Raw genomic sequence first — 72,089 nt, 5'->3', positions numbered from 1 at the left:
TCCAAGAACATGGTATGTCTCTCCATCTATTTGTATCATCTTTAATTTCTTTCATCAGTGTCTTATAATTTTCTGCATACAGGTCTTTCGTCTCCTTAGGTAGGTTTATTCCTAGATATTTTATTCTTTTTGTTGCAATGGTAAATGGGAGTGTTTTCTTGATTTCACTTTCAGATTTTTCATCATTAGTATATAGGAATGCCAGAGATTTCTGTGCATTAACTTTGTATCCTGCTACTTTACCAAATTCATTGATTAGCTCTAGTAGTTTTCTGGTAGCATCTTTAGGATTCTCTATGTATAGTATCATGTCATCTGCAAACAGTGACAGCTTTACTTCTTCTTTTCCGATTTGGATTCCTTTTATTTCCTTTTCTTCTCTGATTGCTGTGGCTAAAACTTCCAAAACTATGTTGAATAAGAGTGGTGAGAGTGGGCAACCTTGTCTTCTTCCTGATCTTAGTGGAAATGCTTTCAGTTTTTCACCATTGAGGATGATGTTTGCTGTGGGCTTGTCATATATGGCCTTTATTATGTTGAGGAAAGTTCCCTCTATGCCTATTTTCTGCAGGGTTTTTAGCATAAATGGGTGTTGAATATTGTCGAAAGCTTTCTCTGCATCTATTGAGATGATCATATGGTTTTTCTCCTTCAATTTGTTAATATGGTTTATCACATTGATAGATTTGCGTATATTGAAGAATCCTTGCATTCCTGGAATAAACCCCACTTGATCATGGTGTATGATCCTTCTAATGTGCTGTTGGATTCTGTTTGCTAGTATTTTGTTGAGGATTTTTGCATCTATGTTCATCAGTGATATTGGCCTGTAGTTTTCTTTCTTTGTGACATCCTTGTCTGGTTTTGGTATCAAGGTGATGGTGGCCTCGTAGAAGGAATTTGGGAGTGTTCCTCCCTCTGCTATATTTTGGAAGAGTTTGAGAAGGATAGGTGTTAGCTCTTCTCTAAACGTTTGATAGAATTCACCTGTGAAGCCATCTGGTCCTGGCCTTTTGTTTGTTGGAAGATTTTTAATGACAGTTTCAATTTCAGTGCTTGTGATTGGTCTGTTCATATTTTCTATTTCTTCCTGATTCAGTCTTGGCAGGTTGTGCATTTCTAAGAATTTGTCCATTTCTTCCAGATTGTCCATTTTATTGGCATAGAGTTGCTTGTAGTAATCTCTTATGATTTTTTTTATTTCTGCAGTGTCAGTTGTTACTTCTCCTTTTTCATTTCTAATTCTATTGATTTGAGTCTTCTCCCTTTTTTTCTTGATGAGTCTGGCTAGTGGTTTATCTATTTTGTTTATCTTCTCAAAGAACCAGCTTTTAGTTTTATTGATCTTTGCTATCGTTTCCTTCATTTCTTTTTCATTTATTTCTGATCTGATTTTTATGATTTCTTTCCTTCTGCTAGCTTTGGGGTTTTTTTGTTCTTCTTTCTCTAATTGCTTGAGGTGCAAGGTTAGGTTGTTTATTCGAGATGTTTCCTGCTTCTTAAGGTGGGCTTGTATTGCTATAAACTTCCCCCTTAGAACTGCTTTTGCTGCATCCCATAGGTTTTGGGTCGTTGTGTCTCCATTGTCATTTGTTTCTAGGTATTTTTTTATTTCCTCTTTGATTTCTTCAGTGATCACTTCATTATTAAGTAGTGTATTGTTTAGCTTCCATGTGTTTGTATTTTTTACAGATCTTTTCCTGTAATTGATATCTAGTCTCATGGCGTTGTGGTCAGAAAAGATACTTGATACAATTTCGATTTTCTTAAATTTACCAAGGCTTGATTTGTGACCCAAGATATGATCTATCCTGGAGAATGTTCCATGAGCACTTGAGAAAAATGTGTATTCTGTTGTTTTTGGATGGAGTGTCCTATAAATATCAATTAAGTCCATCTTGTTTAATGTATCATTTAAAGCTTGTGTTTCCTTATTTATTTTCATTTTGGATGATCTGTCCATGGGTGAAAGTGGGGTGTTAAAGTCCCCTACTATGAATGTGTTACTGTCAATCTCCCCTTTTATGGCTGTTAGTATTTGCCTTATGTATTGAGGTGCTCCTATGTTGGATGCATAAATATTTACAATTGTTATATCTTCTTCTTGGATCGATCCCTTGATCATTATGTAGTGTCCTTCTTTGTCTCTTGTAATAGTCCTTATTTTAAAGTCTATTTTGTCTGATATGAGAATTGCTACTCCAGCTTTCTTTTGGTTTCCATTTGCATGGAATATCTTTTTCCATCCCCTTATTTTCAGTCTGTATGTGTCTCTAGGTCTGAAGTGGGTCTCTTGTAGACAGCATATATAAGGGTCTTGTTTTTGTATCCATTCAGCCAATCTGTGTCTTTTGGTGGGAGCATTTAGTCCATTTACATTTAAGGTAATTATCGATATGTATGTTCCTATTCCCATTTTCTATATTGTTTTGGGTTCGTTATTATAGGTCTTTTCCTTCTCTTGTGTTCCTTGTCTAGAGAAGTTCCTTTAGCATTTGCTGTAAAGCTGGTTTGGTGGTGCTAAACTCTCTCAGCTTTTGCTTGTCTGTAAAGGTTTTAATTTCTCCATCAAATCTGAATGAGATCCTTGCTGGGTAGAGTAGTCTTGGTTGCAGGTTTTTCTCCTTCATCACTTTCAGTATGTCCTGCCACTCCCTTCTGGCTTGTAGGGTTTCTGCTGAGAGATCAGCTGTTAACCTTATGGGGATTCCCTTGTGGGTTATTTGCTGTTTTTCCCTTGCTGCTTTTAATATGCTTTCTTTGTATTTAATTTTTGACAGTTTGATTAATATGTGTCTTGGCGTATTTCTCCTTGTATTTATCCTGTATGGGACTCTCTGTGCTTCCTGGACTTGATTAACTATTTCCTTTCCCATATTAGGGAAGTTTTCAACTATAATCTCTTCAAATATTTTCTCAGTCCCTTTCTTTTTCTCTTCTTCTTCTGGAACCCCTATAATTCGAATGTTGGTGCGTTTAATGTTGTCCCAGAGGTCTCTGAGACTGTCCTCAGTTCTTTTCATTCTTTTTTCTTTATTCTGCTCTGCAGTAGTTATTTCCACTATTTTATCTTCCAGGTCACTTATCCGTTCTTCTGCCTCAGTTATTCTGTTATTGATCCCATCTAGAGTACTTTTAATTTCATTTATTGCGTTGTTCATCATTGCTTGTTTCATCTTTATTTCTTCTAGGTCCTTGTTAACTGCTTCTTGCATTTTGTCCATTCTACTTCCAAGATTTCGGATCATCCTTACTATCATTATTCTGAATTCTTTTTCAGGTAGACTGCCTATTTCCTCTTCATTTGTTAGGTCTGGTGCATTTTTATCTTGCTCCTTCATCTGCTGTGTGTTTTTCTGTCTTCTCATTTTGCTTATCTTACTGTGTTTGGGGTCTCCTTTTTGCAGGCTGCACGTTCGTAGTTCCCGTTGTTTTTGATGTCTGTCTCCAGTGGCTAAGGTTGTTTCAGTGGGTTGTGTAGGCTTCCTGGTGGAGGGGACTAGTGCCTGTGTTGTGGTGGATGAGGCTGGATCTTGTCTCTCTAGTGGGCAGGTTCACGTCTGGTGGTGTGTTTTGGGGTGTCTGTGGCCTTATTATGATTTTAGGCAGCCTCTCTGCTAATGGGTGGGGTTGTGTTCCTGTTTTGCTAGTTGTTTGGCATAGGTTGTCTAGCACTGTGGCTTGCTGGTCGTTGAGTGAAGCTGGGTGCTTGTGTTAAGATGGAGGTCACTGGGAGATTTCCACCGTTTAATATTATGTGGAGCTGGGAGGTCTCTTGTTGACCAGTGTCCTGAAGTTGGCTCTCCTACCTCAGAGGCAGAGCCCTGACTCCTGGCTGGAGCACCAAGAGCCTTTCATCCACACGGCTCAGAATAAAAGGGAGAAAAAGTAGAGAGAATTAGTAGAAGTATGAGGAAAGAAAGAAGGAAAGGAGGAAAGGAAGGAAGGAAGAAAGAAGCAAAGAAGGAAAGAAAGGAGGGAGGGAGGGAGGAAGGAAGGAAGGAAGGAAGGAGGGAAAGAAGGAAAAAAGAAAGAAAGAAGATACAGTAAAAATAAAATAAAGTATAATATAGTTATTGAATTAAAAAGTATTTAGGAAAAAAAGAAAAAAAAAAGAGGGACGGATAGAACCTTAGGACAAATGTTGGAAGCAAAGCTATACAGAGAAAATCTTATACAGAAGCATACACATACACCTTCACAAAAAGAGGTAAAGGGGGAAAAATCATAAATCTTGCTCTCAGAGACCACCTCCTCAATTTGGGGTGATTCGTTGTCTAAAGGAGGGAAGGACGGAAAGAAAGAAAGAAAGAAAGAAAGAAAGAAGGAACGACGGTAAAGTATAATAAAGTTATTACAATTAAAATTAATTATTGAGAAAAAAAATTTTTTTTTAAAAACCATGGACGGATAGAGCCCTAGGACAAATGGTGGAAGCAAGAGTATACAGACAAGATCTCACACATAAGCATACACGTACACATTCACAAAAAGAGGAAAAGGGAAAAAAATCATAGATCTCGCTCCTAAATTCCACCTCTTCAATTTGGGATCATTCCTTGTCTATTCAGGTATTCCACAGATGCAGGGTATATCAAGTTGATTGTGGAGCTTTAATCCGCTGCTTCTGAGGCTGCTGGGAAAGATTTCCCTTTCTCTTCTTTGTTCTCACAGCTCACAGGAGCTCAGCTTTGGATTTGGCCCTGCCTCTGCGTGTAGGTCGCTGGAGGGCGTCTGTTTTTTGCTCAGACAGGACAGGGTTAAAGGGGCCGCTGATTCGGGGGCTCAGGCTCACTCAGGCCGGGGGTGAGGGGGGGGAAGGAGGGGCACTGCGTGCGGGGCGGGCCTGCGGCGTCAGAGGCGGCGTGACGTTGCGGCAGAGGCCGGCGTGACGTTGCACCAGCCTGAGGCCCGCCGTGCGTTCTCCCGGGGAAGTTGTCCCTGGTTCCCGGGAACCTGGCAGTGGCGGGCTGCACAGGCTCCGCGGAAGAGGGGTGTGGAGAGTGACCTGTGCTCGCACACAGGCCCCTTGGTGGCGGCAGCAGCAGCCTTAGCGTCTCCCGCCCGTCTCTGGGGTCCGCGCTTTTAGCCGCGGCTCGCGCCCGTCTCTGGGATTCACGCTTTTAGCCGCGGCTCGCGCCCGTCTCTGGGGTTCGCGCTTTTAGCCGCGGCTCGCGCCCGTCTCTGGAGTTCCTTTAAGCAGCGCTCTTAAACCCCTCTCCTCGCGCACCAGGAAACAAAGAGGGAAGAAAAAGTCTCTTGCCTCTTCGGCAGGTGCAAGCTTTTCCCCGAACTCCCTCCCGGCTAGTCGTGGTGCACTAACCCCTTCAGGCTATGTTCAAGCCGCCAACCCCAGTCCTCTCCCTGCGCTCCGTCCAAAACCGAAACCCGAGCCTCAGCTCGCAGCCCCGCCCGCCCGGGCTGGTGAGCAGACAAGCCTCTCCGGCTGGTGAGTGCCGGTCGGCACCGATCCTCTGTGCGGGAATCTCCCCGCTTTGCCCTCCACACCCGTCGCTGTGCACTACTCCTCGGTCCCGAAGCCCCCCCTCCGCCTCCCGCAGTCTCCGCCCGCGGAGGGGCTTCCTAGTGTGTGGAAACTTTTCGTCTTCACAGCTCCCTCCCACTGGCGCAGGTGCCGTCCTTATTCTTTTGTCTCTGTTTTTTCTTTATTTCTTTTGCCCTACCCAGGTATGTGGGGAGTTTCTTGCCTTTTGGGAGGTCTGAGGTCTTCTGCCAGCCTTCAGTAGGTGTTCTGTAGGAGTTGTTCCACGTGTAGATGTATTTCTGGTGTATCCGTGGGGAGGAAGGCGATCTCCGCGTCTTACTCTTCCGCCATCTTCAAGGTCCCCCCCGCCTGTGGCATTTTGATATGGCAGTCCGAGCTGGCTAGTACAAGTATAAACAGAAGAGATTTCTTCATTAAAATTTCTTAATCTATGCTGAGCCTGAACAAGATTCCTTTTCATCCACTTCTTTTAACCTTCTCTCTCTTTATTCCTCACTCCTGAGATTTTAATCATCTTTCCCATATATCCTTGCACTATAACTTGCCTCAAATGCCATTGGGAAATAATTAGGTGATTTGTCAATAAGTAAATAATGGTAAAGTTTTCCTCACCCTAAACACTAATAACCAGCAATTTATTTATTTATTTATTTATTTATTTAGTAAGCATTCTGAGTCAAAGGAGAAGATTATTCATTAATTGTTGCTTTTTGTTTTTAGCTTTCTTCCTGTATCTGGCAATATTAAACCTATATCGCTAGACATGCTATAATGCAAATTTATTTTAATTGTAAGAGCAGTGCAGCTGAGGTTGTGACTAATTCACCTCTTTGTAGTACACCTCTTCTTTATGGCTGCTTAACAATTGCTATCAGCATTGTTTGGCTTCTAAATCTAAATTATAGTTCACGAATATCCAGAGGTTTATCAGACAGTGCCAGATTTCCTAAGTGAGAGTTGAGAAGTCTCCTTTTCAGTGGCATAATCAGTAGGTAAAAGGGCAATATTCCTTAGTGTGTTCTTCAAAAATATCATTGTACTGAGAAATTTTTCTGATAAATGTCACTTACATAGAGAAAGCTGAAAATGTCTCATCTGGTCAGAAATTTAGTTTGAAACCAAGTCCCCCTAAAATTGAGCTCCTCAGCTGAGTTTATAGTTAACTTCTCTATCCAAAACTTCACTCTCTTTCTTGTCCCCTCAAAATCCAGTGGTATCAAAGAAAAGGGGGGTGTGAAACAAAGGAGGGAGGCCCTCCCAGGTACAAAACACCCTCCATGTCCCCCATTTCTTGTTTACAGAAAAAGGCTTTAGTATCCTAGGCCTTCCCTGAGTTCCAAAGAGCAGACTCAAGCACTTACTAATTAGAGACAAACAGTTAAACAAGAAAAGTAATGACAATAGTTCAGCAATAAAACAGAGTCCTAGTTCCTCCTGAAGGGATATACATGGCAATCTGATGGATATCTAAGTTGTTCTTCAGGAACTAAGACCCTTCCCTCCCTAGGTGGAGGATGGTGACCATGTGCTGAACACAAGCACAGAGACCCCTGGCTGGTTGGAATCAGAATGTTGATGATTGAGATTCATGAAACATCACACTTCTAGCTCACCACCTACCAATGAGAAGAAAGTCATGAATACTGCAGCCATCACCTCCAAATGTTGCCTTTAAAAATGCTCTCCTGAAAGCCATTGGAGATTTTGGGTCTTTTGAGCATGAGCTGCCTGTACTCCTTTCTGGGTCTTTCAATAAATGCTATATTATACTTTCCTTCACTACAACCTGGTGTCTGTAAATTGGCTTTGCTGTGTGGTGGGTGAGCAGATGCAAGTTCAGTTCAGTAACAAGTTCAACCAGTGGTATGATGTAACAGAGGAAAAAGTAAGTTTCCATAAATTTTGTCTGTCATTTCTTCAATGCATTTTTAAATTTTAATTTTTTTTTTTAAATTTAGGAGGTCAACTTCTTCATCTTTCCATAACTGGTGAATGGATACAATGCAGATTTTTAGGCAGAAGAGGTAAATAACCAGTATATCTTGCACAGGTTACTTAATCATGCTAAGCTTAATTTTCCACATCTGGAAAGCAAAGATACTTATAATACCTTGGGAAGAGATGAAGCAATATATGAGATAATACATATAGTAAGCATAGTAAATACTCAAAAATGTTCCTTTTAATACTGATAATGTACAAAGAATTCTGGTTCTGAAATTACTAAATTTGTTACCACTGGATATACCATTTATTTATCTGAGTTTCAGTCAGTATGTGTAAAATTGGGGTTAGAAGATATGATATACATATTTCTCAGGGATCTGAAAATAAAGTAACCTAGATCTTTGTTAATGTCATGTGGTATTCTGATGGTTAATTATATATGTCAACTTCGCTGGGCATAGTGTTAAGATATGTGGTCAAACATTATTCAGGATGTTCTGGTGAGAGTATTTTTAATGAGATTAACATTTTAATTAGTGGACTTTGAGTAAAACAGAATGCCCTCAATAATGTGTGTGGTCCTCATCCAATCAGTTGAAAGCTTGACTAGAACAAAAGACTGATCTCCCCTTTCCCCACCCCCCCAACAAGAGAGAATTCTGCTAGTAGAGGACCTTTGAACTTGAACTACAGATTTTGGACTTGCTAGGTTCCATAATCATGTGAACTAATTCCCTAAAATAAATCTCCTGTATACACATCTTATTGGTTCTGCTTCACTGGAGAATACTGACTAATACCTATATGGATTGATTTATTTAAACTCCCATACAATATTTATCAAATATTTAATGTATGCCATACACAGTTCTAAGCAATAGGGATAGAGCGATGAATGATATAGAGAAATTCTTGATCCCATGCAGCTTATATATTGGAGTGGAATAGACAGACAAACAGCAAGACAGCATAATTTCATGTAGTAATAAGTGTTATGAAATAAAGGAAGCAGGGAGGAATGACCAAGAGTGCCTAGTGATGGAACACTAAAACAGACTGCAACTGATATCTTTTGTCTGCCCCTCCACATCCACTCTCCCCCTGTCCCTACCCTTCTCTCTGCTTTGGAAGGAGACTGACTCAGGAAGACTACATTGATTGGTAACCTAAGGCTTCTTGAGGATTTGGCTTCCTATAGAGATTGGAAGAAAATGAAGTCTGAGTATTTACTTATTTTTGCTCCTTTCCTGTAAGGTGACCTTGGGTTGGCTTTGTCCTTTGTCTATAGGTTACTGTTCCTAGGACTCTACACAGCTGTCCTTCATTCTGGCTTCTGGTAACTATTACTACTCTGCACTATCACTTGGGTTTCCCCATACTCATGTTTATAAATAGTCTCCTTAAAAGTAAATTCTCAAATTATCCTGTTTTGCATGTGTTGTCTGTGTCCTGTTGGTATCTGACAGATATACATCACAGAAGGTCTCATGGGGGATGATCTTAAGCTGAGGCCAACATGCTGAGAAGCAGCTAGCTGTGTGAAAATATTTGGAAGAATATTCCAGGTAGAAAGAAGAGCAAGAACAGAGGTCCTGGAGATAGAGACAAATATGATGTCTGAAGATAGGAAGAAGGTCAATGTGGCTGGTGTGTTGAATGACAAAGAGAATGTGGGTAGAGATCAGAATAGTAGGTAGTGACATATACATTGGCTGGAATAAACAAGATTAAAGCCTCTGAAGTGTTTCAAACAGAGAAGTAGAGCAATATGAATGATTCTTTTAATAGTAGAAGACCTCTGTAGTGGGCTGAGTGTGAGGACCTCCCCAAAACACGTCCACATCGATCCCCTGAAACTTGTGAATATTACCTTTTGGTAATTTGGAAAAAGAGTCTTTGCAGATGTAATTACATTAAATATCTCGAGATGAGATTTTCCTAGGTTATCCAGGTGTGCCCTAAATCCAATGACAAGTGTCTTTGTAAGAGAAAGGCAGAGGGAGATCTGAGACATGTAGAGGAGAAGGAGGATGTAAAGATGGAAGTAGAGATTGGAATGATGTGCCATGAGACATGGAAGCCAAGGATTGCCCACAGCCATCAGAAGCTGGAGGAAGCAAAGAAGGAGTGATCCTCCTCAAGATCCTCCAGAGGAATCATGACTCTATTGAAACCTTGATTTTAGACTTCTGGCCTCCAGAACTGTGAGAACATTTCTGGTATTTTATGCCACCCAGTTTGGGGTAATTTGTTATAGCAGCCTCAGGAAGCTAGTACAACTTCCATGAAACCTTTGTATAACTCACTCTGAAGATTAACCTTAACTTTGTTTTACCACTGGCTTCTCTTTGCTGCCTTCAAGCAGCTTGGGCTCCCAAGAGCATTTGAAATGGATGCATACCAAGGGGCAGCTGTGTTTATCTCCAACCTGTTTATACCAGTTCTACTTGTTTATACAATTATTTAATGATACAATTCAGCATTATGTAAATTAATGGGATATAAATATGCATAACTACTTGTATAAGAGGATGAGCAGAGTTACAAATAGACTTAAAACTCATACAAAAACATCATGTGGGCAAATCACACTGGGTTTTCTGAAGGGATAAAAGAAGGAGCCCAGTGTAATCAGGAGAAGAGTAGAGCAATAAAGAATAGGTCAACAAATGACAGATGGAGGCTCAAGATTTGGGGCTTCAAGATTCCCACAAGGAGACAGATAGTTGTTGATTATAGCTTAAGAATAAATGAGCAGGTTATCTGAGAAAAACAGTGACCTTCTCCTAGACCCAGCCTTATAAACTGACAGCAATTCTGCTTATGATAGTGGCTAGACGTGCATCAGGATTCTATCATTTGGATCAGGGGTACCTTTACATTCTTTGGGTCAGTTTCTCTGAAGCTTTTATGTTAGATTCCCAAGAGCTTCTAAAAGTCAAGCTAACAAGGTCTTGGTCTTTGGGTTTATTGTACAGAATTCTAGAAAATGAATGAACTAATCAATAAACCAACTAACCAACCTGCTAACTAACAAAATAGAAAACAAACAGAGAGCTATAACAACAGACTCTTGAGAGTCATAATTTCTTTGAAAACTAACCTAAATATCTTAGAATAACTTATAAAAAGAGAGTTGATTAAAAATATAAATGTCAAATTATGTATTAATGAGACAACTGTAAACTACAGAAAATTATTTTAAAAGTTTAATTAGATTCTAATCATGTATTGCTTTGAAACTATCTTTACATTCTGACCCACTTTAAAGACACTTAGGCTGGAAATCATAGATGATTCACTGTGGGCGTGGCTTATAAAGGAAACGGGAAGCAGGACTCCAGCAGGAATCTGGACTCCAGGGAAAGTGTTCAGTCTATGACATAAGGCTAGTGAATCTATATACATTAGTAGTTTCAGGTTAAAATAAAATTAATGTACAAGTTATGTGTGTATCATTTATATCATTAATAAAAAATAATATTTTATACATTAATAAAACCTTTTTTTATGAATTTACCAAATACTGGTTCTTATCAGATTAAGAAGGCGTGTCTTTATCAGTACTGACAAATTCTTGGGTTATGAACACCTCGAGTTTTTCATTTTGAAATGTATCGCCTTTGTTTTTCCCATGTCTCTTTCTCACCCAACCCACCACCCCAGTCTGCCTCAAAAAAAAAAAGAAAAAGAAACAGTCCACCTTAATTTTACAACAGTCCAACACCTACCATACTGCCTAGTGCAAAGTAAGGTCTGATAAGAGTCATTGCTTTAAATCAATTTGGGCATTGGCCTTCTGATTTGTTAGGTCAATCATTTCCTACTTGTTATTAGATTTTTTTTTCTTTTCAGAGAAGGCTTCCTGATCTTTCTTTCAGTCAATTTAAAAATGGTTAAAGTCAGAGCCAAGGCTAGTGAACAAGAGTTGTGATCTGGTTAGGAAATACTGATTGGAAGTAGATGATGATAAGCTAAAACAGTAGGGCAGCACTTTCTGTTTTGCTCACAAGCTGAATCTGATTGTCATTGTGACTTGAAGGAATTAAAATTTAGAGTGGATGCAAATAGGTGTTTGTACTTTCCCACTAAGTTCCCAAAGTGTAAGAGCTGTATCTATTTATTTACTAAATAAATAAAAGTTTGTTGAGTACTTACTGCTTGTCAGGCACTGAAAGTAAATGCCAAGGGTAATTTTATTTAATCATCCTACAAGTCCTGATCATGTCTGGAAACAGCATGGACTATGGGATCTGGGAAACCAAGTGGGAATTTCATGCCTAATCTGGTGAAACGTACTGAGCACTTAACATATGCTGGTCACTGCTCTTAGCACTTTACTTGGGTTTCCTTTTCATTCCTCACATCATTTCCATGAGGTAGAAAAATGCCATTGCACCATTTTCCTGAGAAGATTCAGAAGCACAACAAATAATTCTTTTTCAGCTCAGATAAGTGACAGAGGCTTGACTTAAAACTGGGCCAACTCTAGAGCTTTTGTTTACATATCTGGTTTCCTTCTTCCAAGGTTTTACTTTTATGTTAACCTGATATGTTTTATACTTAGTTTCTCAGTTTCCTCAAATGTAAACTGGGAAATGAGAAATTTTGTGCAAATTAAAGAAGCTTGCTAGTGACTTGGTTCTAGATTAAAGCAAACAAACAAAACTAATGCCTACTCTTATACACATGAGGTAACTGAAGCTCAACAGATTGAACTGAATGATACAGGCCAGTGAGTAAGTGGTAGAGCTCTACAAAATCCTTTGCATTGTGACATTTTGATCTTTATATACCCACAAGGATTCACCCTATGTTGTGAGGTAGTATGTGCTCAATAAATGCTTAGGAAATCCAACTATTTAAAACTATGCTGATCTTCTAAAGTATTTCGATGTCATTTACATTTACATTCATATGCATTCATATATTCTGAGGTTTGCTCAAAATTGCTTTGTAGTCTTACCACATATATGCAAATTTATTAAAAATGTGGGGCTTCTAAGTCAATCTTCAGTCACAGTTGACATTTATGGTGTCACAATATTTATCTTGTTCTTTTAGGTTACAGTAGAGTTTTCAATTTCTTATTTTAAAAATAAACTGAAATAACATGAAATCAAGAAATAATCTCCATCTGTTTGAAAGCAGGCCCTATAGCTCTAAGGCCTTCTGTTTTTGGTCATTTATTCTCATTCCAAAGCCATCATTCAATGTCAGAGTCCAAAACAAAAGATTAAGGAGTAAGAAGAAAGCTTTAAAGTTACAGAAGGCTGGAGATATTTTTTAAATTGACAAATTGGATAAATTTAGCATAAAAAAACCTTGAAAACAAAGGCAAAGTTTGAGATACTAGAGAAACAAAAACAAAAACAAATTTTCAAAAGCATCTATGAAAATCAATGAAAAAATCTATGAATTAATAATAACAAAAGATTATTCATGACCATTTTAATAGCTAAATTATTCACAGTTATATTATAATTATGGGACTCAGTGAGTGTAGGTAACATTCAAGGCATATAATTATTCATCATTCATTCATTAAAAAAAAATTTGAGAATGTACCAAATGCTAAGCATCATTAATTCAGGCAAGAATGTGGTGTTTACTTTTTCTTCTTTTGTTTGTTTAGAGCAAGGGTCTCCGAATGAGTGTGTGTGCCATAAGCAGTGTTTAGTATAGAGATTAACACCAGGAATCTTGCTTAGCATTCCAGACAGTTAGATTAGGGACTTGAAGTGGATTGAATAATAGACCCCAATTCTTCATTTTTCCCTGCCTCTCTCCAGTTCTGTCACCTCATTGTGGGTAGAGTGTATTCCCACCTCTTGATTCTGGGCTTAGCCATGTGACTTGCTTTGTCAAATGGCATGTGGCTGGAGGTGACATTGTGTCAGATCTGAGCCTAGGTCTTAAGACATCTTGTGTATTTCCATTCTCTTTCTCATTTATGCTTCTGCCATCACCTTGAAAAGAATATGTCTCTGATGTCCCTTCAGCCTGGGCCCCAGAATAAATGCACAAAGATTAGAGTCACCCCAGTCAGCAAGCAAGCTTGTAGGCTAAGACAGAGCCACCCAGCTGAGCCCAACCTAGATCATCCAATACTCATCTGAGCTTCAGATGGTTAAGAGCAAATGATTGTTGCTTTTAGCCACTGCGTTTGGATGTGCTTTGTGATCAAATGTTTTAATGGCAATGGCTGATTTCCTATCATTATTACGGGTGCACACGTTGTAGGAAGTCTTTGAGAGAATGTGACCGCTGGTTGACCCTCAAGCTGGACCCGGTCAAAGGGAGGCTCCCCACCCTCTCCCCTGACCTTAGAATGTACACCTTGCTTGCCTTCCCCTCACTAAAAGCTATCTACGGACAATGCCTTGAAATAGCAATATGTTATTGAAACCATCTGGATGTATACACAACTGAGCCCACTTAACACCTGTATATAAACTTTAAGATTTTGGTGGGCAAGTTCGAAGCCTATTGGCCACCCAAGGCAAGCCTTGTAGGTAAGTTCCCTTTTTTTATTAAACTTGTCACTGATCAACCTGGAACTGTCTGCCTCTGCCTCTTTCTTTGGTCTCTTCTTGCCCTCCACATATGGGGGCTGGTTTCAGATTACACCCAGGAGGCTCCTGAGGTTATGAACTAACTACTGTACATGGTACCTGCAGGGATATGTATTTTACTCCACTTCTCATCTAAGTTTTACAGAGTGGAATACACACACACACACACACACACACAAATACATACAACACATGTATGGAGACCTGTTCCATTTGGGACAGTCAGACTGAGTGGGTAGGTTGCTTAATTTTGAGGTTCAGTATCAGAAAGCTTACAGGACTACAAATATAAGCCATATTCATTAACATTAGCTTTAACAGTAATAAAATTTGTGTTTTAGCCTCATCTGCCTTATGTTATCTTATTTCTCAATTTGTTCAGAGCTAAGGAAAGAAAGGAGAATGCCAATCTTTGAGTCTCTTCAAACCCCAAGATACGAAGTTTGGGCCTGAAGGACTGGGATAGATGTTCCATGCAGTAAGCTTGGTGGAAAGGGCTCTTCCTTCAAGGTGGTGGTGATGGCAGTGAAAGAGCTGGAGTTCAGTCGAGTTAATTTCATTTGGGTGCATTAGGCTGTGAACTTTGAGAAACAGGATGTAATTGATTAATTAATTAATGTATGTATGTGTGTATGTATGTATGCTTGATAAACACTTATAAAGTGCTTGTTATGTGTTTTACAAATATGAAGTCATTTAATCTTTGTAACAACACTATATCATAGCATTATTGTACATTATCATATAGTGTTACTGTATCATAGTGTTATCCCAGTTTAAGTGATGAGGAAAGCATCATTAAAGCACAGAGAAAGGAAGTAAATTTCCCAAAGTTACATATTTAGTAAATGGCAGAGCAAGGATTACAATCCTGACATTATGTCCCCAATATTAATATTCTTAGCACTAAACGTTGTCTATACAACAGATATTAGGTTAAAAAACAATACTTGGAAATATTTTTGTTGTGTTCAACCAACCTAGCGTTGAGCCTATTATGTGGATATGACATGTTAAGCTTCATGATTTTTACAGGCATATGCTGGGATACAAGGCCATTTTTTTAGTTGAATTGTAACCACTGTCACCTGACTACCTGATTTAGGCCTTAGAGCACGTGGGCTTTTGAACTTAATTGATCTCTACCATTTAAGACAATTTTTTGTAAAGTCAGACAGTATACTTTATAGAAGCATCACCAGATATATAAATCCCCATGCAGTAGGGCTTAGGCTTTGTTTGTGTTTTGCAAAAGTAAGCCTCAGGAAAGGTGTGGACCATGGAGTTTGGTATGGCAGCCCCTGGATGTAGTAATAGCGTAGAAATTCTGACTCTTCAGCAAAACCATGGAGACTGGTCTGGCAAGCAAATACTGGACACACTAGCTTCTGCAAGGAGAAAATTTCCATAGTTATGGATTGCAGGCTCAATGACAGAAGGCATGGGGTAGCTGTTAAACCTTGACCTTACACTTACAAAAGCTTTGGCCTTAGCACATAGGTTGCTGTGGAAGCTAAAGTCATGCATTGTCCTCTAGAGTGGCCACAGCACATGCTAGCTCTGTGGATCCTAGCCACAAACTCAGGTGAGGCTACAACTGGCCTCAGCAGAGGAGTGGGCCAACTTTCTGTGCCTTGATATTGAGATATGAAATGCATCTTTTCCCGAGCAGGGTTGGGCAAGGCAAACATTTCATCATAAGGGAAAGAATCTTCTTAGCCTTTTAGATAGTAAAGGAGAGGAATATTTTTTTTCCTTTCAAACGTTAGGCACATGAGTTGCCCATGAACTAGACAAAGGTACTAGGGCTACAACTTCTAATTGTTAGTCCCAGGAATAGTCATGCAGTGGTAGACTAGGGGATCCAAATTGTATTCTTCTTTTAGGACCAGAGGCTAAACTTGGATGCATGGAAGCGCTTCTGCATAAGTTGCTTTATGGTGAAAGTAATGAAGCATAGGCTTCAGGGTCTCTCTTATCTAGTTTCCCTCCAAAGCTCTCAGAAATTTCCTAGCAATGTGTTCATAGGGCCATATGTTTTATAAAATTGGCAAAATTAAGCTATCTGAGCCATAATCAGTTATGACCATTAGTTATTTAGACTCTGAATTTCCCTCATCTGTCTTCCCCAGTTTATGGATGAGATGGGAGTTGCCATAGACATTTTTGGAGATCCAACTAAAAGGAAGTTAAAACAGAGACACGTAGTTTGGGCTGAGTGGGATATATTCATGTGGATCTCGATCACTTTCATGAAGGGTCATAGTATTTTTAGGCATCCAGATACAGGCCATGATTCCAAGAATATCCCTTCCATCTCTGTGCTAACCCACCCAAAGACATTACACACAGGAGCAGTATCAGAGGTCATAGTTGGTTTAGTAATTGAAATTCCATGTTATTTTTTGTTAATAAGAGGATGTTGCAAATTATATAAACTTCAGCCCCCACAAAACCTGAATCTGACCTTGTCCACAGGTTCACCTCTTCCAGATGGTCTCAAGTTAGCTCTAGATTAAGTAATTCCCTGTGAGGCAAAAAGAATAGCTATGACAAATTTAACAGTGAGAAGTAGTAGAAGCAGGCACTGGGGCAAAGGAATAAACAGGGAAGAGTGAACATTATGTCACTGGAAAGAATTCATGCATTAGCAATTATTTTCAAGGATAAAAGGAGAAATGGGAAATAAGAGAGACATATATTGACACAGTTATAAATATGGATATAGATATATTTATAAATATATACTAGATGGGAGGAAAAGTTATTTAAAATACCTGGTGACCTGGGCTACCACTACTGAACATTTCTAAAACTTGCAAGAAGTTAGTAATAACACGTATGACATTCTCTGATGGTCAGTGCTTATAATGTGAATTCTATTTAGACTCCTTGAGAAATAAAGATAGAATTTACCATGGAACTAAAACATAAGGGGAAGGAGAGAGACAGAGATGGAGAAAGAGAAAGACAAGCAGAGACAAAGAGACAGAGACAGAGACAGAATGAGAGGCTTCTGGCTACTACAAAAGGAATTTTGACCCAACCAAGCATCAAGAGTGTCTTGCTGAAACTGAGCCGAATATGAAATGGGGAAGGATGAATTTTAAATTTGAATTTTCTTGAACTTTAATTCACAAGGAAGAAGAATTTCATTTTAGGCATTAATTCATTGTAGACTTTAACTTGTAAAATTATTCAGTTTTTAATTTTTGGATTTAAATACTTCCTGAAATTACGGGACACAGTTTAAATTAAATTTGGGACCATTTTCATACTGTTGACATTTTGAGTGTCTTAACTGCATTTAATCTTATTGTAGCATCACTAATAAGATGCATTGTACAACATGGCTAGACATAATTTGAGATGGAAAGTAAATATAGAATGCATTTTAAACTTTAGGTTCTGACCGTGATTAAATGAAATAGTGCAGGAGGAGGAGCTTGAAGATGGCGGAAGAGTAAGACGCGGAGATCGCCTTCCTCCCCACGGATACACCAGAAATACATCTACACGTGGAACAACTCCTACAGAACACCTACTGAAGGCTGGCAGAAGACCTCAGACCTCCCAAAAGGCAAGAAACTCCCCACGTACCTGGGTAGGGCAAAAGAAAAAAAGAAAAAACAGAGACAAAAGAATAAGGACGGCACCTGCGCCAGTGGGAGGGAGCTGTGAAGGAGGAAAAGTTTCCACACACTAGGAAGCCCCTCCGCGGGCGGAGACTGCGGGAGGCGGAGGGGGGGCTTCGGGACCGAGGAGTAGTGCACAGCGACGGGTGCGGAGGGCAAAGCGGGGAGATTCCCGCACAGAGGATCGGTGCCGACCGGCACTCACCAGCCCGAGAGGCTTGTCTGCGCACCCGCCCGGGCGGGCGGGGCTGCGAGCTGAAGCTCGGGTTTCGGTTTTGGACGGAGCGCAGGGAGAGGACTGGGGTTGGCGGCTTGAACATAGCCTGAAGGGGTTAGTGCACCACGACTAGCCGGGAGGGAGTTCGGGGAAAAGCCTGCACCTGCCGAAGAGGCAAGAGACTTTTTCTTCCCTCTTTGTTTCCTGGTGCGCGAGGAGAGGGGTTTAAGAGCGCTGCTTAAAGGAACTCCAGAGACGGGCGTGAGCCGCGGCTAAAAGCGCGAACCCCAGAGACGGGCGCGAGCCGCGGCAAAAAGCGCGAACCCCAGAGACGGGCGCGAGCCGCGGCTAAAAGCGCGGACCCCAGAGACGGGCGCGAGCCGCGGCAAAAAGCGCGAACCCCAGAGACGGGCGCGAGCCGCGGCTAAAAGCGCGGACCCCAGAGACGGGCGGGAGACGTTAAGGCTGCTGCTGCCGCCACCAAGGGGCCTGTGTGCGAGCACAGGTCACTCTCCACACCCCTCTTCCGCGGAGCCTGTGCAGCCCGCCACTGCCAGGTTCCCGGGAACCAGGGACAACTTCCCCGGGAGAACGCACGGCGGGCCTCAGGCTGGTGCAACGTCACGCCGGCCTCTGCCGCAACGTCACGCCGCCTCTGACGCCGCAGGCCCGCCCCGCACGCAGTGCCCCTCCTTCCCCCCCCTCACCCCCGGCCTGAGTGAGCCTGAGCCCCCGAATCAGCGGCTCCTTTAACCCCGTCCTGTCTGAGCAAAAAACAGACGCCCTCCAGCGACCTACACGCAGAGGCAGGGCCAAATCCAAAGCTGAGCTCCTGTGAGCTGTGAGAACAAAGAAGAGAAAGGGAAATCTTTCCCAGCAGCCTCAGAAGCAGCGGATTAAAGCTCCACAATCAACTTGATATACCCTGCATCTGTGGAATACCTGAATAGACAAGGAATGATCCCAAATTGAAGAGGTGGAATTTAGGAGCGAGATCTATGATTTTTTTCCCTTCTCCTCTTTTTGTGAATGTGTACGTGTATGCTTATGTGTGACATCTTGTCTGTATACTCTTGCTTCCACCATTTGTCCTAGGGCTCTATCCGTCCATGGTTTTTAAAAAAAAAAAAAAATTTTTTTTCTCAATAATTAATTTTAACTGTAATAACTTTATTATACTTTACCGTCGTTCCTTCTTTCTTTCTTTCTTTCTTTCCGTCCTTCCCTCCTTTAGACAACGAATCACCCCAAATTGAGGAGGTGGTCTCTGAGAGCAAGATTTATGATTTTTCCCCCTTTACCTCTTTTTGTGAAGGTGTATGTGTATGCTTCTGTATAAGATTTTCTCTGTATAGCTTTGCTTCCAACATTTGTCCTAAGGTTCTATCCGTCCCTCTTTTTTTTTTTTTTCTAAATATTTTTTAATTCAATAACTATATTATACTTTATTTTATTTTTACTGTATCTTCTTTCTTTCTGTCTTTTTTCCTTCTTTCCCTCCTTCCTTCCTTCCTTCCTTCCTCCCTCCCTCCCTCCTTTCTTTCCTTCTTTGCTTCTTTCTTCCTTCCTTCCTTTCCTCCTTTCCTTCTTTCTTTCCTCATACTTCTACTAATTCTCTCTACTTTTTCTCCCTTTTATTCTGAGCCGTGTGGATGAAAGGCTCTTGGTGCTCCAGCCAGGAGTCAGGGCTCTGCCTCTGAGGTAGGAGAGCCAACTTCAGGACACTGGTCAACAAGAGACCTCCCAGCTCCACATAATATTAAACGGTGGAAATCTCCCAGTGACCTCCATCTTAACACAAGCACCCAGCTTCACTCAACGACCAGCAAGCCACAGTGCTAGACAACCTATGCCAAACAACTAGCAAAACAGGAACACAACCCCACCCATTAGCAGAGAGGCTGCCTAAAATCATAATAAGGCCACAGACACCCCAAAACACACCACCAGACGTGAACCTGCCCACTAGAGAGACAAGATCCAGCCTCATCCACCACAACACAGGCACTAGTCCCCTCCACCAGGAAGCCTACACAACCCACTGAAACAACCTTAGCCACTGGAGACAGACATCAAAAACAACGGGAACTACGAACGTGCAGCCTGCAAAAAGGAGACCCTAAACACAGTAAGATAAGCAAAATGAGAAGACAGAAAAACACACAGCAGATGAAGGAGCAAGATAAAAATGCACCAGACCTAACAAATGAAGAGGAAATAGGCAGTCTACCTGAAAAAGAATTCAGAATAATGATAGTAAGGATGATCCGAAATCTTGGAAGTAGAATGGACAAAATGCAAGAAGCAGTTAACAAGGACCTAGAAGAAATAAAGATGAAACAAGCAATGATGAACAACGCAATAAATGAAATTAAAAGTACTCTAGATGGGATCAATAACAGAATAACTGAGGCAGAAGAACGGATAAGTGACCTGGAAGATAAAATAGTGGAAATAACTACTGCAGAGCAGAATAAAGAAAAAAGAATGAAAAGAACTGAGGACAGTCTCAGAGACCTCTGGGACAACATTAAACGCACCAACATTCGAATTATAGGGGTTCCAGAAGAAGAAGAGAAAAAGAAAGGGACTGAGAAAATATTTGAAGAGATTATAGTTGAAAACTTCCCTAATATGGGAAAGGAAATAGTTAATCAAGTCCAGGAAGCACAGAGAGTCCCATACAGGATAAATACAAGGAGAAATACGCCAAGACACATATTAATCAAACTGTCAAAAATTAAATACAAAGAAAGCATATTAAAAGCAGCAAGGGAAAAACAGCAAATAACACACAAGGGAATCCCCATAAGGTTAACAGCTGATCTCTCAGCAGAAACCCTACAAGCCAGAAGGGAGTGGCAGGACATACTGAAAGTGATGAAGGAGAAAAACCTGCAACCAAGGCTACTCTACCCAGCAAGGATCTCATTCAGATTTGATGGAGAAATTAAAACCTTTACAGACAAGCAAAAGCTGAGAGAGTTTAGCACCACCAAACCAGCTTTACAGCAAATGCTAAAGGAACTTCTCTAGACAAGGAACACAAGAGAAGGAAAAGACCTATAATAACGAACCCAAAACAATATAGAAAATGGGAATAGGAACATACATATCGATAATTACCTTAAATGTAAATGGACTAAATGCTCCCACCAAAAGACACAGATTGGCTGAATGGATACAAAAACAAGACCCTTATATATGCTGTCTACAAGAGACCCACTTCAGACCTAGAGACACATACAGACTGAAAATAAGGGGATGGAAAAAGATATTCCATGCAAATGGAAACCAAAAGAAAGCTGGAGTAGCAATTCTCATATCAGACAAAATAGACTTTAAAATAAGGACTATTACAAGAGACAAAGAAGGACACTACATAATGATAAAGGGATCGATCCAAGAAGAAGATATAACAATTGTAAATATTTATGCATCCAACACAGGAGCACCTCAATACATAAGGCAAATACTAACAGCCATAAAAGGGGAGATTGACAGTAACACATTCATAGTAGGGGACTTTAACACCCCACTTTCACCCATGGACAGATCATCCAAAATGAAAATAAATAAGGAAACACAAGCTTTAAATGATACATTAAACAAGATGGACTTAATTGATATTTATAGGACACTCCATCCAAAAACAACAGAATACACATTTTTCTCAAGTGCTCATGGAACATTCTCCAGGATAGACCATATCTTGGGTCACAAATCAAGCCTTGGTAAATTTAAGAAAATTGAAATTGTATCAAGTATCTTTTCTGACCACAACGCCATGAGACTAGATATCAATTACAGGAAAAGATCTGTAAAAAATACAAACACATGGAAGCTAAACAATACACTACTTAATAATGAAGTGATCACTGAAGAAATCAAAGAGGAAATAAAAAAATACCTAGAAACAAATGACAATGGAGACACAACGACCCAAAACCTATGGGATGCAGCAAAAGCAGTTCTAAGGGGGAAGTTTATAGCAATACAAGCCCACCTTAAGAAGCAGGAAACATCTCGAATAAACAACCTAACCTTGCACCTCAAGCAATTAGAGAAAGAAGAACAAAAAAACCCCAAAGCTAGCAGAAGGAAAGAAATCATAAAAATCAGATCAGAAATAAATGAAAAAGAAATGAAGGAAACGATAGCAAAGATCAATAAAACTAAAAGCTGGTTCTTTGAGAAGATAAACAAAATAGATAAACCACTAGCCAGACTCATCAAGAAAAAAAGGGAGAAGACTCAAATCAATAGAATTAGAAATGAAAAAGGAGAAGTAACAACTGACACTGCAGAAATAAAAAAAATCATAAGAGATTACTACAAGCAACTCTATGCCAATAAAATGGACAATCTGGAAGAAATGGACAAATTCTTAGAAATGCACAACCTGCCAAGACTGAATCAGGAAGAAATAGAAAATATGAACAGACCAATCACAAGCACTGAAATTGAAACTGTCATTAAAAATCTTCCAACAAACAAAAGGCCAGGACTAGATGGCTTCACAGGTGAATTCTATCAAACGTTTAGAGAAGAGCTAACACCTATCCTTCTCAAACTCTTCCAAAATATAGCAGAGGGAGGAACACTCCCAAATTCCTTCTACGAGGCCACCATCACCTTGATACCAAAACCAGACAAGGATGTCACAAAGAAAGAAAACTACAGGCCAATATCACTGATGAACATAGATGCAAAAATCCTCAACAAAATACTAGCAAACAGAATCCAACAGCACATTAAAAGGATCATACACCATGATCAAGTGGGGTTTATTCCAGGAATGCAAGGATTCTTCAATATACGCAAATCTATCAATGTGATAAACCATATTAACAAATTGAAGGAGAAAAACCATATGATCATCTCAATAGATGCAGAGAAAGCTTTTGACAAAATTCAACACCCATTTATGCTAAAAACCCTGCAGAAAGTAGGCATAGAGGGAACTTTCCTCAACATAATAAAGGCCATATATGACAAGCCCACAGCAAACATCATCCTCAATGGTGAAAAACTGAAAGCATTTCCACTAAGATCAGGAAGAAGACAAGGTTGCCCACTCTCACCACTCTTATTCAACATAGTTTTGGAAGTTTTAGCCACAGCAATCAGAGAAGAAAAGGAAATAAAAGGAATCCAAATCGGAAAAGAAGAAGTAAAGCTGTCACTGTTTGCAGATGACATGATACTATACATAGAGAATCCTAAAGATGCTACCAGAAAACTACTAGAGCTAATCAATGAATTTGGTAAAGTAGCAGGATACAAAGTTAATGCACAGAAATCTCTGGCATTCCTATATACTAATGATGAAAAATCTGAAAGTGAAATCAAGAAAACACTCCCATTTACCATTGCAACAAAAAGAATAAAATATCTAGGAATAAACCTACCTAAGGAGACGAAAGACCTGTATGCAGAAAATTATAAGACACTGATGAAAGAAATTAAAGATGATACAAATAGATGGAGAGATATACCATGTTCTTGGATGGGAAGAATCAACATTGTGAAAATGACTCTACTACCCAAAGCAATCTACAGATTCAATGCAATCCCTATCAAACTACCACTGGCATTTTTCACAGAACTAGAACAAAAAATTTCACAATTTGTATGGAAACACAAAAGACCCCGAATAGCCAAAGCAATCTTGAGAACGAAAAAAGGAGCTGGAGGAATCAGGCTCCCTGACTTCAGACTATACTACAAAGCTACAGTAATCAAGACAGTATGGTACTGGCACAAAAACAGAAATATAGATCAATGGAACAGGATAGAAAGCCCAGCGATAAACCCACGCACATATGGACACCTTATCTTTGATAAAGGTGGCAGGAATGTACAGTGGAGAAAGGACAGCCTCTTCAATAAATGGTGCTGGGAAAACTGGACAGGTACATGTAAAAGTATGAGATTAGATCACTCCCTAACACCATACACAAAAATAAGCTCAAAATGGATTAAAGACCTAAATGTAAGGCCAGAAACTATCAAACTCTTAGAGGAAAACATAGGCAGAACACTCTATGACATAAATCACAGCAAGATCCTTTCTGACCCACCTCCTAGAGTAATGGAAATAAAAACAAAAATAAACAAATGGGACCTAATGAAACTTCAAAGCTTTTGCACAGCAAAGGAAACCATAATCAAGACCAAAAGACAACCCTCAGAATGGGAGAAAATATTTGCAAATGAAGCAACTGACAAAGGATTAATCTCCAAAATTTACAAGCAGCTCATGCAGCTCAATAACAAAAAAACAAACAACCCAATCCAAAAATGGGCAGAAGACCTAAATAGACATTTCTCCAAAGAAGATATACAGAATGCCAACAAACACATGAAAGAATGCTCAACATCATTAATCATTAGAGAAATGCAAATCAAAACTACAATGAGATATCATCTCACACCAGTCAGAATGGCCATCATCAAAAAATCTAGAAACAATAAATGCTGGAGAGGGTGTGGAGAAAAGGGAACACTCTTGCACTGCTGGTGGGAATGTGAATTGGTTCAGCCACTATGGAGAACAGTATGGAGGTTCCTTAAAAAACTACAAATAGAATTACCATATGACCCAGCAATCCCACTACTGGGCATATACCCTGAGGAAACCAAAACTCAAAAAGAGTCATGTACCAAAATGTTCATTGCAGCTCTATTTACAATAGCCCGGAGATGGAAACAACCTAAGCGCCCATCATCGGATGAATGGATAAAGAAGATGTGGCACATATATACAATGGAATATTACTCAGCCATAAAAAGAAACGAAATTGAGCTATTTGTAATGAGGTGGATAGACCTAGAGTCTGTCATACAGAGTGAAGTAAGTCAGAAAGAAAAAGACAAATACTGTATGCTAACGCATATATATGGAATTTAAGGGGAAAAAAAATGTCATGAAGAACCTAGGGGTAGGACAGGAATAAAGACGCAGACCTACTGGAGGGCGGACTTGAGGATATGGGGAGGGGGAAGGGTGAGCTTTGACAGGGTGAGAGAGAGTCATGGACATATACACACTAACAAACGTAGTAAGGTAGATAGCTGGGGGGAAGCAGCCGCAGGGCACAGGGATATTAGCTCGGTGCTTTGTGACAGCCTGGAGGGGTGGGATAGGGAGAGTGGGAGACGCAAGAGGGAGGACATGTGGGAGCATATGTATATGTATAGCTGATTCACTTTGTTGTAGAGCAGAAGCTAACACACAATTGTAAAGCAATTATACCCCAATAAAGATGTTTAAAAAAAAAAAAAAAAAAAATGAAATAGTGCAGAATTACCCTCCTGTAATATAAACGAAAAAGAAATGGACAAAATATAGAAAGTAACCATTTTAACATGTTGGACAACATTCAGCATTTTTATTGATGCCTGAAAAAAGCAAAACAAACAAGGTGGGTGAGCCCTATGATTGTCCCAGCTTTCTGACTGGAGGGAATTACAGAATGAGAGTCTGTCAGGTGATGTCAGATTGACCAGCAATCTTGCTGAGTAGAAAAGGCAGGGATAAAAGTAAGGAAGGCCAAGCCAGCTATAATATGTGGAACTGAGTGTCCAAGAGAAAGGAGATGTCTAGAAAAAACTCTGAAATGTTTTTATCAGGGGTCTTCTTGAGTCTTTAGCTGAATACCAACCTGTTCATGTATAGAGTGAAATCCCACAAAGCAGATAATAAAAACTCAAGGAAAGAAGCATTACTGTGGAACTGTAAGCCAAATAATTCTCAGAGATCACACAGAGTTGGATATTATTATAGACCCCTATGGGAGACACCTTGTTAAATACACAGAACAATCAGTAGAGAGAAGAGAGGGGCTATGCCATAAAAGATAACTTTTCCATATTAAATTCTGCTTCTCGTCAAAAATAAACTTTATAAAAAACAATCTTCACGTGTTTTAAAACCCAATGTTTATTTTGACTTAGTATTATGTTCAACATTTATCTTACCATAGAATCACCCTCTATGGCAGAGGCATAACAGTAATTTTCATTTTCTAGGAACTGTATGACGTATTAAAATGTCTGTTTGCATAACAAGACAGTTTACAAAGTATTAAATTAAATCTTCATTTACGTTATTCTATAACACTCTGGCAAGGACTATGATAAAATTATCTTCAATTGGATGTAATAATAAGCCTTTTTTCAGTAAATCACAGTGATACCTTCCTTTAGAAAAATAAATGCAATAAATCAAGTTGATTTAAAAACAAGAGAATCAGATAATTTAAAGAAGCTTGTATTTTTTTAAAACTTGGAAACCTTTCTGTAAAATAAAGAGTAGTCACTTGCCTTTCACTTAAAAAAAAGCCTCAAAATTATGAAACTAACACGAAAGTAACAAAACTACCTGCCAGATAAAGCCACTGTTTTTTAAAATAGTGAAGTAAAATCTAGCAATTAAGAGCATAACATTCACAGACTTCATTATTCAAATAAAAATCACTAGATTATAAAAAAGCAGAGAAATGTGACCTATTGAAAAAAACATTTTCAGTAGAAACAGATCTCGAAGTAAGAGAGATGATAGAATTAATAGAAAAGAACATTAAAACAAATAGTATACTATGCTCCAGATATTTAAATAAGTATAAGAAAATATGATTACAATTTTAAAATGGAATATATAAAAAGATCCAAGGGAACCTGTAGAGATGAAAAATACAACACTGGAATAAAAAATACATGGAATAGGATTAATAGCAATTTGGACACATATGAAAAACAATCAACAAACTTGAAGACACAGCAATAAGAATTATCCAAATTAAACAGAGAAAATAAAAACCATGTATAGTGAATTTAGCTTAGCCTATATACTATATATAAGATTGTTAATTTTATTAGTCCACTTAAATGGTCCATGGGGGCCCAGATATTTGGTCACACATTTTTCCAGGTGCATCTGTGAGGGTGTTTCTTGATGTCAGCCCTTGAATCAGTAGACTGAATAAAGCAGATTATCTTCCCTAATGTAGGTGACCCTCATCCAATCAGTTGAAAGTCTGAATAGAACAAAACAGCTGATCATCCCTTGAGTAAGAGACAACTGCTTCTGCCTGACTGCTTGACCTGGAATATCAGTTTTTTCTGACTTTGTATACAAACCAAAACATCAGCTCTTCTTGGGTCCCCAGCCTGCCAGCTTTCATTTTGGAACTTACATCATTGGTTCTTCTGCATCCCAGTTTGTTGACCCCAGATCTTGGGACTTCTTAGCCTCTGTATTTACTTGAGCCACTTCCTTATAATTAATCTTACCCTCTCTTTCTCTCTCTCTCTGTCCATATATATATATATCTAGCTCTCTGGCAAACCCTGCATAAACTAATACACTAATACTATATGTATATTGAGATGATTTTAATTATACTCCAGAATGTGTCTGTTTATATATATATATATATATATATATATATATATATATAATTGTGACCTGTAGCACAATATAAAGTGAGGACGAGGACCCTCTTTTTGGCAGATGGCCACCTTCTCACTGTGTTGTCAGCTGTCTGAGAGAGCTGTGGCATCTCTTCCTTTTCTTATAAGGACACTAATTCCATTGTGAGAGTCCTACCATCATGAATTTATCTAAACCTGATTATCTTCCAAAGGCCCCATCTCCAAATACAACCACATTGGTGGTTAGTTCTTCCACCTATGAATTTGGTGGGGAGGTGCAGTTCAGCCCACAGCATCAATTATTTCTTCAGGATAAAACCCAGATATTACATATTTTGGTAGTTTGAATATATAAGAAAAAATATATTTTTAAATATTAGAAACCTACCCTCTGAGAAAATTGCACTGTGGCTCTTATATTTGCTTATGAAAGTGCCTGTTTCTCCAATGCTAAATGTCATTTACTATTTTTTGCCAATATATTAAAATAACATACTAACTTCTTACTTCATTTATAAAGTTCATTAGTAACTAATGGAGTAAAAATGATTATGCTTATTCGTTATTATTATTGTTCCATTTACTAATCATATACTTTGCCTATTTTATATTAAGATTTTACATTGTGTTATATTTTTGTTTTATATTTGAAGCTGTCCTGTATCTTATTTATCAAACTTCCTCTATCATATGTTAAAATATTTTAAATCATTTTTTGCACAACATTTTCATTTTATGATAGCATCAATATTTTTATGTTGAAAATATAAAAATCAACCCTGTTGTGTAGCTTCTAAGACAGATTTAAGTCCTATCAGCAAGTGATGGAGGTGAAATATGAACCCAAGTGTTCTGATTCTGGAATTTTTAATCTTATTTCCCACGTTATAATACTATGTGACTGTAGGCAACTAGCTTAGCTTCTCTGATTTTTCATCAAGAGGGACAGGATAGCAGTATGTATCTTACAGGGACTGTGAAAGATAACAAATGTAAAGCACTGAACACATGGTAGGTACAGAACAAATGTCAGTTTCCTCATTAAAAATGATAAATTGGGCTTCCCTGGTGGCGCAGTGGTTGAGAGTTTGCCTGCCGATGCAGGGGACACGGGTTCGTGCCCCGGTCCGGGAAGATCCCACATGCTGCGGAGGGGCTGGGCCCGTGAGCCATGGCCACTGAGCCTGTGCGTCCGGAGCCTGTGCTCCACAATGGGAGAGGCCACAACGGTGAGAGGTCCGCGTACCGCAAAAAAAAAAAAAAAAAAAAAGATAAATTAACTCTTTGTAATTGTAAAGTGCATGTTGTTACCCAGTATAGCTTCCAATATTATGTAAATTGAAATTTCAATTAGGATAGCCTCGTGCTTCTTTCTTCTTCCCTCTACATATGAAGGACCTGATGATACATGTAAGAGGAATGTAAAAAATGAACCATTTTTAAAAATCTCTGAGTGCTCTGAAGGAGTTTCTCCAGAAGGTGAAGGTCCTTCATTAGAGGCAGTTAATGATGTTCTTTATAAAGCATTTCACATTAACCGGTCTTAAAAATCAAGCTCTTGTGTATGCGGTCACATTACCTGAGCCAACATTCTAAGCCTCCTGCAAAGCTGAAACTTTTACATACTCCAGGAAGCACCAAGCCTGAGCAGTTCTGACTACCAGTGGAAAAACAGGCTCAAGGCAGTTCCAGGAAACTAAAACAGCAAAGTGGAAAGAGACAGTGGAACAATTCATTCCCCAAATTTACGAAAGAATCCTTGGTGGGGAAGAAAGCAAAGTGTTTGCTTTCTTTTAACTGCTGCCATTAAAAATGAAATTTATATTTTATTTTTAAAACCATGGCATTCCAAGCTGAAGGTTGACATTAGACCACACACCTTTAGTTGTACAAATAAACACATTAATCCCAGTGGAGCTGTGGATTTGCTTGTTTTGTATTAGTGCCAACCTGAGAATGTGCTCTGATTGCTTGGTTTTAAAGAAAACAAGATGTTAAAATTGGGTGAATTGAAACTTGCGTGTTAATGTAATTCTTTGGGATTAATATTAGAAAATTGCTCTTGTATTTAAGGCAGTACCTGGTATGAGTGTTTCTTGTAGTTTTTCAGAACATTGTTTTATAAGTGTAAGTTGACAGTAGACCCTGATATTCTCTGAGGGAACAGTTGCTACTTATATCTGATTATGCCTATAAGATGCTATGAATGCTATATTATATGCCACTGGGCTTGCAGAAGGGAGAATGCTATTTTCCTCTGGGTTGGAAACAGATTTTCCAAGAAGGGTAAGTTGTCCTTCTCATCATCCTCATCTCTTGTTGAGAAGATTTTTCCTTCTCATACTGGAAAGCAGAACGAAGGAAAAACTCTAAGTGGGGATAACATTCTTGGTCTTGAAGAGGAGGGGTCCTGATGACCAGGAGAAGGACAATGAAGATAGGTGTTGGGATAGAACTAATGATGTGGAAAGGCAGGGGGATTGAGAATCGGCCCTTCAATATGTGTGCCAATCAGGGTTCATGATGCCTATGGTATCTCTATCAATGTGTACAAGTTAACTCTGGAAACTTGAAAAGGTCATTCTTTCAAACTATGTCATTTATATTCCATCATAATGACACTAAGTGACAAATCCAAGCCCATTCAGCTTAGCTGAAAACTACTGAACCAGTGAATCTTGATTTCTTGGCCCAGCACTATTTCCTCCAAAAAATAGTTCCTTTCTTATTATTTCCTTTGCTCCACTTGGTCAGAGTTCAACTTTCCAGCCTGATTTTTTTCTTCCCAACAGAAAGGAATTTCATTAGAGTTGAATAGTGTTCAATGTGTAAGCCCTTGGTTTCAAACCAACTCCCTTGTTTTTCAGAACTACACAAGGAAAGATGGTAGCACTGACAAATTGAGTTTGACACTAAAATAAAGCTCATATATCAGGTTTTCAGTGTAGACAGAAAAAGAGAGACAGGATGAAGAGGTAAAGTCAGCAAACATCCTTGAGGACCAGAGCAGCACCTGTACTTGAGAAACAGCAGACACAGATTCCCCACTGATGTTTGGAGTTGAACAAGAACTGATGGAACCAACATGTCTTCTAAATCCAGTGGTTCCTGGAATGGAAGGGTACATTGAAGGCAGGAAGGACACCTTTATCTGTCACAAACGAGTAAAAAATGCAATGCAGGGAAAAGGCCGTTAATGCTGGGATCAGATAGACAAATATTAGAACACTACTCCTTCCACATCCCAGCTAACTTATTGGTCCTAGTGGAGAACCATTTTCCAATATTATTCTTAACCAATAAATTGGGGTTAAGAATAATACCTTAGAGTTGTCATAGCTGTCAAATGAACTAAACCAGAGGTCTTGAACTGCAACCCATGGCCAAATCTTGCCACTGCCTTCTTTTATAAATAAAGTTGTATTGGAACACAGCGAGGCCCACTTTTTACATGGCTACAACTGCAGAGTTGGGTAGTTGTGATGGACACTGACCCTATTTGCCTGCAAATACTAAAATATTTACTATCTGACCCTTTACAGAAAAAAATTGCTTTCGCTTGAGCTAAACTGTGTAAATGAAACTAAACTAAGTAAAATACCCATGATCTGGGCACAAAAGTAGTAAACACTTTTGAGCAACTAGTGTTAATTTTGTTATTACTGTTATTACCCATGAATATTCTGCCCAGCTGATGAAAGCAAATGTAATTGTGTTAACTGTGACTTAAATTCTAAATCCACAATCTCAGAAAACTTGACTAGCTTTCTACCTTTGTGCTTAATTCATGCACAGTTTAAGCATATGGAATAATAATGTTCTTTATGACAATCTAACATGCAACTGCTAGTGTTTATTAGTTTCCCACCATGAGGAGCAGTTCTAAACTATGTGTTGTCATTAAGAATAGCCTTTCTTGGGCTTCCCTGGTGGCACAGTGGTTGAGAGTCCGCCTGCCGATGCAGGGGACACGGGTTCGTGCCCTGGTCCAGGAAGATCACACATGCCGCGGAGCAGCTGGGCCCGTGAGCCATGACTGCTGAGCCTGCGTGTCCAGAGCCTGTGCTCTGCAACAGGAGAAGCCACGACAGTGAGAGGCCCGCGTACCGCAAAACAACAACAACAAAAAAAAAAGAATAGCATTTATTCCTTCAGCACAAAGTCTAGATTTGAGGTCAGTTTAAAAAAAAAAAGCCTTTTTTTCTATTTCTTACCTTGTTCTTTAGAGCTTTTCTCTCCAGCTGTGTTCAAAGGAAAAGGAAGCAATGGCATTTCCCTTCTGATCAATTAGAGCAAGAATCATACACTCTATACCTCATTTCTCAAGGGTCTCACTCTGGTTCTCCTCAAGCTTCCCAAACTCTAAGCATCTCCCCAAAAGGTAGCACTCCCAGGCAGTATGGTACTATGCCTCTTATATGGTGAAGCCAAAAGTGGGTGTGATTCTTACTAATGTATTAGAATGAGTGAAACCTAAGAGGAATCTTCTTGTCCCAATCTTCTTGCCACACATTGGTTGTTTTCTTCAAATATTAGTAGCTTGACTGTATCAGGATAAGAAAGTATTAAGTGAGAAGCACAAGAAGGAAGAAATGTTTGACAATTTTTATAATTTTCTATCTCTTTCACATCTTTCCATTACTTTATGTATCAAAATTTCCAGTCATTTACTCGAAGACAGTACTGAGTATTCTCTAAGACTCCAGTATGTTCTTGGCCCATACTTTCTCCTACCCAATGATGGAATTCTGAGATAGGTTGAACTTGATCTACCTGAGAGCTAACACTGAGGAAGTACACAGCAAATAAGAGCTGAGGAAAAAGCCTTCAGATTTGGAAATCTAACCCCCCTTATGCCACAGATTTGGAAACAAGTCCAGTGAGTCACTAGGTTGCCTTAAGCCATGAGGTAGGGAATGCAGAGGTGTCAGGTACCCTACAAATCTCAAGTTGCCTTCTTTATAAATGGTTAGAAAATGTATCATCATACTATGTTTTATATAAAAGTTCATCAATATGCTGCATTTGGGGTAAATTTTTTATGAATAAAATAGTATCCAATAAGGTCTTAAAATTATTTTTTATGCACCAATGTTTAGAGAAGAATGATGTTTATTCATTCCAAAGATATTTATTGACCGATAACCAGGTGCCAGAGATACATGAATAAATAAAGCAGGTGAGAGTATCTGCCTTATGGAACTTCCTTTTTTTTTTTTTTTTTTTTTTTTTGCAGTACGCAGACCTCTCATTGTTTTGGCCTCTCCCGTTGCGGAGCACAGGCTCCGGACGCACAGGCCCAGCGGCCATGGCTCACGGGTCCAGCTGCTCTGCGGCATGTGGGATCTTCCCGGACCAGGGCACGAACCCGTGTCCCCTGTGTCGGCAGGCGGACTCTCAACCACTGCGCCACCAGGGAAGCCCTGGAACTTACATTTTAAAGAGAGGAGCCAGAAAATTAGACAGTTGGCTTTCCATATCCATGGGTTACATACTATGAACATACTATGTTTACCATCTTAGGTTGGTTGAATGCGCAGATGCAGAACCCGCTGTTAAGGAGGGCCAACTATGGGACTTGAGCACCTGCAGATTTCCACAGCACCTCCTGGAAGCAATCCCCTATGGATACCGAAGGAGGACTGTAAATGAATAAGATGTACAATACTCTAACAGTGATAAGTTCTATGATAATACATGAAGCTGAGAAGGGGAAGGGGTTGCTGGGTTAAAGATATCAGTCACCATTAAGTAGAATGGTTCACTAAAGCTGGGAGATGCTTCAGCAAAGCACTAGGGGGAGGGAGTCAGCAGGTGGTATGGATTTTGGGGAATGAGATTTCCAGACTATAGGAACATCAGAGAGAGGGCCTAGTGGCTGGATTCAAGTGAATGAGAGGGCAGCACAAGAAAAGCTGAGAAGAATGAACGGGGAAGTCTGCATTGTTCTATAAACCATTTTTAGTTGGACTAATTTTGAGTGAAATGAAAGTCATTAAAGGTTTGCAGAAGTGTTAAGTGGTCTGACTAAAATTGGCTGCTGTTTGAGAATAGATTTAAAGAGAAAAATATAAAACATGTTGTTCTGCTACAGGAAAAGAGAAAACGTTCAAAGTTCCTACCTGGCATAAAAGACTTTCCATAATCTCATTCTATTGATACACTCACTCCATGTGACCTTTCCTCCAGTCAGATTACCTTCAAACTTGCCCAAGATCCTGCTGGCAAAATGGTGCTCTTTCTGCCTGTTATTTCTCCATCTTCTCATAAAAAAAAAAAAACAAAACGTCTATGTAGTTTTCAAGATCCAACTCAATGAATTTTGACTCAGCTTCTAGAATACCTTTTTCAGCTCTGTTAGCTTGGTCCCTTTTCTCTAGGGATATGGCAGCATTGTGGGCATGCCTCAACCCAAGACTTGGCTCAGTGAATTGTTCTTATCCATTCATGTGTCTGCTTCTGCAGCTGGACTCTGAGCATGTAGACAACCAGTTCCCAGCTTGGAGCCTGTGCTCAGTGTAAGTGCAGTAAATAAACGACTAAATAATTCAAAGAAAGAGTGGATGAATAGGTTCTTGAAATATCTGTACAACATGGTTCCTATAATTCATGATATGCTATTGTTCACTTCAAAATTTGAGAGGGTAGATCTCATGTTATGTGCTATTACCACACACACACACACACACACACACAAATACATACAAATGAAAAAACAGAAGGACAGAGGAAACTCTGAGAGGTATTTAGGTATTTTCAGCCATCATGTTCCCTAACCCCGTGACACTGATGTTCTTAAACCTCAACATGGCATGCTTCTTCAGCCTCCTTCTGCTTTTTTTTCTTCTACCTTCCTTCTCAACAGCCTTGACTAGGGAGACTCAGCCAATGAGATAATTTTTATAGACATTAAATTTGAAAAAGCTGTTTACACTACCAATACAGAATGTGTTTCTTTAGAAGAAATGTGAGCATCTTTGATGAACTCTATATACATCTATTTCTATGTCACCTGAGAGTCTTCTCACTTTTTTATTTGACCTTAGATCCTGATGTGCCATATTTAATTCCATCAATACAAACTCCCAGAATAAGGGAGCATAGTAAAATGAAGAAAAATAAATATGAATCAAGATGCATCAGCTGATAGCTCACAGAGGTTCCCTGCACTGAACCATTAATTATGACCTGTGCAAATTGAGTTTAGACATACACAAACACCCTTCATACTATTACCACCATAATGTGGTGTCAACAAAACTGTTGAAAAAAAGAAGAAACTGAAAAAATCAAGACCTGTAAAAATGCCCCTTTCTTTCTCTATCTCAATCAGGTCATCTTCACCACAAACTATCTAATACTGGTTTTATGGAATTTTCTAAGTACCATGAGGTCATAAGACCATAGAAGAGTAGGACTAAAATTACATGAGGACCAGAGCGGAGAAAAAAAAAAAAGGTTAGGGGCTTCGCTGGTGGGGCAGTGGTTGAGAGTCCGCCTGCCGATGCAGGGGACACGGGTTCGTGCCCCGGCCCTGGAAGATACCACATGCCGCGGAGCGGCTAGGCCTGTGAGCCATGGCCACTGAGCCTTCACGTCCAGAGCCTGTGCTCCGCAACGGGAGAGGCCACAACAGTGAGAGGCCCGCTTACCGCAAAACAAACAAACAAACAAAATAATAAAAGGTTATTTTGTTTCTTAAAAGTCAGTCTAACTGGGCTCCACAAATTGATTTTTTGAGCTACTACAGTAAAACAAGTCTCAAAAATAAATGTATTATAGGCAATGGTATGTTTTCAACCATCGAGCTGAGCTTTAATTCCAGAATGCAATCAATAAGACTTTGTGTTTCCATAACAGAACAAGAGTAGAAAATCTGTGATGGGGGCATATGTGTTTATACAGTTGCTGATATTTCAGGCCAATGACTTCTTTGACAAATGATACCCTACTTCCAATCAATAACTCATAAGCCACAATTTACTTTTTCTTTACCTTGAACTATAACCAAAAGGAGGCAAACATCACTATAATTTCCACTTAAAACATGGGTAAGAGTTGATTGTGTGTGTGCATATATGTGTGTGCATGGCCCAAAGGACAAACTGTGACCACTAAAAGCAGTAGATTCTTCTGTTGGAAACTGTGTGAGTACTTATAATTGTGGAGGGAGTACATACTGCTAGAGAAATTTGACAATATGCATTATGTTTAAGTACTTCATGTCCTTTGAATCAGAATTCCATTTTGCTTGAATCTATCCTATGGAAATAACCCATTGTCTGGGGAAACAGAAAACTATATACAAAGATGTTGATTGCAGCATTATTTATAATAGGGAAAAATAAAAGCAAGGTAACTTTCCAGCAATAGTCATGGTGAATATCCTGATTTGGGTAGTACACAGCCAGTATTAATGCCCTGAGAAAATGCTAAGAGAAAAAAGTGAAAGAGAAAATTGGACCCTTGGTATTATTTCAAACATGCAGAAAAATATACATAGCATGAATGTAGGGCATAAATATGCTAAAATATGTCCAGTAATGGTTTAAAGGTTTTACGGATATGAGGACTTTCTTATCACTATGTATTTTCCAAATTTATTATCAATATGAGTAGCATTGTTATTAAAAGAAAATTTCTGACTTAATAGCTTGACTTCCTAAAATAGTAAAATCAAGGAAAGAAACTGTAAAAGAAAAGGTTAATACATTTACTTTCTAAACATTGATAAGGACAATTTCTTATTTTAAAAAGCATTATAAATAAAACTAAAAGTCGAAGTTCAAACTGGAGGTGGGTCACGGAACATAGATATTAATTTTGTTAATATTTTTAATATTAAAACATTTTAAAATAATAAAAAGTATTCTTACTATATTATATAACATTATTTATATTAAGAATATTTACTCGTATGTCATGTTATATATATTAAGATTCTATTACATAATAATAGAATATATGTAAGTATGTATAGTATATAAAAATTCTTAGTATATAAAACCAGTAAAACAGACCACTAAATCAAGCATATCGATATAATAATCAAACATAAAAAATTTCCAAAAGGGAAAACACAAATGGACAATAGCTGAGCTTAATAATAAGGGTAAACACTGAAAGTCTACTACACCAAGATCAGGGACAGATTGAGACCCAGAGTGGACAATGAGTCAATACACTGAAGAATGTTTAAACCCAATATTCTTCTGAACACTCTGAGCTGCAGAAGTAGCCCACTTCTTCCATTAATGGCTAGCGCTCTCCACTTGCTTGCAGACAATGCAGAGATATCTACTTTATAGAACAGCATGCAACTTCTTCAGGATTTCCCCCTATTTTGTTACCTGGCCATCGGACCAATGATTTAGATCAACTCACTATACAACTTGACCTGGGAAATGATGAGTCTGCTAGGTGAAAAAGAGATTAATTGACTTTTATAGTTAAAGAAACTGAGATATAGGTGCTGATTTTCACTCAGTATGGTTATGACAATTTTACACGGTAAAGAAGAAACACATCTTGGTTTTCATCTTCAGTTCTAAATTGCTGCACTAATTATATGTTTACTGAGATTTGTAAGAGAATAGTACATACCAATCCTGGAAGTATCAACAGAAAAATTTGGAGTTTTCTGTTCTCTTTTGCTAAGTTTTCTGTCATGATCTGTGATGAAATACATTTTTATTTATGGAGTGTTCATGCCATAAATCACTAACTGTTGAATTTCTAAGGATATTCAATCATTGCTGTTAAACTTTCAATAGGCAATCATATTATGTATATTATATAGAATATTATTTTGGAATTCAATTATATATTATTTTTACCTCTAAATACAAAAAGTTACAGTAAATTCTAGAATAATGCAAATCAAGTGGGAGAGGAAATTTAGCCAATATCTGTATGGAATCTCATTTATTGTACCTTGAATTATTTTTCATTTTACTTGTGATTGTTTTTCTTATACCTAGGTCTTTCATATACCCTTCATATTTTTTGGTAGATTCCAATACCTAGCATAGCACCCTTTCCATAGAACTTTATTGATTTTTGTTCCTAAGACTAAATTAATGACTTGAAAGCAAATCATATGTGCATTGTGGGATGCAAGCTCAGATACATTCATTTATTCATGGAACATGTACTGAATTCTTACTTTATGCCAAGGAAACTGCTAGGCACTGAGTATACGGTGTTGTCTAAAGTATGATATTTGCTCCCAAGGGACTCACATCTCTAAATGCCTTGAAATTAACAGATGCCAAAACAAAACCTACTTGACAGCAAAATCCTCTATGAATGCTGGCTCTAGGTGGCAATAATAACTTAACTTCCTAGATAAAATCTTTAGTCTGTTGTTAAAAAAAATAATTAGATTTCATCACAACTCATTGTGACACTCAAATTGCAAATAGTGTCCCAAATTTAATACCATACCTCAATGTAATTTATATTATTCAGATTCAAATTTTACCAAAACTGTTAAATAATCTGTTATAGTCTATAATAGGCTCTTTTGTATACATTATGCAATATATTTAGTGTCTCCTTTCATTTCATCTTTTGTGCAAAAAGCCGATCACTTGACCCTGCATTGTACCAGCCCTTAGAACATAGCAATGAATAAGATATTTCCTGCACTTGATTTGGAAAACATTAGTCTTATTTTAAGGCCCATCTCAACAGTAAGTCCTTCTATGTTGCCTTTCATGATTCATCTTAAAAGTATAAACCACTCCTCTGTTTTTACTCCTGTGATTCTTTGTGTTCATACTCAGAGAAGAAGGGGAGATATTAGAAAAAGATTTAACACAAATACACCAATTAAGCTCCTCAGTTTATGATATGAGCACAATTCAACATGTCATTGAGTTCAATTTTCCCTATTGGAAGAATGTATATATTATTCTTAATAATTGTTCAATTTGGAAGTTGATCTTAAAGCATACCAGAGAAACATGGTCCATAATTCTGACGGTTTTGAGGCTTTGTGTCCATGCGGATATAAAATATTTACAGGAGACATAAAATGATTAGTGTGCACTCAACATGATAATAATGTTCAGTGCTTGTTGCAGTCCTCTAAATTTGTATGCAAGTCATAAATTCTCTACTCAGTACACCAAGTCTCAGTGATCTCATCTGCAAAATAGTAATAATATTTAACTGCATAAATTTATGGTAAATAATAAATGGCACAAGGAAATCAAATGGCTTAAAATAGTGCCTGGTTATAAATGGCACTCAAAAAATGTTGATTTTTATTTTATTAACTCATGCTTTTAAGGAAGGTGAGGCTCTATCTTCTATCTAGTGAACCATACTAAGATATTTGCTTTCTGGAATTTGTAGAGTGATGCTTATTCCATGCTAGAGCCATGTATACCTTTTAACTTTATTTTCTACCTTCTGTTATTTATTTACTATTTTTCTAACTGAAAAATACCATACAAATGTAATGGAAGTTGAGATTGATTATAATGATATTATTTTGTATGAGATAATGTGGCTAAATAAAAATTGCATAATTTCTTAAATCATAAATTTTTGGTTAACAGTGTTTACTAGGTCAGTGATAATAGGAAAACTACCTTTAAACCATGTTTTGGTAATATATTATGCATAAAATATGTTGCTTGGAAGTTTCATATATGTAGTATCATTGTTTGGAAAACAAATTTGCAAATCACATGTTATTGTCATTTTTCAATGAAGAAATTGAGGCTTCTAAAAGTAGTCAGTGAAAGTAACTTGGCTAGGATATGTGTGGTAATTCGACAGTGAGTTTCATGTATTTCCCTCAATCTCACCCAAGTTCCTTGTCCACAAAATGTAGGTGAGAATGATATTTAATTTTAGAGTAGACATGAGAATCAAATTAAATATGGTATATATAGATGTTTTGTGAAACATCCATTGATACAGGCATGCTATTACTGTTACTCTTACTGCTGTTATTATTTTACTGATTATTTACTTCTTCAGTATTCTTTTACTTTTACCAATTATTGTCTTCTCTAAAACTTATCACTGAGGCTGTTCCTTCAGTCCTCTCCCATTCCTTTTAAGACCAAGCATTTCCAAATCAGTGTTAAAAACATAAGTCTTCAGGTTATACTATCTATTTACTGCAGTGAAAGTGTTGAAATCTCAATTTATTTTGGGAAGAGAGTTTCCAACCTGAAAACATCACTGTAAGTCATAAAGCAGTGGAACTAATACATAAAAACCTTCATCTCACTTAATCTCCTGAGTGGATGTTGATCCTCTTTCAGAAAGAATATCTATCATTTTATTTTCAATTCAGACTTGTCAAGGAATAAGTCAAAACAGAAATAATCACAGAAATTGACAGGTATAATAAAATAATAGTTGCCACTTGTCCTGTATTTTTTCCTGTTGAATTAACCTCTGGTTGTTGAATGTCTGCACTTAACCAAAGAGAAAGAACATAGAAATAAAAGGAATACTTGAGAGAAAGTCTCTCAGAAGGAGGGAAAAGCCATAACCTATGTCTTGGCACACACACAATTAAATTTCCTTCTGTTGGATTCAGTTTAGAAGGTACTGAAGGTTGGTCAAAGTGTTACAGAATATTTATTCCTTGCAAAGAACACTGTGAGGCCCTGGAGTCAAATACAAAATAATAGTTTGTTTTCAGCAATTCCATAAATGATATGACTTAAGGCAAACAATTCACGTTCTGAGATTCATTGAGGTCAATTTTGATAGGTCATTGAATTGGATGATATCTAGGTTACTTCTACTTCCAAATTACAAGGTAGTGAGTGACTATCATAAATAACTTGAGGAAAATGGAGCTTTTTTTTATAACTTCCTAACATATTGACCTATCAACATTCATAATGAATTTTAAGTACCAATGTATGCATGTATGTGTTTTCTAAATTCCATTCAAGTATGGTTTCCAAGATATTGAATATCAGGCAACAAGGGACAGTGATCCGGAGATCTGGGAAACAAGGGAGGTGAGTCCTACTATTTCCCAGTTTCATTGCCTTGAATGTTTCCTGGATGCAGTGCAGGGATGAAGGACCCCAAGAATTCTTGCAGTATCTGTGAATTAAGGAAATAGGGTTGAGAGCTTCAGAGATACAGACATCTAGAGTTCAAATTCTGAAATACCTAGAGGAGAGGACAGCACAGACAAAAATCTCTGAACTTCTGAACATAGTTATCTTTGAGTGTTCAGCAGACCAGCACATGAAGGAGAAGAAACTATCTGAGGCTGGGGCAAAGAAGAACATCAAACAGAGTTTGAAGGCCAAAATTAGTGCCTATTCTCACAAGCCAAACCAGAAAATCCTCATGATTCTTGGGGCATTTGGTCTTATCTCCAAGAAGAATTTTACACAAAAGGGTCTTGCCTCAGTAGTTGGTAATAATTAGCCCTAGATTAACAACTATTCTGACCATACTTAACAAATTTGAAAATAATTGGAAAGGATGCAACTATTTCCAAGAAACTTCTGTGTGTAACAAGAATGCTCAAGTGTTTTTATCAAAAATAGAACCACACAAGGTAAAATTTATAATGTTTGGCATCTATTCAAAGATTACCAGACACAAAAATAAGTAGGAAAATACAAACCATAATGAGAAGAAAAATCAATCAAAAACTGATCCAGTTGTGACATAGATGGAAACCAGTTATTAGCAGACAAGGACATGCAAATAATTATTATAAATGTATTCTATGTGTTTAAAAATATAAGTACAGGTAGAGAAGATATATTAAAAAAACAAACTGAACTTCTAGAAGTAAAAATTTGAGATAAACGATATATTAGATGAGATTATTGCTATAATAAACATTGCAGAGGAAAAGATTAGTGGACTTGAAGATAGAACAGTAGAAACTCAAATAAAATGCAGAGATAAAAGTGAAAAAAACAGTAAAAAAATCAACTGAGCATTAGTGAACTGTGAGAAAAATGAAAACAACCTAAAATGGTATTATTGGAGTCTCAAAAACAAAGGAAAGAGAAAACAATTTTTTGAAAAAATAACGATGGAAAATTTCTAAATTTGATGACCTCTATAAACTCAAAGATCCAAGGAGTTCAATGACTCTAAGTGTGTGTGCTGCATGCATGTACACAGACACACAATATGAATAAAACTGCAGCTTGCACAACATAATCAAATTGCTCAAAATTAATAATAAACAAATCTCAAAACCATAAAAGGAAAGTAAAGAAGGAACTTACAGAGGAACATTGATAAAGGTGATAGAATATTTCTTGCTCAAAACAATGCAAGTCAGAAGACAGTGAGGCAATCTTTTAAGTTCTGAAAGAAAAAGAAAAATCTGTCAACTTAGAATTTTATATCCAGGTACGTTATCTTTAAAAATAAATTAGTTTTAGAAAAATGATGGCTAAAAAATCACCAGCAGAACCACACTGCAAGGAATATTTTAAAGCTCTTCAGGATGAAAGATAATGACATAAGAAGGAAATTCAGATGTACATAAAAGAATAGAGAGCAAAGAAAATAATAGCTACATAGACAAATACATAATATAGTGTTATTTTTATTTAAATCAATCTAAAAATAATTGTTTAAATTATCCTGTAATGCAGGTTTGACACCATATATAAAAGTAAACTATATAGCAACTGTGATACAAACATTGGGGAGAATTCAAGTATAGTACTGTAAGGTTCTTAAACTATTTGTGAAGTCATATAATATCACTTGAAGGTAGAGAGTAATAAGTAAAGGATGCAAAACTAAATAAACCACTAAAATTTTTAAAAGATTATAGTTAATAAATCAACATAGGTAAACTGAATTATACAAGTTATTGAATTAATAAAAATAAAGTAGAAAAATAGGAGAAAATGAACAGAGAAACGACGGGATAAACAGAAAGCAAATAACAAAAAATTATAGTGAAAGCTAATCAGATCAATAATCACATTACATGTAAATAGTCTAAATGACACAGTTATCTCAATTTGACTCAATTTATCTCAGTTTGGATAAAAAAGGACAGCCCAACTACATGCTACCTAAGAAAACACCTTTTAAATATAAAGGATCAAACAAGTTAAAAATAAAAGGATGAAAAATTACATTCTTTGCTGGAGGGGGATTTCAGAGCAAAGAATAATGCTGGGTTAAACAAAGTCATTTCATAATGATAATGGGATTAGTTCAACAAGAGAACATAACAATCATAAATGTTTGTGTACCTAATAATAGAAACATAATACACATGAAATTAACAATAATGAAATTGAAGAAGAAATAGTTAAATCCATAGTTAAAGTTGGAGATTTCAACATCTCTTTCTCAATAATTGATGGAATAATTAGACAGGAAATCAGTAATTATATCAAAGATTTGAAGAGTATGATCAACCAACTTGACATAATATTTATAGAACACACAATGACAGCAGACTATTATTAAGATAAATTAAAGAAGATTTAAATAAATGGAAAGGTATGCCCTGCTCATTAGTCAGTAGACTCAATGTTGTTAAAATATCAATTTCCCCCAAATAGATCTACAGATTCACTGCAACCAGCAGAATTGGTTTTTCAGTGAACTGATGAGTCAATGTTAAAATATAGATGGAAATGCTAAAGTTCTAGAAGGATCAAAACAGTTTTGAGAAAGATCACAGTTGGTAGTTTGACTACACTATTTCACATAGTATTATGAAATTATAGCAATCAAGGTAATGTGGTATTGTCAACATGGTACTTTCAGTGGAGCAGGTTAGAGAGTCTAGAAATAGAATATAAATATATGGACTACTGATTTTTGATAAAATAAAAAAGTAATTTGGTGGAGAAAGGGTAGTTTTTCATCAAATAGTGCTAGAATAGTTGTATATTCATATGTAACAAAATGAATGTCAATATGTACTTTATATCATGTACAAAAATTAAATATAATGTATCATACGCCTAAGTGCAAAACCTTGAGCTATAAATATTCTAGGAGAAAACTGTTGTGACCTTGAGTTAGGCAAACATTTCTTAGCTACAACATCAAAAGCATGATCCATGAAAGAACAAATTAATAAATTAGACTTAATAAAAACCATGAAGTTCTGCTCTTCAAAACACACTGAAGAGAATAAGAGGACAAGCAAGATTGGGAGAAAATATTTGTTAATCATATGTCTGTTAAAGGACATATTCATAAGAGATAACTCTCAAAACTTTGTAAACAATCCATTAAAAATGGGCAAAATATTTGAACATTATTTTTCACTAAAAAGATATACAGATGACAATTAAGCATATGAAAAGATGCCCAGTGTCACCAGTCATTAGGAAACGCAAATTTAAACTTACAATGGGATACCATTACACACATATCAGAATGGTTAAATATTTTAAAAAATGATTGAGTATGCCAAGGAAACTTATGAGTGTTTTCAACAAATTTATTCATAATAACCCCAAACTGGAAGAAACCCAAACATCTGTTAAGAGGTGAATGAGTGAACAGTGTTCCTTAGTATCCATATAATAGAAAACTATTCAGTAACAAATAGGAATGACATTGATATATGCTATAACATGAAGGACTCTCAAAACAATTCTGGGTAACAGATGCCATACAAAAAATGAAAATATATTGTATGATTCCATTTAGACAATTCAAAGAAAATTAAAGCCAATCTAGAGTGACAGAAAGCTGAGCACAAGTTCCCTGGTCGGGGTGGATGTGTGGTAGGAAGGAGCTGGTCAGAGGGATTGCAGAGTACTAAAGAAAAATGGGTAAATTACATGAGCAATTTTAATTTGGAAAATTAAAAATATTCAGATGCCTAATTAACCAAAATGTTTGGCCTTGGCACTAATAAATTAAAATGAAGTGCTTTATCATAAGGAATATTTTTATTAGTCAATTGATCAAAGATTAAAACTAATGATACTCCATGGTAACAGGAATAAAGGAGATGGCCACTCACATAATTATCAATAAATATATAAATTGTTGCATTCTGTCTGAAGAACAATTTGTCTCTATGTAAAGCCCTAATTTTATTTTTTCAAATTGTTGCCTAAAAGCTAAACTGAAATGTAGATACCTATTGATTCCAACATCTTCTGAACATTTTTATAATAGCAAGGATTTTATTAAAACATAAATGTCCAAAATTGAATACAACTTATGCCAAAATGCTTAAAATAATATTTTTGCAGAATATTGAATAATATGAGAAATTGTACAGTTATATATGTTCAGTGGAAAATATGTATAAATATAAATGGAATAATTCTTGCAGTATAAAAAATACATACTAGAAAATAAAGGAAAACATGGTATACTATAAAAAGTTAGTTAGGTCCATTAATGCTTAGAGATGGGACTGGAAGGATAAATGACAAACATGCATGATGCTCTTAAATCAAGGGAGGGGACTGAACATTGGGAGGAATAGGAGATGATAGTTGGAAGGTGGACTTTGATGTTTCACTATATATATATATGTTTAGCTACTTAACAATATGAATGTATTTGTACATAATATCCATAATATGCTAATACTTTTTTTTTTTTTTGCAGTACATGGGCCTCTCACTGTTGTGGCCTCTCTCGTTACAGAGCACAGGCTCCGGACGTGCAGGCTCAGCGGACATGGCTCACGGGCCCAGCCGCTCCGTGGCATGTGGGATCTTCCAGGACCGCGGCACGAACCCGTGTCCCCTGCATCGGCAGGCGGACTCTCAACCACTGCGCCATCAGGGAAGCCCCATGCTAATACTTTTGTATATGCTGAGGACTTCCGCATTACTATCTCTAGTCTTGACCTTTCCATTAGTTCCAGATGTATGCACACTTCATGAAAAGGTGTAACTGTTATTCAGATTTAAATAATAAATTATTTTAAATAATTTATAGACAAATTGCCATATAATACCTGCACACACATGTGCACACACATATACACATACACCCTTGCAAAATAATCTAGGGACAGATCTCTTAAATTAGGTTTATTTTGCAAGTAACCTAATAAGGCACTTTTTGCATATTGTTCACTACATCAGTACTCTATTCTGAAATTAAACCATCCTGGGAACTCCCTGGGTGGTTAATGTATGAAGAAAATGGTACTGAGCACTTTTACTGCTAATGGAAAGGGCAAAAACAACATGAATGGAATCTCAAGGATTTTGCAGTCTTGTCAGGATGACAGATAATGAAGAAAATGCCTTAAAATCAATTTATCTTTGGACAGTATTGTTCTGAGAATACATTGCTTGATTTTATGTTGTTGAAGAGAAAAAGCACTATTGATAAAAATCAAGTCAAAGCCATTTGGAATTAATTCATATGAAATATTTGGCATGGACATTTTACCTAGTTTAAGACTTAAATGGGTATTTGGAAAAATCTTTTTATTGCTACTCTTATTAAGTCTCTAATCATTCCATTAACATTTATTTAGTGCCAGCACTTGAGCAGCTGCAATCACACTTGCTCTGAAAAAACTTTATTTTTCAAAGTATTTGCTATGCTTAAGGCTCTGAATTTTATAAATAAGCTTTATGAACTTAAAGAGAGAGCATGCAAAACCCAGATAGCCTGTGAGTGGAGTTGTTGTTGCCATGTAATGATGTATATAATGTGTTCCATATTAACACCCATAATTTTTTTCCTTAGCATTTCTGTACTCTATGGCCTCGTGGCTTTCCTTCCCAAGAAAACTCGGCACCAGAGAATCACATTACCATTCACTTGTCAGCCTTGAGCCCGCGACCTCCGAAAGTAGGCAGAGTTTGTTCTAGGCTGGGAGCCCACTGGGAACTGGTATTAGGAAGTAAGAATCATTAACTTTGAAGAGCCCCAAGGCTCCTCGGGGCCAATTCTACAGTGGAGCACTATGCTACTTAATGACCAGGAATAAACCGAAGGCCACTCTGGGCCAGTCCCTTTGTTTAACTGAACCTTGATACTGTGCCTAATGGGTGTACCAAGGGACTTGGAGGGAAGCCCATGGTTATCTTTGTAATAAATAACCCTCTTCTGTATTATGTGGGCATGAGAGATGTACTTTGTCAAAGACCAAAAGTACCTCACAGCTGCTAACTCTGTGAACTCGGACAAGGTGCTCAGTCAACCTGAGACTCAATTTCCTCACCAGCCAAAGGAAGCTAATGATAGCTGCCCTACCTTCTCTGACGTGTAATGACACTTTACGTAATTAATTTAGAAGCTATGAATCGAGGTTTGGCTTTGTGTGTGCCAGATTCAGTAAAAAGAAGCAAGGATACAACATGAATAAAACATGCCCCTACTCTAAGAGAAGTAGCTCACAGTTCATCAGGAGAGACAAAAAGGTAGCTAATGGTGCTAGAAGGTGGGGATGCCATGATGAAGCTACAGGATATATGCTATGGGAGGCTTAAATGAGGGAATAATTAATTCTGCTGTGAGACAGGGAGTATGAGGAAAGTCTTTAAAGAAAGGATGATTTTGTAGCATCATCTTGAGAAAGAGTAGGAGTTTGCCAGGTAGAGAAGATTTGAAGGACTTTGCACAGAGTAAAGAGTAATCAATAAAGAACCTGCACAGAGGAGAGGTATGTGAGGGAAATGTGTGCATATCAGGACATGTATGCAAGTGTTCTGCCAAGTGGTATACAAGAATAAGGTGGCATTATTATCAAAGCTACACTGAAGTTGTTTGAGAGCAAAACTCATCTCTCTTTCCTCCCATGCCCATGGCATAGTTACTGGTCTGGTATTCATGACTTCTCTTCTTGTGTGGTTCTGCTAAATTCTTTACTTATGAAAGTTCATATATGCACCGAATTTGAAAAATTCAAGTAGCACTAAAAGTCTGAAAACACTCTACTCCCAACTCTCATTCCTCCCAAATCACTTCCAGTTATTATAGCTATTCTCTTTGGTATTTATAAATAATATATCTAGACTGAGCTTCTTTCTTTTTTGCTTTGAGATCTTATCTATTGACTTCTTGTTATGAAAGATACAATTTTAACCCTCTTTCTCCATCACTCCCCATTACATTTTGCCACTCGTATGCACCAAAAGTGATTATGTAACAGTTATCTCCTGTCATTATATAGTGTATATAACTTATGACTACATAAATATTGTTCAAAGGTGAGCCTTGCTGTGTACTATTGTGTATTATGACAAATCATTTCTTTCCTTGTATGATACTATTAATTTGCTCATCTTACAAATTGGCTTGATTATTTTAGCTTGGGTTTCTATGTATATATCCTTAATTATCCTCTCCACAAATAGATAATGGAAGTGTGAAACTGTTTTAAATAAGGACAAACACATAAGAACTTTTGTTTTTTTCTTTGTCTTCTGTGGGGTTTGGAGGGAATATGCCTTCTTATTCCAGTTTTCATTGATTTCTTTTTAACCCTACTTTAAATGGAAATTTCCTTCTGAGTAGTCTTATGTGGAATGTCTTGCTTCCTGGATTACATGACTTCCTCTTTCTTGGTTCACTCCCTTGTTTGGGGAATTTTCTTTCCAGATTACTTTCCTAGGATATATAAAAAAATTATTATGCTGTTAAGATATCCAGGACTTAAGAATTTTTTTTATTCTTTCCCTCATTCTTGTTTGATAGTTTAACAAATTATAGAATTCTGGTTTGGAAACTCCTTCCACTCAGAATATGAAAGAATTTCTCCCATAAGGGAGAAATTTTATAAGAAATTATAAAATCAAGTTTCTGACATGTGGTGCCATGGAGATGTACAACTCTGATCTTCCTGAAAGAAGGTACTTGGATTTGCCTAGGATTGTAGTGACATTGTGATCACTGTGACATTGGGGAGAGACAACATTTCCCTGGGCACCTACAGCCAATGAGTGAGCTTGGTGAAATGATAGGGACTGTCCATTTCTCTCCAAGAGAAGGGGTCCTTGGACGGGCAGTCTTTTCTGGGGAGTTCCGCTTTGGGTCCCCTGAGACATTTCAGACCTATATTGCGATATGAGGTTCTTCCTACCCATCTTTACTTCTTCCCATCTTCCTTTCACAGGTTTCAAATTTGCACAGTGGTCTTATCTATGTGGAGACTTTTTTTAAGACCTCATTTTTAGCCCCTTGCCTTACAGTACCCTCCACTTTGCCTGTTGTAATTAAGTTAGTAGGCAGTTAGGACTCAGCATTGCCCATTCTACTCTTCTAGGTCAGCTACTATGTATCCAACAGATTTTTAATACTGTTCACAACTCTTCTCTGTTGAATCATTATAATGGGGACGTAGATCCTCATTTTTATTCCAGCTCTCAGGAGTGCTGCCTATCATGCAGAAGGTTCACAACTGAGCCCTTCTCTAGTAGTTGCACTCAGCCTAACAGGGGCAACTAGTTTCACTGGAGTTCATGTCTCTTTCTGGTGGCAGCATGCATCCAATCACTGATTAATGTGTGGTTAATTAGTGATTATACTTCAAGATGGTGGAGGAGTAAGACATGGAGATTGTTTTCCTCCCCACAAATACATCAAAAATACATCTACATGTGGAACAACTCCTACAGAACACCTACTGAATGATGGAAGAAGACCTCACTTATCAAAAGGCAAGAAACTCCCCATGTACCTAGCCATGTGTCTGAAAGGGTCTTGGTGCTTCAGCCAGGTGTCAGGCCTTAAACTCTGAGGTAAGAGAGCCGAGTTCAGGATATTGGACCACCAGAGATTTCCCAGCCACATGTAATATCAATCGGCAAGAACTCACCCAGAAATCTCCATCTCAACACTAAGACCCAGCTCCACTCAATGAGGAGCAAGCTCCAGTGCTGGACACCCCATGCCAAACAACTAGCAAGACAGGAACACAACCTCACACATTAGCAGAGAGGCAGCCTAAAATCATAATAAGGTCACAGACACTACAAAAAACACCGCTGGAGAGAGTCCTGCCCACCAGAAAGATAGGATAAGCCTCATCCACCAGAACACAGGCACCAGTCCCATCCACCAGGAAACCTATACAAGCCACTGAACCAACCTTACTCACTGGGGACAGACACAAAAAGCAACAGGAACTACGAAATTGCAACCTGTGAAAAACAGACAACAAACATAGTAAGTTAAGCAAAATGAGAAAACAGAGAAATATGCAGCAGATGAAGGAGCAAAGTAAAAACCCACAAGACCAAACAAATGAAGAGGAAATAGGCAGTCTACCTGAAAAATAATTCAGAGTAATGATAGTAAAGATGATCCAAAATCTTGGAAACAGAAGGGAGAAAATACAAGAAATATTTAAGAGGGACCTAGTAGAACTAAAGAGCAAACAATGATGAACAACACAAAAAAATGAAATTAACAATTCTCTAGAAGGAAGCAATTGCAGAATAACTGAGGCAGAAGAGCGGATAAGTGACCTGGTAGACAAAAGAGTAGAAATAATTACCACAGAGGAGAATAAAGAAAAAAGAATGAAAAGGATTGAAGACAGTCTCAGAGACCTGTGGGACAACATTAAACACATGAACATTTGAATTATAGGGGTCTCAGAAGAAGAAGAGAAAAAGAAAGGGACTGAGAAAATATTAAAGAGATTATAGTTGAAAACTTCCCTAATATGGGAAGGGAAATACTTAATCAAGTCCAGGAAACACAGAGAGTCCCATAAAGGATAAATCCAAGGAGAAACATGCCAAAACACATATTAATCAACCAATCAAAAATTAAATACAAACAAAAAGTATTAAAAGCAGCAAGAGAGAAGCAAAAAATAACATACAAAGGAATCCCCATAAGGTTAACAGCTGATTTTTCAGCAGAAACTCCACAAGCCAGAAGGAAGTGGTAGGACATATTTAAAGTGAGGAAAGGGAAAAACCTACAACTAAGATTACTCTACCCAGCAAGGATCTCATTCAGATTCAATGGAGAAATTAAAACCTCTACAGACAAGCAAAACCTAAGGGAATTCAGAACCACCAAACCGGCTTCCCAACAAATGCTTAAGGAACTTCTCTAGGGAGGAAACACAAGAGAAGGAAATGACCTACCAAGAAAAACAAAACAAGTAAGAAAATGGTAGTGGGAACATACATATTGATAACTACCTTAAAGGTAAATGGACTAAAGGCTGCAGCCAAAATATGTAAACAGGCTGAATGGATACAAAAACAAGGCCCATATATATGGTGTCTACAAGAAACCCACTTCAGACCTAGGGACACATACAGACTGAATGTAGGAGACGGAAAAAGTTATTCTGTGCAAATGGAAATCAAAAGAAAACTGGAGTACCAATTCTCATATCTGACAAAATAGACTTTAAAATAAAGTCTATTACAAGAGACAAAGAAGGACATTACATAATAATCAAGGGATCAATCCAGAAAGAGGATATAACAATTGTAAATATTTATGCACCCAACATAGGAGCACCTGAATACATAAGGCAAATGCTAACAGCCATAAAAGGGGAAATCAACAGTAACACAATAACAAAAGGGGACTTTAACATCTCACTTTCACCAATGGATGGAATTGCTCACAAAGATAAATAAAACTGAAAGCTAGATATTTGAGAAGATAAACAAAATTGATAAACCATTAGCCAGGCTCATCAAGAAAAAAAAGGAGAAGACTGAAATCAACAGAATTAGAAGTGAAAAAGAAGTAAGAATTGATGCTGCAGAAATACAAAGGATCATGAGAGATTACTACAAGCAACGATATGCCAATAAAATGGACAACCTGGAAGAAATGGACAAATTCTTAGAAAGGTATAACCTTCCAAGACAGAACCAGGAAGAAATAGAAAATATGAACAGACCAATCACAAGTAATGAAATTGAAACTGTGATTAAAAATCTTCCAACAAACAAAAGCCCAGGACCAGATGTCTTCACAGGTGAATTCTATCAAACATTTAGAGAAGAGCTAACACCTATCCTTCTCAAACTCTTCCAAAATATAGCAGAGGGAGGAACACTCCCAAATTCCTTCTACGAGGCCACCATCACCTTGATACCAAAACCAGACAAGGATGTCACAAAGAAAGAAAACTACAGGCCAATATCACTGATGAACACAGATGCAAAAATCCTCAACAAAATACTAGCAAACAGAACCCAACGGCACACTAAAAGGACCATAAATGATGATTAAGTGGGGTTTATTCCAGGAATGAAAGTATTCTTCAACATATGCAAATCAATCAACGTGACACACCATATTAAAAAACTGAAGGAGAAAAACCATGTGATCATCTCAATAGATGCAGAGAAAGCTTTCAACAAAATTCAACACCCATTTATGATTAAAAACCCTGCAGAAAGTAGGCATAGAGGGAACTTTCCTCAACATAATAAAGGACATATATGACAAACCCACAGCCAACATCGTCCTCAATGGTGAAAAATTGAAAGCATTTCCACTAAGATCAGGAATAAGACAAGGTTGCCCACTCTCACCACTATTATTCAACATAGTTTTGGAAGTTTTAGCCCCAGCAATCAGAGAAGAAAAGGAAATAAAAGGAATCCAAGTTGGAAAAGAAGAAGTAAAGCTGTCACTGTTTGCAGATGACATGATACTATACATAGAGGATCCTAAACATGCTACCAGAAAACTACTAGAGCTAATCAATGAATTTGGTAAAGTAGCAGGATACAAAATTAATGCACAGAAATCTCTGGCATTCCTATACACTAATGATGAAAAATCTGAAAGTTAAATCAAGAAAACACTCTCATTTACCATTCCAACAAAAAGAATAAAATATCTAGGAATAAACCTACCTAAGGAGACAAAAGACCTGTATGCAGAATATTATAAGACATGGATGAAAGACGTTAAAGATGATACAAACAGATGGAGAGATATACCATGTTCTTGGATTAGAAGAATCAACATTGTGAAAATGATTATACTACCCAAAGCAATCTACAGATTCAATGCAATCCCTATCAAATTACCACTGGCATTTTTCACAGAACTAGAACAAAAAATTTCACAATTTGTATAGAAACACAAAAGACCCCGAATAGCCAAAGCAATCTTGAGAACGAAAAACGGAGCTGGAAGAATCAGGCGCTCTGACTTCAGACTATACTACAAAGCTACAGTAATCAAGACAGTATGGTAGTGGCACAAAAACAGAAAGATAGATCAGTGGAACAGGATAGAAAGCCCAGAGATAAACCCACGCACATATGGTCACCTTATCTTTGATAAAGGAGTCAGGAATGTACAGTGGAGAAAGGACAGCCTCTTTAATAAGTGGTGTTGGAAAAACTGGACAGGTACATGTAAAAGTATGAGATTAGATCACTCCCTAACACCATACACAAAAATAAACTCTAAATGGATTAAAGACCTAAATGTAAGGCCAGAAACTATCAAACTCTTAGAGGAAAACATAGGCAGAACACTCTATGACATAAATCACAGCAAGATCCTTTTTGAACCACCTCCTAGAGAAATGGAAATTAAAACAAAAATAAACAAATGAGACCTAATGAAGCTTCAAAGCTTTTGCACAGCAAAGGAAACCATAAACAAGACCAAAAGACAGCCCTCAGAATGGGAGAAAATATTTGCAAATGAAGCAACTGACAAGGAATTAATCTCCAAAATTTATAAGTAGCTCATGCAGCTCAATAACAAAAAACAAACAACCCAATCCCAAAATGGGCAGAAAACCTAAATAGACATTTCTCCAAAGAAGATATATGGACTGCCAACAAACACATGAAAGAATGCTCAACATCATTAATCGTTAGAGAAATGCAAATCAAAACTACAATGAGATATCATCTCACACCAGTTAGAATGACCATCATCAAAAACTCTAGAAACAATAAATGCTGGAGAGGGTGTGGAGAAAAGGGAACACTCTTGCACTGCTGGTGGGAATGTGAATCGGTACAGCCATTATGGAGAACAGTATGGAAGTTCCTTAAAAAACTACAAATAGAACTACCATATGACCCAGCAATCCCACTACTGGGCATATACCCTGAGAAAACCATAATTCAAAAAGAGTCATGTACCAAGATGTTCATTGCAGCTGTATTTACGATAGCCCAGAGATGGTAACAACCTAAGTGTCCATCATCAGATGAATGTATAAAGAAGTTGTCGCACATATATACAGTGGAATATTACTCAGCCATAAAAAATGAAATTGAGCTCTTTGTAATGAGGTGGATGGACCTAGAGTCTGTCATACAGAGTGAAGTAAGTCAGAAAGAGAAAGACAAATACTGTATGCTAACAAATATATATGGAATTTAAGAAAAAAAAAAACGTCATGAAGAACCTAGGGGTAAGACAGGAATAAAGGCATAGACTTACTAGAGAATGGACTTGAGGATATGGGGAAGGGGAAGGGTAATCTGTGACAAAGCGAGAGAGAAGCATGGACATACATACACTACCAAATGTAAGGTAGATAGCTAGTGGGAAGCAGCTACATAGCACAAAGAGATCAGCTCAGTGCTTTGTGACCACCTGGAGGGGTGGGATAGGGAGGGTGGGAGGGGGGTAGACGCAAGAGGGACGAGATATGGGAACATATGTATATGTATAACTGATTCACTTTGTTATAAAGCAGAAACTAACACACCATTGTAAAGCAATTATACTCCAATAAGGATGCAAAAAAAAAAAAAAGAATAAAACAAGTTCTCAAACTAGGACTCTTGAATGTCTTTTTCAGTCACATTATTGGCTTATTATGTCAAGCATGCAGATCCCAAATTTATTTGCTTAAAATGAATTATGAATTCTGACGTCTTACATCACAGAATTGGTGTATTGGAGTTAGTTAGAATAGGAGTGACTCTCTCTGTGCATATCTGGCTCTTGCCCGGAACTGATTCACTGAAGGGTGAGCAAGTGACCAAGACACGCAATTAGAATTCCTTTCCAAATATTATTGAACTAGAGTGAGGGAAAAAAAATTGGTCTCTCTGATGGCAAAGCCACTTGTTGTTAGGTTAGGGAATTGCTACTTTGTTTAAAAGAATAATGCCTGTGTATAACAATGTATAGGGATGAAAGAGAAAATTAATTATAATGGGTCCAGTTGTTCCTCAAGTCTAGCTAAATGACTGCTCCTTACATTATTTGTGTCTTTATCTACCTATGTCATCTATTTTTTATTTAATTACACAAGCCAGGAAATTATCTTTTTATTTAAATTATTTCAGTTTTGTTTCTGACTTTCGGTAAACAAGGATTCCAGACAATCTCTGTGTCTATAACATAGTTTGTAAAATGTGATGGCAATAATAAAATTATCATGATGAATGAATAAATTGATAAAATACTTATATGAATCAGAGTATAATACCTAATGCTCACCAGCTGCCAACCCCCTTTAACCATTCTCTACTTACATAATATATATAATACAATAGCATCAAATGAAACTATTCATTACCAGTTTGAAATAAAAAGCGGTTTATGAGCAAAAATATAAATATATCAAAATATATAGCAGAACTTAAGAGATTTTACAGAAATCACATTTTAACCTAATTTTATAACTTTCTAAATGTGTGATTTTGGGCAATTTGCTTAACAATTTTGCACCTCCATTTCCTCTATGTAAAAAAATGAAAGCTAGTTCTCATTTCACATTAATGATATGTGATGTAAGGACAGGGCAAATGAAGTAAGTACTCAAGTGATTTTACTTTTCTCTTTTCCCTAAAAATGTATTCATATGTAGTCTGACTCCAGCTGTGATTTGAAGTTTATGAATATAACTTCATAGAGTGACTCATGATGCCCACCATCAAGTCTATATAATGTATGTTCAGATGAGACAAACATAGAAGATATGATCCATCTCTTTACTCTTTTATATATTTTTTGAATTTTATTTTATTAATTTTTTTATACAGAAGGTTCTTATTAGTTATCTATTTTATACATATTAGTGTATATATGTGAATTCCAATCTCCCAATTCATCCCATCACCACCAACCTGCCCCAGCCACCTTCCAAGTGGGAGCTACTCTTCCTTGCAGTGTGCGAGCTTCTCATTGCAGTGGCTTCTCTTGTTGCGGAGCATGGGCTGCAGGCACGAAGTCCCCGTAATTGTGGTGCATGGGCTTAGTTGCTCCAGCGCATGTGGGATCTTCCCGGACCAGGGATGGAACCCGTGCCCCTGCCCTGGTAGATGGATTCTTAACCACTGTGCCACCAGGGAAGTCCCTACTCTTTTATATTTTAATGGTGAAAAAAGGGAATCCAACCCTTCCTTGGGGTGGGGGTGGAGCTTCCACCTGCAAAGAGTCAACATGCTATTCTGGGTTTTCATTCACTTTCAATTTCCTCCTCATATGAAGTTGATTTGGGTAATGATATAAATGTGGATGATAAGTAGGAGATTTAAGCCATCTCTTTTTTATGACAGGAGGGAAAGATAAATGTAGTGTAGATAAGGACAGGTGTATAGGTTTGCTGGCATCTGAAACTAACATGTATAAAACTGATCTACTTGTATTTTCACCCAAAATGGCTCCTCTGCTACCTCTCCATCTCAGTTAAGGGCAACTCCATGCTTCTGGTTTTTAAGGCCAAACATCTTGGTGTCCTTTTTGACTCTTGTCTTTGTCCTATGCACCACATTCAACCTCTCAACACATTCTGGAAGTTCTATCAACCAAATATATCCACAATTAAACACTTTTCACTCTTGCACTGCCCCTTTTGATCTGATCTACCTTCCTTTCTGGTTTGGATTGCTGCAATTTTCTGTTTAAGATATTTTACCTAAGAAAATAATCTAATATATGGAAAAGCTTTATCTAGAAATAGCAGATACTGTTTCAAAGTATATAAACATATGTCCCTAAGTTGTATATATATTCCGTTAGTTGTTTTCTAAATTAGAAATAACAATTTGTACGGGAACAAACATTGTTTCCTGATTACCAGTAATATAATGTACTCTTTTTAATAATAAAAAAGGGATGTGTTCAAATTTGTATTTATTTGATTACCATGACCTGAAGGCTTCTCCAGATGTGATGGCCCTTTATCTCTCTGACCCCATACCCTATTACTTCTATACTCATTTAGTCTTCTCTGGCTACAGTGCCTTCTATAATAAAGGTCATAATTTTAGTTAATGGAATCTAATTAGGCAAACTTTCATAAGGATAAAGACTTACCTAGGACTTAACGACAAATTTAAGCATAGGACACAATTGATACAAGAGAATCTCAATTTCTCTCTAAACGTGTCTCTATTTCTTTTCACTGTAGATCAACTATCCTCATATATGATAAGAACCATCACCAACTGCAGCTTCCAAATGACACACATATAATCATTTACAAAATTAATACAGAATTATTTATAAAAGTAAAGGACATTGAGACATAAATATAAACTATCCTGCTATAACCATTTTTGTGCATATTGATATAGAAAACCTTAAACATTCACTGAAGTAAAATATAGTCAGAAATAATTGTTTCATATACTTTTAAGTGTTGTGTTCTTTTATTGCCTTAAACTGGTGATTTTTAAATTAATTTTATTGGAGTATAGTTGATTTACATTGTTATGTTAGTTTCTGCTGTACAGCAAAGTGAATCAGTTATACATAAACATACATCCACTCTTTTTTAGATTCTTTTCCCATATAGGCCATTACAGAGTAATGAGAAGAGTTCACTTTGCTATACAGTAGGTTCTTAGTAGTTATCTATTTTATATATAGTAGTATGTCTATGTCAGTCCTAATTTCTTAATTTATCCTTCCCTCCTTTTCCCCCCGGTAACCATAAGTTTGTTCTCTTCATCCGTGATTCTATTTCTGTTTTGTATATTAGTTCATTTGTACCACTTTTTTAGATTTCACATATAAGTGATATCATATGATATTTGTCTTTGTCTGACTTTTTTTGTTTAACAAAAATTTTCTATTATTTGACAGTGGTGTTCTGAGATGCTGTGACAATGTTTCCTCACCTCCATGTATCCAGCTTTGACTTTGAAGGTGATGTATTTCATCCAGGGAAGAAAATATGGCAACATAAAGAAATTTTGACACAGAGCTGATGAATCTTGTTTTTCCTAGCTTGGACAAAATGATTTATAGAGTTAAAGGATATCAGTAAACATGGATCTGAAAGCTGCTGAAATATATGAATAATTTGACTGTGTATTACATTTTATGTCTGTATCTAAACACATTGAAAAATGGAGGGTCTAAGAAATAAATGCTTGAAACTCCAGAACCAATAATCTAAAATCTTTCCCAATGTTTGTGGCCTGAGATGAGGGGGATTTTTTTTTTTTTTCAAAAGACAGTGAGACTGCCAAACTTGCTTGTAGAAACTGATTGCAATTTTTAATCTAATGATCTGTCGTATTTCATTCTACAGAGTTGGGTTGAATTCTATGTCTGACAGCTAAAAGTTGCATGACTCTAAGTGCACCACTTATTTTTCTAAAGTTGAATTTTCTCATTAGTAAAATGAAGTGTAGTATAAACCCCAACAGGATTTTTGCTGTTGTTTTGTTTTTTTGTTTGTTTTTTGTAACACAAGTTCCTGATTTAAGTTTTTGTTTGTTTGTTTGTTTGTGTTTTTTGCAGTAGGTGGGCCTCTCACTGTTGTGGCCTCTCCCGTTGTGGAGCAACAGGCTCTGGACGCGCAGGCTCAGCGGCCATGGCTCACGGACGCAGCCGCTCCGTGGCATGTGGGATCTTCCCGTACCAGGGCACGAACCTGTGTCCCCTGCATCGGCAGGCGGACTGTCAACCACTGCGCCACCAGGGAAGCCCCTGATTTAAGTTTTGATTGTCCAGGCATCTATTTCAAAGAGGCATCCAATTCAAAGATCAAGCTATCTCAAAGAAACACACTGCCAACCTTCCCACACTGAGGCTTCTTTGTTTTAGAGATCTCGGTTAATTTTAATAACTGACCAATTGAGTTGTTTGTTTTCTTTTCTCTTCCCCTGCTTTAAGTTCCTACTCTCATGTTTGAAATTTGCTCATAAAGGATGAGCCCATGAAAACCTGGGTCAACACCCTTGACCCCAATAAAAGCAGAGTCCCAAATCCTCAAACCTGTGCATTGTCTCTCTACCTGTGACCTTGCTCTGTGGCCCCAGGTGTGCTATGGAATTTCCAGGTCTTGTAAGTAATAAACCTGTATTTTTTCGTAGTGTCCTGACGGTTATTGCTAGGGTATTGTTCAGTCATAACAAGAAGCACAAGAGCTAGTCCAACCGCAACATTGATTATTGATAGACCAAGACTAGCACATAACAGGGGGAAATACCAATTTCCAGGGATGTTCAAAATATTAATGACTGGTACAGTAGATGCACTGACTACCCAGAAAGGATGCTGGTTACAGCACTGGTGCAGGCAATTGGAACCCAGCTGGACAAGTGTACCTTCTTATTTGCTGGATTGTGGGGAGCTCAGAAGAATGTTGAGATATCTGACAAGGAAAGAACCAGGGCACTCGAGAAGTAGCTATTTATGATTTGTAATGGAAGCATTTCAATATTTCGACAAGCAGGGGATCTACTCTTGTGTGTGTGCCTGATCTTCGGGCAATTTCAGGGTACACAATTTACACTGTAGTGTAGTGGCATGCTCCCTCCCATCTTGGAGTTTTGCAGTATACAACCTGTGCAGTGGTACCTGATGGGCCTGTTCTCATTTTAATATGGGAAAAGTGGCTCCAAGATTGTTTTTGTTGAGTAGTCATTGTGACTGAAATTCTGTCCTCATCATTCCAGTAAATCATACAACCTTCAGTTCAAGCGTGTGGTATGTGTAAACACCCATTATGTATGTTTGATGTTACAATAGTCTGATTAGTTCCCTGGGTTCAATCAATTCTTCAAAATTCTGCCTGGCATTTTTTGCACTACTTTTTCAGCTCTTCCAAGCCTTTATGGTGATTAACAAATGTTTTACCTGATAATATTGATATGTATTTAGCGGAAGAGTCAGTGGGGTTATATGTACAGCCTCACTCACAGCCTTTTGGATTATGTTTTTATAAGATCATTTTTGGAAGCTCTGTGACGGTGAGTGGAGACCAAGGATGAGAGTAGGAAGACAGCATAACCTTTTTAAAATAATGCAAGCAATAATCTGGACCAAGGCAGCAGGGATACAGGTGGCGAGAAGTGATTTCTTACCGAGACAAGTTCAGCAAAATGCTTCTGTGACTTCTGCATATTCTAGTATCTGAATGATGACTTTTAGACCTTCAAGGTTGTGGACCAGGGCTGCAGTTTGATCCATGTTGCCAGATGAAAAATAAATTCTTTGTGGTGTACTCAGGCATATCTGAATACAAATTGCCTTCAATATCGAGTGTGATTAACGTTGTGTCTATATGTTTTAGAGTGTTATTTACAGGGAGAGAAATAATGGATGCAATAATGCATTTTATTCCATGATGTTAAATCATCAGGGTTGTAATGTAATCAGTCTAATTTGATTGGCAAAGATGTAAAGTTATAAGTAAATAAGTACAGTGGATTTGCTTTTCCTTTATCCTTTCTTCCTGAAAATTATGCATTAAAATATTATAGTCTTCTTTTCACCCTAAATATTAGTAATCATAGCTCATCTTTGTTATTTAGTTTACACATTTATAAATATGCTTTTGTAATACCCTTAGATAGGGATTTCTGATTACTATTTCTGCCACTGCAAATACTAACAGCTTTTTAAGCAATTCCCTTGCTTACCCCGTGTGCTAACTCTAGGTCCAGAATCTAGCTGAAATTGATTGATATATAACTGTTGACATGGTATGTAAATAGTTTCATTAGCGGGGGAATGGGTAGTTTTGCACATTTGAAATTAAAACATTACTAATTTTGTATTTTGCCCTTCATCATTTATTATACAAATGGTTTGAATTATTATATCATAAACATGCTTTGAAGGTGCTGTATCATCACTTATAATTATCAAATTAAGTAAAAGAAAACCATTGTGTAGAGTTAATGTACCAATCACCCCTCATTCAGATAACAAGAAATGCAGTCTTTGAGTGACCTAAATGCTTTCACAGCTAATTTAGGTAGAGCTGGACCCAGTTTCCTAAGTTCTTAACTAAGTAGTCATGCTACTGGGTCATACCACAGAGAACTCGTATCAGAGCAGATTTATAAGTATGTAGAGGTGACATAAAAAAGTATCTCAGTGAAGACAGTTTATAGCCAAAGAGGCTAAATTGAAGCCTTCTAAAAGTTTAACTCACCTATTTAGAAATATTCTCTCCTTTATATTTCTTCTTATTTTTAAAACATATATATTCTAAAATCTTGAAGTCCACTTGAGAATGACTACTATTTTAAGCTGAATTACAAGAGTAGTTTTAAATATATTTTTCCCCACTGTGTCTGGGAATTTAGACATAATCTCCAAGAGCTATGAGGTTAGGTATTCAAGAACCCTTGACCTACTCTGTGATCTGGTCCAGTTTCTTCTAATAGCTCTTTTGGGCCATGGAGCAGATGTCCAGGTTAACCTGATGACCATGCCATCTGTTTGAATGAACTAAGTTCCCAGCTGACAGAGTAATTAGAGGCCATATTAATACCCTGGACAGGGCTGTTAAAGACTGGTTGGGTGGTCTGTTGGCTGGATATGAACAATCTCAGTATCAGTTAGACTCATAAGCCAGACATTCCCAAATAAGCCAGAGGCATTCAGGAAGTTATAGCTTTAAATGATGTTGAAAAGAGTTTGTTTTCACTTAAAAAAATGAACTTAAGTTAAATTGGACTTTAATAGAAGCAGCAGAGAATGTTGCTCATTTACCTTCTCCTTTTTTAATTCAAGTCTCTTTTAACTTCATTGTACATTTTTATAGAAAATATGAGCTTTCCCTCTGGAAACTAATTGCACTGAAATGTTGATGGGTGATAAAACCAACTAACTCCATAAGCTTTTGGTGGGATATCATGTAGGCTACAAAATCATATTAATTTATTTCAAAGAGTATGTTCTTTCAAGAGGTCTGGAATATCAAAACTGATCTGATGCCTTGATCATTCAGAGGAATTCAGGAGAATTCAATTTGCCACCCAACACATATATTGACTGTTACTGTTTCAAAACACATTCACTTTACTTCATTTACTCTTCACAAAGATTATTCCCTTCATTTTTCAGAAGAGTAAATGGGGATGAGTATAATGGGGCTCAGAGAATGTAAGGAAGTGTCAGAATGGTCATAATTTGTATTGTTTTTAGTTTATTAGATGTTCCCATCCCAGCTTCCTAGTTTTCTGAAAACCAGGCAGAGTTGCTGGATCCATAACCGTTATACTGTACAAGTATGAGAGTAACATTCTGGGGTGGTGGTTCCCAAAGGCTCTTTTGGTGACAATCTTTCTAAACAATCCCTTCATGGTCTTACAAAGCATCCAAACTCAACACTGTCTCAGAAGTGTATGCAGATTTCTCTTCATCCAGGCCAATGGCAGGGGGCATCGTGCAAACTCCACATGTTGCATTCAAATTAAAACAATTAAATACTATTTATACACAGATATACCTATTGGTATATTGATATACCTTCAGACTGGCAAAAGTTAAGAAGTCTGATAATATCATACAATGACAATATATAGGGAAATAGAAACTTTCATTCACGATTGGGAGAAGTTTAATTAGAGCTACTATGGGGAGCAATTTGGCCCACCTAAATGTCTGGATGAATGGATAAAGATGTGGTACATGTATACCATGGAATACTACTCAGCCCTGAAAAATAACAAATAATGCCATTTGCAGCAACATGGATGGACCTAGAGATTGTCATACTGAGTGAAGTAAGTCAGACAGAGAAAGACAAATATATAATATCGCTTATACGTGAAATCTAAAACAATGGTACAAATTAACTTATTTACAAAACAGAAGTAGAGGGCTTCCCTGGTGGCACAGTGGTTGAGAGTCTGCCTGCCGATGCAGGGGACACGGGTTCATGCCCCAGTCCGGGAGGATCCCACATGCCACGGAGTGGCTGGGCCCGTGAGCCATGGTCGCTGAGCCTGTGCGTCTGGGGCCTGTGTTCCACAACGGGAGAGGCCACAACAGTGAGAGGCTCGCGTACGACAAAACAAAAAAACAAACAAACAAACAAAAAAAAAACAGAAGTAGAATCAGAGTTGTAGAAAACAAACTTATGGTTACCAAGGGGGGGACGGGTGGAGGAAGGATAAATTGGGAGATTGGGATTGACATATACACACTACTGTATATAAAATAGATAACTAATAAGGACTACTGTATAGCACAGGGAACTCTACTCAATACTCTGTAATGGACTATATCAGAAAAGAATCTAAAAAAGCGTGGATATATGTATATGTATAACTGATTCACTTTGCTGTACAGCAGAAACTAACAACATTGTAAATCAACTATACTCTAATAAAAATTAATTAAAAAAGTAAAATGTGCATTCCCTACGTCCTGATGACTTCTCACCTTTATAAATAGCTGAGAGAAACTTGCATATTTGCTCAAGGAAACCTATAGATGTGTGCTTATTGCAACATTGTTTCTAAAATGATTTTTAAAATAAAACATTCTAAACATCCATTAAAGAGTATGAGTAAGTAAAATGCAATGTATTCATGTGAGATAATACCATAAATGTTAAAAATAACACATTAATTATTTTATCCCCTTGATGTTAACATTAAAAGGATTCCAAAACTAAAGTTGAATTTTAAAAAATCAATTGATTAATGATGTTTATGAATTTAAATATACATAAAACTATACTAAGGAGAACCTATATTTACTGAGTGCTTAATACATGCACTCTTCACAGGACTTCAGATGTTCATAATTCTTATGATATCCTTATATCCTTTGAGTAGGTAGCACGATTTCCCCACTTCATAGATGAGAAAAACAAGTTCCGAGGTTAAAAATATATTTCCAAGTTCCCACAGCTGGAATAAAAATGAGTCCTGTTTTGCACTCTTCCAATATTCTGCAGACAACAGCAAGCTGGTCATAAGTGTGTGTGTGTGTGTGTGTGTGTGTGTGTACACGTGTGCAGATGTACATGTAAATTATGAAATGTTAATGACAACTTTCGTTAAGAAAGGAAAATTGGACTGGAACTGTTCTTCTAAACAGACTGTAATGCAAACTCTAATGTTTTAGTTTATCTTTTTAAAAAAAATAAAGAAAGAAAGCATGGTGGAATATAAATACTGGATGACTAATATTATAAAACATTTATTCAATGTACCTCCTTAAAACATTAGTGCAATTAGTACTCTTACACACACAAGCTATGAATAAAAGCCTAAACTACAATATACAACAGCATTTTTCTTCCTATAGGTGTATGGCAAAAATTCCCAACACAGTAGCTACTTAACATTCGAGAGTTTATAAGTGCTTATATCCAAGAGCTGGCATTGACCTTTAATTTCCTTGGGATAGTTTAATGATAAATGCAGGCTTGAAAAGCATCAACATATTGCCAGTTTAGCAAAACAAAAGACATTTGTTTCAGATGAAAATAAACAAAAGGAACTCAAATATTCTCTATGCAAATGCATGCGTTGAGAAAAATAAAATCCCCTTCCCATGCACATAGTTAAGAGATCATGAAACTCACTCACACATCTGTTACAGTGATCTCAATCAAGCCACTGCAATATTCCTATTGTTTTTTAACATGTTGTGAGCAGTTTTCTCAGTAAGATCAAGTTAACATTTACTGAGCCCTATCCTCAGTGCTGTTGGAGAATTAAAAGATGAATAAAGCCTAACCATTATATTTTTGGAGCTCAGAATTGATTAGAAGACTCTTTTAAGCACATGCATAATTATAAATTAGCCTATTATGGTAACAGAAGTGTTATAAAATTGCTCTGGGACTGCAGGAGAGAAAGCAAGTCATTCTAACTAGAAAGATTGGAAAAAAGACTTGCAAATGTTCCATTGGGACTTCTCTTTGAAGGTTACATAATATCAGAGTGATAGAGACAGAGGGAATCTCTATACAAATATTTTTATTGCATTTTAATCCACATTATGATTGTTAATTGGTAAAAGCAATTTAATAACTACATTGCAGCACACATTTTGCATACACTACTACTTATTAGCGTGGCTGTGGTTACTGGCTAATATTTATTGGGTGATTACTATATGATATCAACTAAAAATTTTGTATACCTTATATTTTTTTTTCATCCTTAAATGAAGACTACGAGGTGTGTGTTATTATGCCATTTTACAATAGAGGAAACTGAGGCTCAAAAATATTAAATGACATCTAAAAGTGACATGTTTGGTTTTCAAGCTCAGTTCTGCTTATTTGAAGACTGTGCTCTCCTGAGAGTAACTCTACTATCTAAATGAGGAAATGAGTAAGTGACAGAGGACAGATTCCCACCCAAAGACAGTCTAGTTGCAAAGAGTTTGGTCTTTCCTCCTTACAGTAGGACCCTACAATGTTGGTAAGACATGGGGAGATACAGTTTTTAGCTGGAAAGTACAGCCCGTAAGGCAGGAAATTATCTGTATAGGAATAATTTTCAAAATTCCCAACCTACAAGAAAGAAAGAGAGGGAGAGAGAGGCAGAAAAAGAGAGGGAGCAAGGAAGAAAGGAAGGAAGGAAGGAAGGAAGGAAGGAAGGAAGGAAAGAAAGAAAGAAGGGAGGAAGGAAGGAAGGGAAGAAAAAAAGCTTGATTCACACTGAGAATTTCCATGTGAATGTCCTGCTCATCCTTCAACATTTATACTCCTCAAACTTAACTGACTGAATCCTTCTTCATGGTACTTAAAGGGTGCCATCATCCTTGTTGTCACAGACACCAAAACCTGGAAGACATTCTTGAATTTTCCCTTCACACGTTACCCACATCCACTTTCTGCCCAAATGGTATTGATTTTATTTCCTAAATATGTATTGAAATCAGCCTCCTCTGCTTCATTCCCACCAAAGTGAGCCCACCAAGCCCGTAATGTTACTTGTTTACAATGTCTTTATAATAAGACTCCTGCCCATTTACATTTCTTCCTCTTGTTTGTCAGCTACACCCCTGCCAATGTTGTCTTGTTAAAAGAAACCTGATTCTTACCTTTGTGGTTAAATCATCGAATTTTTATTAATTACATCATGCAAAATTCTTTGCTACTAGTTCCCTGGTTACATTATAGCGTGACAGTGAAGAGTCAGGATTCCACAATCAGGTTGCAGGTGTGCAGGTGCTTCACTCATGGCTCTGACACTTTAGCTGTGTAACCTTGGACAATTCATTTAACCTCTTAGTGTCTGTTTTCTCACGTCTGAAAAGATGATAATGGTATATATCTAATAGAATTGTTGTATGGATTAAATGAGTTAATATATGTAAAATGCTTAGATTAGTGCCAACAATTACTACTAAGTGTTTGCTATCATATTATTTTAACCCAGTCACAAATCTACTTGCTAGGGATAGAGCAGAGCCCAGGCATACAATACTCGTCCTCTGACATGTCTTTATCCTTTTATATCTGGCAAACTCTTCTATTCTTGAATAACTCCATGCCAATATCCTTTATGCCCTGATTCCTTCCTTGTTACCCCTCTATAAGATCAATAGTTTCCTTCTCAGCTTTCCCAGAACAGTTTGTTGAGACTGTGATTATAGTATTTATAACACTGCATTGTAAACTTTGTTAAGTGTCAACAAATCACATCAAACTCCCTCCAGAACTGAACTTGGATTTTATTCTGCTTTGTTTCCTAGCAGCAAACACAATGCTGAGAGAAGGGTGACATGATCATGAATGAAAAAAAAAGTACCACTGGCAGGAGGAGGAATGTATGAATGGAAAAGGAGAAGCTAGATTCAGGGTAACTTGTCAGGAGATTAATCATATGAAATACAATAAAGACAATGGTAATGAAACAGTCATTTTCAACAGAATTTGGAGGTTGAACTAAAAATATATCATGGGTAATGGAGGCTAAGAGCTATGTCAAAGATAATGCTTTCACTTGGGTATAAAGGAGAACTTGGTTTTGTATTGTTGTCAATTTTCTTCCAACTCCAACTTTTTCCTCCTCCTTCTGCTTCTTCCTTGATCCATATGTCCACATATGCTGATCGCTATATATGTGAAATATTTAGACCATATATGAATGGCATAATTTCAGTGATGACTTTGAAAGTGTAAATCAGTATATAAATTGTAGCATAAGTTATTGAAAAGAGGTGAGGCAGAATTCCTGGCTGTCTGCTCTAATCTCAAGTTTATTAGTTGTGTGATTCTTTGGTCTCTTAACCACCATGTGAGGCTGTATAATTGCTATCATAAGATGCAAATGATGAACATGTGCAAATCCATTCTGAAAATTATAAGAAGCTCTACAAATGGGAGGTATCACTTTTCTTATTATCGGAGTGTTGTAACAGGTTTCTACATAATAAGTTTAATTTCGTCTTGCTTCTAGGGAATGTACTACTTATATGGAGGTTGCATTTATTTAATCTGGTTGCGGTTTCTAGGATATTACTCAAACTTCAACAATATTTGCCTAAACTTAGTAACGTAATTTGTTACAAAGTGCTTTTTTTTTTTAACATATGCAGTGAATGTGTTTATATTTGAAGGAAGTATATGTACATCTTTTAAAATTTCAGTAAAAAAATCAAATAGTTGGAGACATTTTTTCATATTACTTTTGGCTATTTATATTCTACAGAGTACCAAAGTCAATAACCTTGTCAAATCAAGTTAAACTTTAGCCTGCACCCGACCCTTGCTTGATTGGGTGGAGGGAAGGAAATACTCTTTAAATATGCCTGGAGAAAGACAGGGAGGACTTACAATAAAGTGTTCTCGATGTTATTTTTTGACATAGTGTTAAAATATGCTTCCTTCACATCCTTTGTAAGGAACTTTCTGACATTTCTCCCAATCTAAAATAACTGTGGTGACCTTCAGTTAAATACAACTAGATGATTAATTAAGACAAGTCATAAAGACTACAGTAACCTGTGACAAAATAATTGCAAAGTAACTCTAAAAGTGTCTTAGCTAAGCTAACATATATAGATATTTTGAAGACGACATACCAAGCAATTACTGGATGATGTTTCAAACAAACTCCTAACATTTAAAACCCCTTTTGAAAAATATGTACCAACATATACTGCAAAATAAAGACATGTAAAATAAAGATATTTAATAGCAGCAATATTGTAATTATTATCACCATGAGAATGTTAAGAACCGCGAAGCATCTGAGTCGCCAGCCAGCATTTCACAGATGCAAGTAGAAGACATAAGACTCCTGTTTCAAAGGTGAAGAAGTATTAATTACAGATGGCAATAACAGTAGTCCGAGCATCAGCAATTTTGTACCTCTTCCCTGAGACCCAATTCCTATAAGGTGATGTGAAGGGGCCAGATGACACCTGTGTGTACAGTAAGTTGCATTACAGGAGGGAAATCCTGAGGTTAGAGAAAGCATGCATTCCCATTGTTACAGATGGAGACACTATGTCTACTTTTCAAAACTGCATGCAAACAAGTCTTTTGCTCTGGAGAGAAACACTATTTCTATCTTCCAAGATGTTCACTATACTAACATCCTTAAAAAGATAGTCTGGACAAAAGGACCATTAATGCCTTACTTGCAGGTCTTGCAGAAACACCTAGATAATGACTGTCTCCCAGAGAGACACTACCCTTGAGTTATGAGGGAGAACTACCTGTTAGTTACTTTAGAGTCTTAGGCAATTTACTACTCACAATTCTCTAAGTTTCCTCATCTGTAATGGGGATAGTAATATTCCCTATCATAGAGTTACTGTGAAGATTAAGTCAATTAATACATGAAAAAACTTTAGAACTGTGTATACACTGTAAGCATTAAAGATGTATTACTTACTGTAGATAAATTATATTATAAATAATTTATTTACTTTTCTTACTTTAAAGCATTACTTAAGAACTGCAGAGTCTCACCCTTTTAGTTGAAGAATTTATAGGTAAGGTCTTAGCAGTTCCTGGGACCACTTGTCCTGAGAAGCTGCCCCTCAGAGTTCCTCCAAGAGGCATCACCTACCACAGAGCTTGGTAGCTGGAGCAAGGAATTGGTATTTGGGAGCTCACAGGCTACATACAGTAATCCATGTGGTTTACAGAGTCTTGATGCTCTGGCCAGGAGTCAGGCCTGAGCTGCTTAGTTGGGAGAGCAAAATTCAGAACATTGGTCCATGAGAAAAATCCTGGTCATGCGTAATATCAGTCGGCGTGACCTCACCCAGAGATCTCCATCTCAACGATAAGACCTGGCTCCACTCTATGACCAGCAAGCTCCAGTACTGGACACCCTATGCCAAACAACTAGCAAGATAGGAACACAACCCCACCCACTAGCAGAGAGGCTGCCTAAAATCATAATAAGTTCACAAGACACCCCAAAACACACCACTGAACACAGTCCTGCCCAACAGAAAGACAAGATACAGCTTCATTCACCAGAACACAGTGCTTGGAAGCAGGCACCCAAGATACAGTCCCATCCACCAGGAAGCCTACACACCCACTGAACCAACCTCACCAACTAGGGGTCAGACACCAAAAACAACAGGAACTACAATCCTGCAACCTACAAAAAGTAGACCCCAAACTCAGTAGGTTAAGCAAAATGAGAAGACAGAAAAATACACAACAGTTGAAGGAGCAAGGTAAAAACCCAACAGACCAAACAAATTAAGAAGAAATAAGCAGTCTACCTGAAAAAGAATTCAGAGTAATGATAGTAAAGATAATCCAAAATCTTGGAAGTACAATGGAGAAAATACAAGAAATGTTTAACAAGGACCTAGAAGAACTAAAGAGCAAACAAGCAATGAGGAACAACACAATAAATGAAATTAAAAATTCTCTAGAAGGAATCAATAGCAGAATAACTGAGGCAGAGAATGGATAAGTGACCTGGAAGATAAAATAGTGGAAATAACTACTGCAGAGCAGAATAAAGAAAAAAGGATGAAAAGAATTGAGGACAGCCTCAGAGACCTCTGGGACAACATTAAAAACACCAACATTCAAATTATAGGGGTCCCAGAAGAAGAAGAGAAAAAGAAAGGGACTGAGAAAATATTTAAAGAGATTATAGTTGAAAACTTCCCTAATATGGGAAAGGAACTAGTCAATCAAGTCCAGGAAGTGCAGAGAGTCCCATACAGGATAAATCCAAGAAGAAATAGGCCAAGACACATATTAATCAAACTATAAAAATTAAATACACAGAAAAGACATTAAAAGAAGCAAGGGAAAAGGAAAACAAATAACATACAAAGGGAGCCTCATAAAGTTAACAGATGACTTATCAGCAGAAACTCTGCAAGCTACAAAGGAGTGTGAGGACATATTTAAAGTGATGAAAGGGAAAAACTTACAACCAACATTACTCTACCCAACAAGGATCTCATTCAGATTCGACAGAGAAATTAAAACTTTTAAAGAGAAGCAAAATTTAAGAGAATTCAGCACCACCAAACCAGCTTTACAAAAAATGTTAAAGGAACTTCTCTAGGCAAGGAACACAAGAAAAGGAAAAGACTAACAGTAACAAACCCAAAACAATAAAGAAAATGGTAATAGGAACATACATATTGATAATTACCTTAAAGGTAAATGGATCAAATGCTCCAACCGAAAGAAATAGACTGGCTGAATGGCTACAAAAACAAGACCCATACATATGCTGTCTGCAAGAGACCCACTTCAGACCTAGGGACACACACAGACTGAAAGTGAGGGGATGGAAAAAGATATCTATGCAAATGGAAATCAAAAGAAAACTGGAGTAGTAATTCTCATATCAGACAAAATAGGCTTTAAAATAAAGATTATTACAAGAGATAAAGAAGGACACTACATAATGATCAAGGGATCAATCCAAGAAGAAGATGTAATAATTGTAAATATTTATGCACCCAATGTAGGACCACCTCATACATAAGGCAAATGTTAACAGCCATAAAAGGGGAAATTGACAGCAGCACAATAATAGTAGGGGACTTTAACACCCCACTTTCACCAATAGAAAGATCATCCAAAATGAAAATAAATACGAAGCTTTAAATGACACATTAAAAAAGATGGACTTAATTAATACTTATTAGGATATTCCATTCAAAAACAACAGAATACAATTTGTTCTCCAGTGTTCATGGAACATTCTCCAGGATATAAAATACCTTGGGTCAAAAATCAAGTCCTGGGAAATTTAAGAAAATTGAAATAATATCAATTATCTTTTCTGACAATAACACTATGAGACTAAATATCAATTACCAGAAAAAAGCTGGAAAAAACCTGTAAAAAATACCAACACATGGAGGCTAAACAGTATGCTATGAAATAACCAAGAGATAACTGAAGAAATCAAAGAGGAAATTAAAAAATAAAATCTAGAAACAAATAAAAATAAACCAAAACCTATGGGAAGCAGCAACAGCTGTTCTAAGAGGGAAGTATATAGCAATAAATCTTACCTCAAGAAACAAGAAAAATCTCAAATAAACAACCTAACCTTACACCTAAAGCAATTAGAAAAATAAGAAGAAAAATACTCCAAATTTAGTAGAAGGAAAGAAGTCATAAAGATCAGATCAGAACTAAATTAAAAAGAAGTGAAGGAAATGAGAGCAAAGATCAATAAAACTAAAAGCTGATTCTTTGAGAAGATAAACAAAATTGGTAAACCTTTAGCCAGACTTATCAAGGAAAAAAGGGAGAAGACTCAAATCAATAGAATTAGAAATGAAAAAGGAGAAGTAACAGCTGACACTGCAGAAATACAAAGGATCATGAGAGATTACTACAAGCAACTATATGCCAATAAAACTGACAACCTGGAAGAAATTGACAAATTCTTAGAAAAGCACAATGCTCTGAGACTGAACCAGGAAGAAATATAAGTATAAACAGACTAACCACAAGCACTGAAATTGAAACTGTGATTAAAAATCTCCCAAAAAACTAAAGCCCAGGACCAGATGGCTTCAGAGGTGAATTCTATCAAACACTTAGAGAAGAGCTAACACCTATCCTTCTAAAACTCTTCCAAAATATAGCAGAGGGAAGAATACTCCCAAACTCACTCTACGAGGCCACCATCACCCTGATACCAAAACCAGGCAAAAGTGTCACCAAAAAAAAAGAAAACTAGAGGCCAATATCACTGATGAACATAGATGCAAATATCCTCAATGAAATATTAGCCAACAGAACCCAACAGAACATTAAACGAATCATATATCTTGATCAAGTGGTGTTTATCCCAGGAAAGCAAAGATTCTTCAATATATGCAAGTCAATCAATGTAATATAACATATTAACAAGTTGAAGTAAAAAACCATATGATAAACTCAATAGAGGCAGAAAAAGCTTTTGACAAAATTCAACACCTATTTATGATAAAAACTCTCCAGAAATTGGGCATAGAGTGAATTTCCCTCAACATAATAAAGGCCATATATGACAAACCCACAGCCAACATCATTCTCAATGATGAAAAATTGAAACCATTTCCACTAAGATCAGGAACAAGACAATATCGCCCACTCTCACCACTATTATTCAACATAGTTTTGGAATTCCTAGCCATGGCAATCAGAGAAGAAAAAGAAATAAAAGGAATCCAAATTGGAAAAGAAGAAGTAAAACTGTCACTCTTTGCAGATGACATAATACTATACATAGAGAATCCTAAAGATGCTACCAGAACACTACTAG

The sequence above is a fragment of the Delphinapterus leucas genome, chromosome 5 (genome assembly GCF_059928025.1).
Source record: "Delphinapterus leucas isolate spDelLeu-1000000601 "Yukka" chromosome 5, BTC_Dleu_Yukka2, whole genome shotgun sequence".
Lineage (NCBI taxonomy): Eukaryota > Metazoa > Chordata > Mammalia > Artiodactyla > Monodontidae > Delphinapterus > Delphinapterus leucas.
Note: the sequence above shows the minus strand (reverse complement) of the source record.